The sequence below is a fragment of the Salvelinus namaycush genome, unplaced genomic scaffold, assembly GCF_016432855.1.
Source record: "Salvelinus namaycush isolate Seneca unplaced genomic scaffold, SaNama_1.0 Scaffold592, whole genome shotgun sequence".
Lineage (NCBI taxonomy): Eukaryota > Metazoa > Chordata > Actinopteri > Salmoniformes > Salmonidae > Salvelinus > Salvelinus namaycush.
The window spans coordinates 17,077-88,619 of NW_024061300.1; the positions used below are offsets into that span (position 1 = coordinate 17,077).

The 71,543-nt window shown below is 44.6% G+C and overlaps 4 protein-coding genes and 1 long non-coding RNA gene across 7 annotated transcripts in view; 3 read left to right on the forward strand and 2 right to left on the reverse strand.

The window, feature by feature from the left end:
* Positions 1–4,739: 4,739 nt before the first annotated feature.
* LOC120041950 (endophilin-A3-like) lies at positions 4,740–22,508 on the forward strand. Its single transcript, XM_038986825.1, has 8 exons — positions 4,740–4,804; positions 7,270–7,342; positions 8,137–8,280; positions 11,212–11,345; positions 11,648–11,806; positions 15,114–15,217; positions 17,176–17,297; positions 19,229–22,508. The coding sequence occupies exons 1-8, from the start codon at positions 4,790–4,792 to the stop codon at positions 19,429–19,431; spliced, it is 954 nt and encodes a 317-aa protein (XP_038842753.1). The 5' UTR covers positions 4,740–4,789; the 3' UTR covers positions 19,432–22,508.
* Positions 22,509–23,376: 868 nt separating this feature from the next.
* On the reverse strand, positions 23,377–24,630 carry LOC120041952 (gap junction delta-2 protein-like). Its single transcript, XM_038986829.1, has 4 exons — positions 24,300–24,630; positions 24,141–24,242; positions 23,686–24,014; positions 23,377–23,655 (listed from the first exon to the last, which is right to left on the reverse strand). Exons 1-4 carry the CDS (start codon positions 24,628–24,630, stop codon positions 23,377–23,379), a joined length of 1,041 nt encoding a protein of 346 aa, XP_038842757.1.
* A 9,573-nt stretch (positions 24,631–34,203) lies between these two features.
* Positions 34,204–40,155, forward strand: LOC120041949 (E3 ubiquitin-protein ligase MARCHF3-like). Its single transcript, XM_038986824.1, has 4 exons — positions 34,204–34,367; positions 34,878–35,082; positions 38,431–38,637; positions 39,997–40,155. The coding sequence occupies exons 1-4, from the start codon at positions 34,204–34,206 to the stop codon at positions 40,153–40,155; spliced, it is 735 nt and encodes a 244-aa protein (XP_038842752.1).
* Positions 40,156–41,837: 1,682 nt separating this feature from the next.
* On the reverse strand, positions 41,838–60,288 carry LOC120041951 (lamin-L(III)-like). 3 transcript variants are annotated; one of them, XM_038986826.1, is made up of 12 exons: positions 59,895–60,288; positions 54,944–55,100; positions 54,337–54,462; positions 53,695–53,865; positions 50,853–50,978; positions 48,663–48,883; positions 46,146–46,368; positions 45,230–45,337; positions 44,945–45,061; positions 44,167–44,271; positions 43,867–44,023; positions 41,838–42,884 (listed from the first exon to the last, which is right to left on the reverse strand). In XM_038986826.1, the coding sequence occupies exons 1-12, from the start codon at positions 60,257–60,259 to the stop codon at positions 42,760–42,762; spliced, it is 2,001 nt and encodes a 666-aa protein (XP_038842754.1). In that variant the 5' UTR covers positions 60,260–60,288; the 3' UTR covers positions 41,838–42,759. The 3 variants fall into 3 exon arrangements, with proteins under 3 accessions (XP_038842754.1, XP_038842755.1, XP_038842756.1); XM_038986827.1 differs by lacking the exon at positions 43,867–44,023; XM_038986828.1 differs by lacking the exons at positions 41,838–42,884; positions 43,867–44,023 and having other exon boundaries at positions 44,167–44,717.
* An 8,437-nt stretch (positions 60,289–68,725) lies between these two features.
* The window catches only part of LOC120041953, a 51,841-nt gene continuing 49,023 nt past the window's right edge, over positions 68,726–71,543 (forward strand). The window contains exons 1-2 of the long non-coding RNA XR_005475993.1: positions 68,726–68,983; positions 69,928–70,043. This is a non-coding gene — a long non-coding RNA (uncharacterized LOC120041953). The remainder of the gene's footprint in view (positions 68,984–69,927; positions 70,044–71,543) is intronic.

Genomic DNA, 71,543 nt, shown 5'->3' on the forward strand with positions numbered 1-71,543 from the left:
AGTTCTGCCATATGTCTCTGGTTAGTGTCAAATCACTGAATCAGGAGGAGCCTGTCTGTCTGTCCATCTGTCTTATCTGTTATTAGCCGGTGCTGTGGCGTTGTGCCTGTGCCTTGTAGGACACATTAGCTCCATTATATTTAGCCACCTGATGACCGTGTGGCATGCTGCTTTCTGTCCTCGCTAATTTGTGTGACATCACTTGTTGTTCGCAGTGTTAGGGTGAAACCAGTCTACTTTTAGGACAAAGAAACACCAAGTTCAAGGTTTATTTCCCTGTAGTCGTTTCAGATAATGTTAGTGCTCTGAAGTGAAATGCAAAACATGGTCTGTGAGGATGAGGATGAGGAGAGTGCACTTCTCTGGTAAAAGAGCATTACACTGCTGGTTGATGTTCACACTTTCCGCTACCGTACAGTCCTACACTGTTGCAGTTAGCTAGTGGAGGTTCTTCTCTAGCACTTGTTATAGTGAGACCTGGGTTCAAATAATATTTGAAATCATTCCAAATGCTTTAGCTGTTCTTTATTGAGCGTGCCTGGTGCGATGGAATCAATTGAAAAGTCCCAAAAGTGCAAACCTCTCCCACCAGGCTTTCACTAAAAGTATTACTATTTCAAATAGCATTTGAAACCAGGTCTGCAGTAGACTACTCCTTCCAGAAGTAGGATGTCTGAGAAGCAAGGCTACACGCCAGACAGTACCTCTTAGAAAAAAAGGTGCTATCTAGAATCTTAAAGGGTTCTTCAGCTGTCCCATAGGAGAACCCATTGAAGAACCCTTTTTGTTCCATGTAGAACCCTTTCTACAGAGGGTTCTACATGGAACCCAAAAGGGTTCTACCTAGAACAAAAACGGGTTATACCTAGAATCAAAAAGGGTTATCCTATAGGGACAGCCGAAGAACCCTTTTTGCTAAGAGTGTGACGATGTAGTCATTTCCTTCCCATTGTGTGGTAAGGAGTAAAGGCTATCACAATTTCCTCAGTCATGTAGATGTACAGAGAAAGGCATCTTGTGGCCTGTGTCGTCCAGCAGCTAGAGCCTCTGACCCCAGTACACATACTGTATGTCAGAGTCGGCATGGGTTAGAATCTTAAGACAAAATACATTCTACACTTCTAGGATACCCAGCATCACCCAACATGTTATGTGGCGTACATTGTGGCGTACATAGTATTTGTTTATATTTTACTGTGTAAGGTACAGAGCAGTGGAGGCTGCTGAGTGGAGGACTTCTCATAATAATGTCTGGGATGGAGTGGATGGAATGGTATCCAAAACGTGTGTTTGATACCATTCCATTCACTCAATTCCAACCATTATTTTGAGCCGTCCTCCCCTCAGCAACCTCCACTGGTACCGAGTGCTTTATGTGTATGGTGTTAACTTCAGTACAGAAATGTGGAGGTGGCTTAACTTACCCTGTCCCATGGCTTAACTTACCCCATACCCGGGGTCATTTTTGTGAAGTGACCAGTTGTTTTGGACAAGCTATGTTTTCAAAACTAATGTTTAAATGAATTCTGATTATATCCAGAAATACAGTATGTGTATATATCTTAGTTAGGAAGAATGCTATATTTCCCTTGACGGAGTGATGCTGAATGTAAAACATGTTTTCCTTACCCCACTCTCCCCTAAATGTGTCTTTTCCATAAAACCTCCATTACACAGTTCTTCTCCATAAAACCCATGTTACATCGAAGTTCCATTATCTGCTGTTCTAGGTGCTGTGTTCCACCTCCAGAGGTCAGGGGTCAGGTATATAGTGTCCTGGGTAGAAGTTGTCCTCAGGCTACAGTACTTACCCTCCTCATATCTATATCAGTTTCCGGTCTTCACAAAAAGGAGAGATGTAGAGAGAGTGTGGGAAGGATTTTCCAGCTCTGTTGCCTCTCAACATAAAATAATTTGGCATGGTAGTACATTCACATGCTCCAACACATATCATCTCTATTGGATAGTGGCAAACGTAGAATTATTGGTTAGTGGCAAACGTAGACGTTGTCCTTTCCTCAGCCTACTAACCCTCCCTCCCTGCATGGCTAAGTTACAATTAGACGTTAGTGTTAGGATTCACCCCTTAGTGTCTTAGCAGAACAGAGTCAGGGGGATATTTCTGCAGTGATGAATACTGGTGTGTCTTGTCCTTTAGCAGCGCCTGGGTTTTTAGCTCTTTGACCGGTCTTCAGGGAGCTCAATGTTCTGGACTTCTCTTTGACCGGTCTTCAGGGAGCTCAAAGTTCTGGATGTCTCACTGACTGGTCTTCAGGGAGCTCAATGTTCTGGACTTCTCTGTGACCGGTCTTCAGGGAGCTCACAGTTCTGGACTTCTCTCTGACCGGTCTTCAGGGAGCTCAATGTTCTGTACTTCTCTCTGACCGGTCTTCAGGGAGCTCAATGTTCTGGACTTCTCTCTGACCGGTCTTCAGGGAGCTCAATGTTCTGGACTTCTCTCTGACCGTTCTTCAGGGAGCTCAATGTTCTGGACTTCTCTTTGACCGGTCTTAAGGGAGCTCAATGTTCTGGACTTCTCTTTGACCGGTCTTCAGGGAGCTCAATGTTCTGGAATTCTCTTTGACCGGTCTTCAGGGAGCTCAATGTTCTGGACTTCTCTTTGACAGGTCTTCAGGGAGCTCAATGTTCTGGATGTCTCACTAACTGGTCTTCAGGGAGCTCACAGTTCTGGACTTCTCTTTGACCGGTCTTCAGGGAGCTCAAAGTTCTGGACTTCTCTCTGACTGGTCTTCAAGGAGCTCAAATTTCTGGATGTCTCACTGACTGGTCTTCAGGGAGCTCAAAGTTCTGGACATCTCTTTGACCGGTCTTCAGGGAGCTCAACGTTCTGGACTTCTCTTTGACCGGTCTTCAGGGAGCTCAATGTTCTGGATGTCTCTCTGACTGGTCTTCAAGGAGCTCAAATTTCTTGACTTCTCTCTGACTGGTCTTCACGGAGCTCAAAGTTCTGGACTTCTCTCTGACCTTCGTGGCTCAGCTGTTAGCCTACTTTTTAAGGAATTAGCCTACTGTACTGTACTGAATTTTAATCTTCTTATCACTGCCAAAGGAATGGCCTCTCTCTGCTTCAGAACTTAACTCCTTAGATTGACACCCAAGCTAACACATTTTGATTCCCACAACGTTATGGGGAAGTTGTTTTTCAAATAACCAAAGGAGAACCTTTAGGCAATGTTATGGGAACGTTCAGTGTTAGCTGGGACAGTCCTTTAAAACAAATGAGCCTGCCTGGTAGTGTCCCTGTCTGTTTGTGCTTTATTCCTCTCAGTGTGTTGTCATTCCCTGATTGATGACGTTTAATATGGGACCTATTTAGGCTTGATGATGATTAAGAGTCGGCTAAATCATGTACAGTAGGAGACCACGCTAAAACCAAATGGTGAAACAGTTTCCTCTGGGGTTTATAATCGGCTATCTTATCACATTATTATTGTGTTGTTTGTGCTTCCATAGCATGCATCTGCTACCAACCAACACATCTTTCTTTATAGAGTGATATATGGCACCACTTGAGCATGTTTTATGTAAATGGTTTCAGTAAAACACAGCCCATTAAGAATGACCATCTCCCGATCCAATTTGTGAGCCATCAGACAAGGTACATGTAGATCACAGGAGGTTGGTGGCACTTTAATTTGGGAGGACGGGCTCGTGGTAATGGCTGGAGCAGAATAAGTGGAATGGTATCAACTACTATGTGTTTGATGCAATTCCATTTGTTCAGTTCCAGCCATTATTATGAGCCGTCCTCCCCACAGCAGCCTCCACTGATGTAGATTCAGACTGATACACTCTGACCTGCTGCAGGGGGGAGTAAGAAAGAGAAGTTGTGATTGCCTCTGCAGATGTCATCTCTCTGAAGAGCCCACTTTATCACACTGTTGACATGAATGAGGGAGGTAATGAAGGGAAAGGAGGTCAGGAATGATACAAGGTAAAAGAGAGAAAGAGGGAGTGAAGAGGAGAGGTAGTGGATACAATGAATGAAGAGGCAGAGAGAGGGATAGATAGTGAAGAGGGCAAAGGAGAGAGAGGGAGAAAGACATAAAGAGAAGAGGAGAGGTAGAGAATACATGAAATGGAGAAAGAGCCAGAGAGAGAGAGAGATGAAACCTAATAGCCTGGTGATTATTACCTCTCTCTCTCCCAGACCTCTGAGCGTCACCAGAGTGCCACTGTGCTGTTCAATTCCATGAGGAGTTTACCAGTGTCATCATTACACACACACACACACACACACACACACACACACACACACACACACACACACACACACACACACACACACACACACACACACACACACACACACACACACACACACACACACACACACACACACACACACACACACACACACACACACACACGCACACTGCCATTACTCCCCCAGTATCCCTGATCTAATTTCTTTCTCACACACTATTCAATCTAATGAGTGTTACTGCATGATAAATGTGTCTGTCTGTGTCAGTGAGAGCACATCAACAACAAGAAAAGTGATGATACTAATACTATCTCTCTGTCTTTCCTCTCACTTCCCCTCCCTACCCCTACCTTCATCCCCTCTCTCTCCCTCCATCCTCTCCCTCTCTCTCTCTCTCCATTCCCTCTCTCTCTTTCTCCCCACCTCTCTCTCCCTCCATCCTCTCCCTCTCTCTCTCTCTCTCTCTCTTTCCCCACCGTTCTCTCTCCCTCCCCTCCATCGCTATAGCTGCTGAGTGAGAAGATAAGTGGTGCTGAAGGGACAAAGCTGGATGAAGACTTCATGGAGATGGAGAGGGTAAGGATGACCGAGATGGAGCTATTAGCAACCCAAAACATCCATGTAGTATACACAATGGCTGGCTCTGGGGTGTAGTGTCTCCTAGGTACAGATCTAGGATCAGCTTCCCCTCCACCTATCCTAAACTTAACCATTAGTAGGGAAAATGCTAAACTGAACTAAGATCAGTGTCTAAGAGAAACTTCACTCTACTCCCAATGGTTGCGTCCCAAATGGCAACCTATTCCCTATGTAGTGCACTACTGTTGACCTGAGCCCTATGGGCCTTTTTTCAAAAGTAATGCACTTTATAGGAAATAGGGTGCCATTTATGATGGAGACAATAACTACCAGACCTCAGGATGGAAGCACTACTGCTCTTTGACAGTCCACGATGGTGTTCTTCTGTGGTCTCGGGAACTCACAGGGGTGCAGGCTTTTGTTCAAGCCCAGCACTGGGCACAGACTTCAGTTCAACGTCTAGTGTTGAATTACATTTGGTTGAGTTGTCAGCTGACGTGAAATCAACGTAATTTTTTTTGTATATATACAGTTGATGTCGGAAGTTTCATTGAAACTCGTTTTTCAACCACTCCATAAATTTCTTGTTAACAAACTATAGTTTTGGCAAGTTGGTTCGGACATCTACTTTGTGCATGACCCAAGTAATTTTTCCAACAATTGTTTACAGCCAGATTATTTCACTTATAATTCACTGTATCACAATTCCAGTGGGTCAGAAGTTTACATACACTAAATTGACTGTGCCTTTAAACAGCTTGGAAAATTCCAGAAAATGATGTCATGGCTTTAGAAGCTTCTGATAGGCTAATTGACATAATTTGAGTCAATTGGAGGTGTACCTGTGGATGTATTTCAAGGCCTACCTTCAAACTCAGTGCATCTTTGCTTGACATCATAGGAAAATCTAAATAAATCAGCCAAGACCTCAGAAAAAAATGGTAGACCTCCACAAGTCTGGTTCATCCTTGGGAGCAATTTCCAAATGCCTGAAGGTACCACGTTCATCTGTACAAACAATAGCACGCAAGTATAAACACCATGGGACCAGGCAGCCGTCATACCGTTCAGGAAGGAGACGTGTTCTGTCTCCTAGAGATGAACGTACTTTGTTTGCGAAAAGTGCAAATCAATCCCAGAGCAACAGCAAAGGACCTTGTGAAGATGCTGGAGGAAACAGGTACAAAAGTATCTATATCCAGAGTAAAACGAGTCCTATATCGACATAACCGCTCAGCAAGGAAGAAGCCACTGCTCCAAAACTGCCATAAAAAAGCCAGACTACGGTTTGCAACTGCACATGAGGACATAGATCGTACTTTTTGGAGAAATGTCCTCTGGTCTGATAAAACAACAATAGAACTGTTTGGCCATAATGACCATCGTTATGTTTGGAGGAAAAAGGGGGAGGCTTGCAAGCCGAAAAACACCATCCCAACTGTGAAGCACGGTGGTGGCAGCATCATGTTGTGGGGGTGCTTTGCTGCAGGAGGGACTGGTGCACTTCACAAACTAGATTGCATCACGAGGAAGGAAAGTTATGTGGATATATTGAAGTAACATCTCAAGACATCAGTCAGGAAGTTAAAGCTTTGTCGCAAATGGATCTTCCAAATGGACAATGACCCCAACATACTTCCAAAGTTGTGGCAAAATGCCTTAAGGACAAGAAAGTCAAGGTATTGGAGTGGCCATCACAAAGCCCATGACCTCAATCCTATAGAAAATGTGTGGGCAGAACTGAAAAGGTGTGTGCGAGCAAGGAGGCCTACAAACCTGACACAGGTACTAATTGAGTGTATGTAAACTTCTGACCCACTGGGAATGTGATGAAAGAAATAAAAGCTGAAATAAATCATTCTCTCTACTATTATTCTGACATTTCACATTCTTAAAATAAAGTGGTGATCCTAACTGACATAAAACAGGGAATTTTTACTAGGATTAAATGTCAGGAATTGTGGAAAACTGAGTTTAAATGTATTTGGCTAAGGTGTATGTAAATTTCCGACTTCAACTGTATATTTACCATGTCATTGGATTTGGGATAAAAGTTGGGTGAAAAAAGGCGAAATGCCCTTACGTTGATGATTTGGGGTAAAATGACGTGGAAACAACGTTGACTCAACCAGTAATTGCCCAGTGGAAACACACCTGAATCAACCTATCATTGAGTGTTTAAGTGGTTGAGTCAGGTTCCTGCAGGGGGTGCAGGCTTTTGTTCCAGCTCAATACAAAAAAACCTGATTCAACTTCTCAACTCACCATCAAGTGTTTGAGTTGCTGGATCGGCTGTGTTGGTACTGGGCTGAAACACAGACCTACAATGGGCTGGAAGGGTCTCCAGTAGAGGTCGACCTCTAGTCTCCAGGACCAAGGTGGAAGAACAGTTGTCTTCTTGTAACCAATACGTGCTTAAATAAAGACCCTCTCTATTGAGCTAACATGATCGTCTGTTCTAGAAAATCGATGTCACCAACAAATCAGTGTTGGACCTCTTGACCAAAACAACAGAATACCTACAACCTAACCCAGGTGAGACAACACTTTACGGAATATTGACTAATGTTCAAAGTTGGTAAAGATGATATCTTTGAAGTTGGTGAAATAATGCAGAAGTTATAGAACTTTGCTATGTAGGTGAATGGTTAGGATGGATGGATGGATGGATGGATGGATGGATGGATGGATGGAAGGGGTGGATGGATGGATGGATGGACAGGGTGGATGGATGGAGGGAAGGGATGGATGGATGGAAGGGGTGGATGGATGGAAGGGGTGGATGGATGGAAGAGGTGGATGGATGGATGGGTGGATGGAAGAGGTGGATGGATGGATGGAAGGGGTGGATGGATGGAAGAGGTGGATGGATGGAAGGGGTGGATGGATGGATGGATGGATGGATGGATGGATGGATGGATGGATGGATAGAGGGAAGGGATGGATGGAAGAGGTGGATGGATGGAAGGGGTGGATGGATGGATGAATGGAAGGGGTGGATGGATGGATGAATGGAAGGGGTGGATGGATGGACTGATGGAAGGGGTGGATGGATGCATGAATGGAAGGGGTGGATGGATGCATGAATGGAAGGGGTGGATGGATGGATGGATGGAAGGGGTGGATGGATGAATGGATGAATGGAAGGGATGGATGGATGGATGGATGGATGGATGGATGGATGGATGGATGGATGGATGGATGGATGGATGGAAGGGGTGGATGGATGGATGAAAGCAAGTCAGCAGTGTGATGCAGGGTGGTATGCTGCTGGTGACAAATAAAACAAACACAAATAAAAAGTGATCACTCCATGTGTTTTGCTGTAGCTTCCAGAGCCAAGTTGGGGATGTTAAACACAGTATCGAAGATGAGAGGACAGGTGAAGACCACAGGATACCCACAGACCGAGGGCCTACTGGGGGACTGTATGATGCGCTATGGACATGATCTGGGAGACCAGTCCTCCTTCGGTATGAATCTCACACACACACACACACACACACGTTCAGCACACATACGTGCACACACACACACACACACGCTGTGCTATGTGAAGGCTGTGAGGAGCACGAGAGGAAGCCTTTGAAAAGCTTTTCATCCTAACCTGACTGTGCACACGCCCACCAACCCACCCACGCTCGCTCGCTCGCTCGCACACACACACACACACACACACACACACACACACACACACACACACACACACACACACACACACAACACACACACACACACACACACACACACACACACACACACACACACACACACACACACACACACACACCCTGTGTGCAGCCAGCTAGTATGTAGGTGTTTCTGCCTGTGAAAACCTGTGGCTTTGTTGAGCTGCTTCCCGTCTCAACTCTGACACCTGGTGGGTACAAAATGTACTTACTCTGAACATGGGTTTTCATAATATCATTAGTATAGGTCCAGTTTCCCAGACACAAATTAAGGGTAGTTCTAGACTAAAGCCCATGTTCCCATCTTAGTGAAAGGTTAAGGCCAGGACTCAATGGAAGGTGTGCTGTAGAGCAGTACACTTGACAGCAGACAATGCGCCTTTTAAAAGCAATTTGGAGATCGCATTCATAATAAATGCTGAGAATGTTGGTTCAAGCATGAATAACCTTCAACCGTGTGCTGCTCTATGAATGAATCCCAGCCTAGACTTCAACCATGTGCTGCTCTATGAATGAATCCCAGCCTAGAATTCAACCGTGTGCTGCTCTATGAATGAATCCCAGCCTAGACTTCAACCGTGTGCTGCTCTATGAATGAATCCCAGCCTAGACTTCAACCGTGTGATGCTCTATGAATGAATCCCAGCCTAGACTTCAACCGTGTGCTGCTCTATGAATGAATCCCAGCCTAGACTTCAACCGTGTGCTGCTCTATGAATGAATCCCAGCCTAGACTTCAACCGTGTTCTGCTCTATGAATGAATCCCTGCCTAGACTTCCACCGTGTCCTGCTCTATGAATGAATCCCAGCCTAGACTTCAACCGTGTGCTGCTCTATGAATGAATCCCAGCCTAGACTTCAACCGTGTCCTGCTCTATGAATGAATCCCAGCCTAGACTTCAACCGTGTGCTGCTCTATGAATGAATCCCAGCCTAGACTTCAACCGTGTGCTGCTCTATGAATGAATCCCAGCCTAGACTTCAACCGTGTGCTGCTCTATGAATGAATCCCAGCCTAGACTTCAACCGTGTGCTGCTCTATGAATGAATCCCAGCCTAGACTTCAACCGTGTCCTGCTCTATGAATGAATCCCAGCCTAGACTTCAACCGTGTGCTGCTCTATGAATGAATCCCAGCCTAGACTTCAACCGTGTGCTGCACTATGAATGAATCCCTGCCTAGACTTCAACCGTGTGATGCTCTATGAATGAATCCCAGCCTAGACTTCAACCGTGTCCTGCTCTATGAATGAATCCCAGCCTAGACTTCAACCGTGTGCTGCTCTATGAATGAATCCCAGCCTAGACTTCAACCGTGTCCTGCTCTATGAATGAATCCCAGCCTAGACTTCAACCGTGTGATGCTCTATGAATGAATCCCAGCCTAGACTTCAACCGTGTGCTGCTCTATGAATGAATCCCAGCCTAGACTTCAACCGTGTGCTGCTCTATGAATGAATCCCAGCCTAGACTTCAACCGTGTGATGCTCTATGAATGAATCCCAGCCTAGACTTCAACCGTGTCCTGCTCTATGAATGAATCCCAGCCTAGACTTCAACCGTGTCCTGCTCTATGAATGAATCCCAGCCTAGACTTCAACCGTGTGCTGCTCTATGAATGAATCCCAGCCTAGACTTCAACCGTGTGCTGCTCTATGAATGAATCCCAGCCTAGACTTCAACCGTGTGCTGCTCTATGAATGAATCCCAGCCTAGACTTCAACCGTGTGCTGCTCTATGAATGAATCCCAGCCTAGACTTCAACCGTGTGCTGCTCTATGAATGAATCCCAGCCTAGACTTCAACCATGTGCTGCTCTATGAATGAATCCCAGCCTAGACTTCAACCGTGTGCTGCTCTATGAATGAATCCCAGCCTAGACTTCAACCGTGTCCTGCTCTATGAATGAATCCCAGCCTAGACTTCAACCGTGTCCTGCTCTATGAATGAATCCCAGCCTAGACTTCAACCGTGTCCTGCTCTATGAATGAATCCCAGCCTAGACTTCAACCGTGTGCTGCTCTATGAATGAATCCCAGCCTAGACTTCAACCGTGTACTGCTCTATGAATGAATCCCAGCCTAGACTTCAACCGTGTGCTGCTCTATGAATGAATCCCAGCCTAGACTTCAACCGTGTGCTGCTCTATGAATGAATCCCAGCCTAGACTTCATCTGTGTCTTGAAAACCAGACCTTAATATTCAATATAAACTTGAAACAGGCGTTACATTATCCAGTTATCAACTATCTAGAAACCAAATCATTATTTCTCAGTGATCTCAATTTTAACTTTGCAATTCCATTGAATAATGCACACTGATATGAAATTCTATATAGAATTGCTAGCTAGTTAATTAATTGATTCTGCATCACCTTCTTGCTGTAAGTTGTTAGTGACACATGAATTCAGTGAAATTCAGTGAAATTGAATTCAGTGAAAGTGGCCCGTGCGGGAATCAAACCCTCAGCCCTGGTGTTTTGCTAGCACCTTACTGTCAAATCCACTCACCATCAGAACCACCATGTTTCTGTTTCACATGTTTCGCTCCTATCTGACAGCAGGTCGTATTATGTTAAACCGTAGAAAAAGGTTTTGCAACAGAAAATGAGTGTGTTTCTTATTGGACAAGGTCGGGTAAGTCCCTCCCAGTTTTGGCCTGTTGTCTTCTGTTTGGTACCTTGTGAATACGACCCAGGTGTTTTTTGTCTGCAGGCGGTGCGTTGGTGGACATCGGTGAGGCCATGAGGCAGATGGCCGACGTGAAAGACTCTCTGGACATCAGTGTCAAACAAAACTTTATTGACCCACTCCAGAACTTACAGGACAAAGACCTCAAGGAGATCACGGTCAGTGGTATATTACATCTCAGTTTCCATTAGCTTCCAGAACTCCATGTGTGCATCACAAATGTCACCCTGTTCCCTTTATAGTGCACTACTTTTGACCAGAGCCCATATGGGATGTGCATAAAAGTTGTATACTTGCAATTTTGTAAAGTTGTATTTTGCGATGTTTAATTTGTATTAGTTATTTTAAATGTTTCATGAAGGTTTTGAGGAGGGCCGTCATCAATTCCTCCTGGGAAGAGCCTCTGTACTGCCCCATAATGCCCCTTGTCAATCATCTCTCCTGATTGTTTTGTGTGCAGCATCACCTGAAGAAGCTGGAGGGGAGGCGGTTGGACTTTGACTATAAGAAGAAGCGTCAGGGGAAGGTGCCTGACGAGGAGATCCGTCAGGCGGTTGAGAAGTTTGAGGAGAGCAAAGAGGTGGCCGAGAGGAGCATGTTCAACTTCCTGGAGAACGATGTGAGTGAATAGTAGAGGCATACGCTACCTGTTGTAACGGTTCTCTCTCTTTCTCTCTCTCTGAAAAAGAGTGCCTGCAATAGAGGTGTCAGTTTACATTCTAGGTGCAACTGTCCAAGCGCCCTGGTTAGAGGATGGAGATGACCAGTAGGAGGCAGGGATACAACTCACACTTTATTTCCATACACACACACACACACACACACACACACACACACACACACACACACACACACACACACACACACACACACACACACACACACACACACACACACACACACACACACACACACACACACACACACACACAGCAAAGAGGAAGAGGAATAGAATAGTTGAAAGTGGTTTTGTGGTCAGTGACACACTAACACACGATTGGGAAGTCCAGGGTGGAGGCTTGTAGGAAGGGTCCAGGGTGAGTTGTGTTGAGGTGGCAGGTAGCCTAGTGGTTAGAGCGTTAGACCAGTAACCAGCAGGTAGCCTAGTGGTTAGAGCGTTAGACCAGTAACCAGCAGGTAGCCTAGTGGTTAGAGCGTTGGGCCAGTAACCAAAAGGTTGCAGGATAGAATCCCTGAGCTGACAAGGTAAAAATCTGTCGTTCTGCCCCTGAACAAGGCAGTTAACCTATTGTTCAATGGTAGGTCGTCATTGTAAATAAGAATTTGTTCTCAACTGACTTGCCTAGTTAAATAAAGGTTAAAAAAAAATATATATATATAAAAATGTAGGTGGTGCAGAGTTCTTGTCCTTGTAGGTGGTTGGCTGACCAGGTCAGCTGACTGTGTTCCCTGGCAACCTGGTCCCTAACAGGCCTAGTGGCCTCTGCTACTGGACAAAGGAGTCAGGCTGAGGTGGGGGATGGTAGCCTCTGCTGCAGCTGAAAGGGCACAGGGTTTGTCTCTATGTCCTAACCAGAGAGAGGGTTCAGTGAGGGTTTCATGATTAAAGTTATAGGGTTTTGTAAACACGTTCTCCCTCTGACTGTGACACTTGCTGGAGCTCTGAGGCCTAAACACCCTGCTAGCAGAATCAATCAAGCAGTGTGGTGCCAAGACAGCTTCTCCCTCAACGTCAGCAAGACAAAGGAGCTGGTCGTGGACTACAGGAAACAGAGAGCCGAGCACGCCCCCATTCACATCGACGGTGCTGTAGTGGAGCAGGTTGAGAGCTTCAAATTCCTCGGTGTCCTCATCACTAAGGATCTATCATGGTCCAAACACACCCCCCAGGAGGCTGAAAATATTAGACATGGGCCCTCAGATCCTCAAACGTTTTACAGCTGCACCATTGAGAGCATCTTGACTGGCTGCATCACCACTTGGTATGGCAACAGCTTGGCATCCAACCACAAGGTGCTACAGAGGATAGTGCGGACGGCCCAGTACATCACTGGGGCCGAGCTCCCTGACATCCAGGATCTCTATAGCAGGCGATGTCAGAGGAAGGCCCAAAATTTTTTCAAAGACTCCAACCACCCAAGTAATACGCTGTTCTCTCTGCTACTGCATGTCAAGTGGTACCGATGCACCAAGTCTGGAACCAACAGGACCCTGAACAGCTTCTACCCTCAAGCCATAAGACCCTTTTTGCACAATATGTTTTTTGACGCATCACGTACGCTGCTGCTACTGTTTATTATCTGTCCCTTTATTCCTAGTTATATGTACCTATCTACCTCAATTACCTATTATGCAGGGGGCACATCAACTCAGTACTGGTACCTCTTGTATATAGCCAAGTTATTACCTCGTACCCCTGCACATCAACCTAGTACTGGTACCCGTTGTAAATGGACAAGTTATTACCTCGTACCCCTGCACATCAACTCAGTACTGGTACCCCTTGTAAATGGACAAGTTATTACCTCGTACCCCTGCACATCAACTCAGTACTGGTACCCCTTGTAAATGGACAAGTTATTACCTCGTACCCCTGCACATCAACTCAGTACTGGTACCCCTTGTAAATGGACAAGTTATTACCTCGTACCCCTGCACATCAACTCAGTACTGGTACCCCTTGTAAATGGACAAGTTATTACCTCGTACCCCTGCACATCAACTCAGTACTGGTACCCCTTGTAAATAGACAAGTTATTACCTCGTACCCCTGCACATCAACTCAGTACTGGTACCCCTTGTAAATAGACAAGTTATTACCTTGTACCCCTGCACATCAACTCAGTACTGGTACCCCTTGTAAATGGACAAGTTATTACCTCGTACCCCTGCACATCAACTCAGTACTGGTACCCCTTGTAAATGGACAAGTTATTACCTTGTACCCCTGCACATCAACTCAGTACTGGTACCCCTTGTAAATGGACAAGTTATTACCTCGTACCCCTGCACATCAACTCAGTACTGGTACCCCTTGTAAATAGACAAGTTATTACCTCGTACCCCTGCACATCAACTCAGTACTGGTACCCCTTGTAAATAGACAAGTTATTACCTTGTACCCCTGCACATCAACTCAGTACTGGTACCCCTTGTAAATGGACAAGTTATTACCTCGTACCCCTGCACATCAACTCAGTACTGGTACCCCTTGTAAATGGACAAGTTATTACCTCGTACTCCTGCACATCAACTCAGTACTGGTACCCCTTGTAAATGGACAAGTTATTACCTCGTACCCCTGCACATCAACTCAGTACTGGTACCCCTTGTAAATGGACAAGTTATTACCTCGTACCCCTGCACATCAACTCAGTACTGGTACCCCTTGTAAATGGACAAGTTATTACCTCGTACCCCTGCACATCAACTCAGTACTGGTACCCCTTGTAAATGGACAAGTTATTACCTCGTACCCCTGCACATCAACTCAGTACTGGTACCCCTTGTAAATGGACAAGTTATTACCTCGTACCCCTGCACATCAACTCAGTACTGGTACCCCTTGTAAATAGACAAGTTATTACCTCGTACCCCTGCACATCAACTCAGTACTGGTACCCCTTGTAAATAGACAAGTTATTGTTACTCATTATGTATCTATTATTACTTTTATTTTTACGTGTTTTACTTTTCTATTATTTCTCTGTTTTCTTTCCCATCAGAAAGTATTTCACTGTTATTCCACACCTTTTGTTTACGAAGCATAAAAAAATACAATAGAATTTGAATCAATCAATCAGTTCTATATAACATATTGACAACAACAGTTGTCACAAAGTGCAGCACTTTACAGTACAATCGCAATGTCAATCTTACCAAGACATAGTTCACTCCATGTTCTTCATACAAGATAAAAGGTGCTTGATAAGATGGATAATGTTATTGTGTTGTGTGTTTGGTAGGTGGAGCAGGTGAGTCAGCTGTCAGCGTTGGTTGAAGCAGCGTTAGACTACCACCGTCAGTCCTTGGAGGTCCTAGAAGACCTCAACACCCAACTACAAAACAGGCAACTAACTAACTACAGCTATCACACTCCACAGTCCCTAAACAGCCTGCCTCCTTGTCTCCTTCCCTTATTCTGCACTGATGTGAAAGAGCTGGACACGTGAAAGCAACTCCCTAGTGAGCATTTTTGCTTTCACCTTTTCAGTTTTCAATTCAGTAATTCTGATTCAAGTTGAAATTCACTGCCTGAATTAAAAAATCATCCTCAGTTCACATTCTAATTGCACTAAATTGAAAACCAACCAATTGAAGGAAAACCAACCAGTTGAAGGAAACAGGACAAGGACAGGAGGAAACCACTTTAGACTTTGCAGCCAGTAATGTACACATGTTGTTGGGCCACAGTGGATAACATCATAATGCCTCTCACAGGATATCCTCAGCCAGTAATGTACACATGTTGTTGGGCCATAGTGGATAACGTCATAATGCCTCTCACAGGATATCCTCAGCCAGTAATGTACACATGTTGTTGGGCCATAGTGGATAACATCATAATGCCTCTCACAGGATATCCTCAGCCAGTAATGTACACATGTTGTTGGGCCATAGTGGATAACATCATAATGCCTCTCACAGGATATCCTCAGCCAGTAATGTACACATGTTGTTGGGCCATAGTGGATAACATCATAATGCCTCTCACAGGATATCCTCAGCCAGTAATGTACACATGTTGTTGGGCCATAGTGGATAACATCATAATGCCTCTCACAGGATATCCTCAGCCAGTAATGTACACATGTTGTTGGGCCATAGTGGATAACATCATAATGCCTCTCACAGGATATCCTCAGCCAGTAATGTACACATGTTGTTGGGCCATAGTGGATAACATCATAATGCCTCTCACAGGATATCCTCAGCCAGTAATGTACACATGTTGTTGGGCCATAGTGGATAACATCATAATGCCTCTCACAGGATATCCTCAGCCAGTAATGTACACATGTTGTTGAGCCATAGTGGATAACATCATAATGCCTCTCACAGGATATCCTCAGCCAGTAATGTACACATGTTGTTGGGCCATAGTGGATAACATCATAATGCCTCTCACAGGATATCCTCAGCCAGTAATGTACACATGTTGTTGGGCCATAGTGGATAACATCATAATGCCTCTCACAGGATATCCTCAGCCAGTAATGTACACATGTTGTTGGGCCATAGTGGATAACATCATAATGCCTCTCACAGGATATCCTCAGCCAGTAATGTACACATGTTGTTGGGCCATAGTGGATAACATCATAATGCCTCTCACAGGATATCCTCAGCCAGTAATGTACACATGTTGTTGGGCCATAGTGGATAACATCATAATGCCTCTCACAGGATATCCTCAGCCAGTAATGTACACATGTTGTTGGGCCATAGTGGATAACATCATAATGCCTCTCACAGGATATCCTCAGCCAGTAATGTACACATGTTGTTGGGCCATAGTGGATAACATCATAATGCCTCTCACAGGATATCCTCAGCCAGTAATTTACACATGTTGTTGGGCCATAGTGGATAACATCATAATGCCTCTCACAGGATATCCTCAGCCAGTAATGTACACATGTTGTTGGGCCATAGTGGATAACATCATAATGCCTCTCACAGGATATCCTCAGCCAGTAATGTACACATGTTGTTGGGCCATAGTGGATAACATCATAATGCCTCTCACAGGATATCCTCAGCCAGTAATGTACACATGTTGTTGGGCCATAGTGGATAACATCATAATGCCTCTCACAGGATATCCTCAGCCAGTAATGTACACATGTTGTTGGGCCATAGTGGATAACATCATAATGCCTCTCACAGGATATCCTCAGCCAGTAATGTACACATGTTGTTGGGCCATAGTGGATAACATCATAATGCCTCTCACAGGATATCCTCAGCCAGTAATTTACACATGTTGTTGAGCCATAGTGGATAACATCATAATGCCTCTCACAGGATATCCTCAGCCAGCAGTCGACCGAAGAGAGAATTTAAACCAAAGTCCATCATGAGCAGCATTGAGACCATAGACAACACTCAACACAATGGATCATATAGCTCCTCACTCAAGTCCTCAGGTACTGTACTGTGTTCGTGTGTGTGTGTGTGTGTGTGTGTGTGTGTGTGTGTGTGTGTGTGTGTGTGTGTGTGTGTGTGTGTGTGTGTGTGTGTGTGTGTGTGTGTGTGTGTGTGTGTGTGTGTGTGTGTGTGTGTCAATTCTGCTCATATTTGTTTTGATCAGCCCTATGAGTTTGTCCATGTTATCCTTTCACCCATTGTTATTTTTCCCAAGTCATAAGTCATGTTATATGTTTCTGTGGTTCTTTGCAGACATCCAGATCAATCACACAGTAAATGGAAATGAGAAAAGTAGGTATACTTGGACTGATCACATCAAACAGGTGTCGCACCCATACATAGTCTTAAGAATGACTTATTCTGACTCTCTAGAGATAATCTGAGACAAATCAAAACTCTTGTGAAGTCATGATCATTTTTAGCCAAATAATAACTTGCTAGTTCTCTGGCTCCATCAATGTGACTTTGAAAAAGCTGTTTTCTGCCCTCTTGTGGTTAGAGGGTGTAACAACCTCCATGAAAATTGCTCTGGGTTAAACCATTAGTGGGAAAAATGCAAAACTGACCCAGGATCAGCGTTTAAGGTCAACTTCACCCTACACCGCTAAGAGCAGTTACAAATAGCACACTGAAAAGATCACATCTGTAACAGGTTTACAAGATGAAAATAAAAGCTGTTATCCCTCAGATTAAAGTTTGTCAGTCAGTTTATTTTTGTGATTTCCAATTGGTAGTTAGAGTCTTGTCCCATCGCTGCAACTCCTGTACGGACTCGGGAGAGGCGAAGGTTGAGAGCCGTGTGTCCTCCGAAACACGACCCAACCAAGCCTCAATGCTTCTTGACACACTGCTCGCTTAACCCGGAAGCCAGCCGCACCAATGTGTTGGAGGAAACACTGTACAGCTGGCGACCAAAGTCAGCGTGCATGCACCCGGCCCGCCACAAGGAGTCACTAGAGTGCGATGGGACAATGACATCCCGTCTGGCCAAACCCTCCCCTAACCCGGACGACGCTGGGCCAATTGTGCGCCGCCTCATGGGTCTCCCAGTCGCAGCCGGCTGCAACACAGTCTGGGATCAAACACGGGTCTGTAGTGACGCCTCTAGCACTGTGATGCAGTGCGCCACTCAGGAGGCGTCAGTCAATTTATTATTCATTCATCAGATATTGGTTGCTGTTTCAACCATGGTAGGTGTCATCATGTCATGAGTACGGTAGGGTCGCAAAATTCACATACATTTCAAAAACAAAAAAATTGTGTTGGAAGATTCCTGGAATCAGGATTAAAAAGCAGTACATCCGGGGGTCCTCCTTTGAGGATTTCTGGAAAACCTGGGAATTTTAGGAAAGTTACAGGCATTGTGTTTGTTGGTGCTTGTCTCATCTTCCATCTCCATGTTTCTCCATCCATCTCTCACCCAGCTGATCCCTTCACCACCGTTCCTCTGTCCTGGCCAGAGAGTCCCACTTTCAACGGCCACCGTGAGTAACACACACACACACACACACACACACACACACACACACACACACACACACACACACACACACACACACACACACACACACACACACACACACACACACACACACACACACACACACCCCCTCATACCTTGGTCCAACAACAACCCAGTCTTCTATAAGTGTCCTCTACTCCTCCATTCTGTCACTATCACACCACTGTCTGTTTGTCTTAATGTGTTGGGTTTGTTTTGCTGCACCAACCCACATCAGATCCTTATCAGAGGAAGAGACACTCCTGGGAACAGAAGACGATACATGCTGGTGTTTGACAGTTCTCTATTATTCTCCCTCTCCTCCTACCCCCATCCCCCTCTCCTTCCCTCTCCCCCCTCACCTCTTCTCCTCCCTCCCTCACCCCTTCTCCTCCCTCTCCCCCCACCCCTTCTTCTCCCTCCCTCCAGAATCGGAGGTGCTGGACCAGCCGTGTGCCAGGTCCCTGTATGACTTTGAGCCAGAGAACGATGGCGAGCTGGGCTTTAAGGAGGGTGACATCATCATCCTCACCAACCAGATAGATGACAACTGGTATGAAGGCATGATAAACGGAGACTCTGGCTTCTTCCCAATCAACTATGTGGAGGTTATCGTACCCCTGCCCCAGTGAGACAGGAATGGACAGGACACCACCCAATCAGGGACCAAACTCCCGAGCCCAACCTCCTCACAGCCTCCCCTAGTTCCTACATCCTACGCACCTGTGGACATCTGAGAGGACTTTGTTATTTTGATCTGAGAGCTATTTCCATATAGATTGCACCGGTCGAATCCGCTCAGATCTCCACAGGTGCGTAGGGTGCAGGGTCTTGGGGTCGATTTGGGATTATACACAGTGTCCATTTCATCAGACTTCAAACCCCACCCTCAAGCCTCCAGTCATCAACCCCCAGCCTCCAGTCCCTACCCTTACACCCTCAGCCTTAGAAACACAGTACTCAATCCCAAATCGACCCTATACCCTAGACACTTTTGTAGATCTGAAAAGATTGGACAGGTATAAGGAAGGAAGTGGACATTCTAAGCAGTCTATCAGAAGGCAGAGTGAAGTAAATCTGATCTTGTTAATACCAATCCTTTAAGATCAATAGGAGTGTGTAGGGGTTAGAGGGGATATGGGTTTATTTGGGATTTCAGCACAACAACTCCTAGCACAAACCTACGTCTAATTTATTGTCAAAACGACATGTAATCCCTAGTCCCAGACTACAACCCTCCAATACCACAGCCCCTAACCCAAACCACAAACTCCATGAAATCGCCAGATGAAATTGATCACAACACACTTCATCAACATCCTCCTCAGATGACGACGCCTTGCTTTTAAATAAGTCTACTACTTTTCTCTTTGTCTTTTACAATATTTATTTTCTACATTGTTCTTTTCATGGTTTGTGAAATGTGAAAATCAGGGTTCCTCCCCCAAACAGTGTTCCATTTGGAGCAGCTACAGGTGACGCCATCAGACAAGACGACTAAAATAATCACCTGAAAATCGCTGTGTAACAGAAACCACTTATGGTTTGAAATATTTTCTGGTTGTAAACTGAAGAAAAGTCATTCCAGGTTATCAAAGATGATGCTTTTCTCATGATCTGCCACCATGAGAAAACAAAATGGAGTCTCCTGGAGAAATCCACATTGCTACTGTGCATCTCCGTTTGGTTCGGGGTTTCCTGTGTAACTCTTCTTCAAGTGGTGATGTTGAGTTAGGAGTGGTCTTTTTGTTCCTTTTCTCTGCTGTTATCTGTAGGGCCAGGAGTTATGCCTGACCATGTTACCTGACCAAGACGAACTCTAGTCCCTAGTTCTAGGTTATTATAGGCTTTAACATGTGTCCAGAGTTGTTCCTGTTGTCTGTCTCTCTGTACCTCCGTCTGCCTGCCTGCCTGTCTGCCTGTTGTGCTCTTAAGTGTTATCCCAAACACATATTTTTAAACTGTAAGGAACTGATTTTATAACTCTGAATGTCCCTCTCTCTCTCTGTGTTTACATGGTCTGGTCTTACTGTGACGTAAAGACTCCTCTAAGGACTGTACCACTGTTCTGTGTCAGACGGGGGTGAATGCCTTGACCCACGTGGACCTTTTAAGTGCTTTTTAAAATGTCGTCTGTATTGCACTGAAGCTTTAGACCCGAACGCGCAGCTCCGGACATGCACATACTGTATGTTTTCTAGTTTCTCCTCAAGCACTGCACTTTCTATGTCCTTCACCATGAGAGGAAATATCTATATCACATCAGTACCGTCTGTTAAGTTATCGCCATGGTGAATATATAGATTGATATGGACCACGATATGTACTGTATGTGATGAAACAGTTTGTCTGCCATGTAACGTCAGACCACCATTGTAGATTGAATGAAGTCTCAAAATGATACACATTAAAGGCATACTCTGTCACTTTTCTTTCCCCTGTGGTAGGACCACAAAGTACTTACACACTCGAAACCAAACACACAAACAAAACTAACATTGTTTGATTCACATCAATCAGGCTCTTCTTTGTCTTTGTACTTTGCACTTGCAAAGACTCTCAAGCCTCCAAAACAAACACGTGTTATCTAAGGCCTCACAGGTGACCAGAAATAGAAGCAATGAAGTGTGCCTTTAATGAGATATGCCTGTCTAGTATCATGTCTGAAGTCTGATAACCCTGGGCTTATTTAGGAAGTACAGCACTGCTCTGACCTGACCTTCTAATTGACACGTCTCTTTAGCCTGATAGTTGGTTTTTAACTGCCAATAGCCTCTCTCTCTCTCTGCTGAGAATGGAATTTATCAGAGACCTATAATAAGTATTATGTACTGTGTATATATAGCTCTGGATTTTATATGTTCACCATTCAACAGAATGGATAACTCCAGAATGATTGAACAACAATGACATAGCTGAATCATCATCATGTATGGTCATTTGTTTTCCTTTTTAATTTAGAAAAACAGTATTTAAAAAGCCACTGTAGTGTGTGGACATTCCCTTTACCCAAAAGTCTGGTTTGGGTATTTCTACCAAAATACACTTCAACATTCTTAAGCATCTTCTTCCTCTAAGTATAACCATGTTCTGGACCAACTACACTAACTAAACAACAGGGGAAGTATAGGACCATGTCCAAAGGTGTCTAAAGGTAATACACACTGTTTTCATAATGCTAGTGAATATGGAAAACCCCTGTTTGCATGATTTAAAAAGGAAGACTGCAGCCATGGATTTGATTGTGAGAGAGAAAAGAGATTTTGTAGGAGGCAGCATAAGAGATGGAAAAAGCTTCAATGTGGAAGAAGATTGTTCTGAAGCCCAACCCTTCTGTTCTGTAATAGCCTGCTGCTTTCTGAAGGTGTCTGTCTGATGGTTGACAGTGTGTGTGTCCGTCCCATTTGGGACAAACCACTGTGAGATGACTGAGATGACACTTCCCCAACACTACAGCTGGACGATATGTCCATGTCCACTGTTAACGCTCTCTTTGCTCTACTTAACCAGCTCTGGAACCACTCTGTTCAGTGTCACTTCACCCCAAACTTAGTCAATGGAAACTGGCTGTACATACTTCATGACCTCCGTTTTGTATTTTATTTCTTTTCTGTAACATAATCTATATAAAATGTGTTTTATTGATGTTGTAAATGAATATATTAATACGTACTGTATATTGCGTAAATAAATGAAAAGCAAATACTGAGCCATCTTTGATGTTGTTTTAAAATTGTTTAAAAACTTTGAACACTTTTGCCTTTTTAGTATTTATTTGTTCCTACCATACACAGCACAGTTCCAGTATGTATGTGTCTCTACACACTCACCTTGGCAGGTTGGGCTCAGTTCCATTCTAATGACCAACCCAGTGAATGAAAACTTTTTTTTAATCCTCATAAGTATTGAAAGTGATGGACAATGAATTCCTTTCCTGAATAGACTTGAGTGGAAATGGAATTGACTTCAGCCCTTCCATAGCTTTCAATTAAAATATACAAATTATATAAATAGCCCTCATAAATGAGGGCTCAGAGCCCTGCTACAAAGTAACATTTTCCACGTATAGAACAATTGACACCCATAGAACTGACCTTGGTAAGGTACAACATTGGTGGAAAATGTACATTTTCATCCTTTTAGTGGATTTCAGGTTTTAAGACCAAGTATATCATGTCTATAGATCAGTGATTCCCAAATGGCAGGTGAGGGCTGAAATCCTTTGGGTTGTGGCTGGAACTACTTGTTCTGTTCTAGCTTTAGTCAAAAAGTTTGAGTCAGTCAAAATGTTTCAATATTCCTAAAGGTTTTTGTGCGTCATAAATGCTTGAGAACCACAGTTGTAAACAGCACAGTGCTGAGGGAAGCTTGGTCAAATGTTCACTCATATCCACACCTCAGACACTCAGGTACTCTGGTGTATTTTCTCTATTTTCTTGGGAAACAACATTACCAGTGATGAGTACCACAGTACATCTGTATGGACTTGCAAATACAGCGTACTGTAACATAAGTCATTTCCTGGTAGTTGTCATGGAATAATGCCAAAGCACTATACAGCGTTTCAATTCTTTCATTCATATCCAGACCTCTGTACTGCGCAGCTTGGACTTCCAGCCCTCCCCTTGGCTCTTCATAAGATGTGTCTCTCCTCTCTGGAGCTCCTGGTTGTTGGGAAGCTGCAGCCCTGTCTCTATACCAGCATCAGGCTCCTTATTAAATGGGGAACAGTTCCCAGCACAGGTCCAGTCAGGCCGGTGGTCGACTACCAGATCCAAGGTCGGTAGCAACGTCGTACTGGTGACATCCCTAAGGCCGAGAGACGACATCAGTGAGGGGCTGTCGGGAGAGAAAGTCTCAAAGGTTTCCTGCCTCCCTTTCTCTACCCCATAATTCCCCCATGATCCTCCCTCCCTGAGCCTCACTGAGTGTCTGATCTTCTTCCATCCTAGATGATTAAGCTCCAGAAGGTTGAGGAGGATGCAGAAGAGCCCCACGCAGAACATGAAGAGGAGGAAGATGGTTTTCTCTGTGGGCCGTGACACGTAGCAGTCCACGGGCTGCGTACAGGGTGGGGCCTTGCACAAAAAGTGGACGGGCACTCGGAAGCCGAAGAGAAACCACTGGGCCATGACAAAGCCCACCTCCAGCAGCGCCCGGAAACACACATGGAACACGTAGTACTTGGAGAGGACGCCTCCGGTTCCTCCTCCACCTCCAGGACCCCCCGGTGCATCGTAGTGGCTATTCCTGTAGACGCGAGCCCTGGCCTGGGTTAGAGACGTGGCGGTGGTGGCTGTGGTGGCTGTAGTGGTGGCAGCTCCCTTTAGGAGGCTCTGACTCTGGGCAGCGATTCCCTCCAAGACATTGGCCAAGCTGTGACCTAAGTGCCGGTGCGAACGGATGGAGCAGCTATCCGAGTCGCAGCTCCGGTTCAATGCCTCTCGACCTCCATCCTTCCCCCCGTCTCGAGGCATGTCCCTTGGGTTAACCCCCTGGCCCTGCCCGCTGTGTCCCTGCGGCAGCTTGGACAGATTATGCCACGTATATATGATAAAACAGAGAGACGGAGTCGAGACGCTGATGATGTGGAAGACCCAGAAGCGCGGCTGTGAGATGGGCGCGAAGGCATCATAGCAGACTGTGGTGCAGCCCGGCTGCAGGGTGTTGCACACAAACATCTCCTGCTCGTCGGCGTACACGTCCTCAGTCGCCACGGCAATGATGAGGAGGCGAAAGATCACCATGACGGTGAGCCAGAGGCGTCCAATCATGGTGGAGTGCTGGTGGACGGCGTCCAGGAGACGTTTGAGGAGTGTCCACTCCGTCATAATGGCGGCCGATGGCTGTCTTCCTCTCAGAAAGACAAGAGGATTCTAATACAGTGGAACACAGTGGTCTAGGAGCACAGTGGTCTAGGAACACAGCAGTCTATGAACACAGCGGTCTAGGAACACAGCAGTCTATCAACACAGCGGTCTAGGAACACAGCGGTCTAGGAGCACAGCGGTTTAGGAACACAGCGTTCTAGGAACACAGTGGTCTAGGAACACAGCGGTCTAGGAACACAACGGTCTAGGAACACAGCGGTCTAAGAACACAGCGGTCTAGGAGCACAGCGGTCTAGGAACACAGCGGTCTAGGAACACAGCGGTCTATGAACACAGCGGTCTAGGAACACAGCAGTCTATCAACACAGCGGTCTAGGAACACAGCGGTCTAGGAACACAGCGGTCTAAGAACACAGCGGTCTAGGAACACAGCAGTCTATCAACACAGCGGTCTAGGAACACAGCGGTCTAGGAACACAGCGGTCTAGGAACACAGCGGTCTAGGAACACAGCAGTCTATCAACACAGCGGTCTAGGAGCACAGCGGTCTAGGAACACAGCGGTCTCATCCACACCTCCATGCTCTTCCTTGGTTTTAGATCAGATATAGCACTGGATCCACTCTTCTTCTGGATGCACTGACATACAGCACTCTGACCGCTGGCGTCCTGCTGCCTCGGGGAAGAAGGACGAGCTGCCTGGTGTAGCCTACAGCGGCATTTAAAGCGCTTTGCGCACTGGAGAAGTGTTATGTAAATCCAATCAATTATAGTGTAGGCAGATCCAGTTCTCCTCTCCGCCAGTCCTGGATGTACTGGAAACAGGTGCTGTAGATCCACTGTAGCCCTGGATAGCTTGCCTGGAACACACAGTGGTCAAAGAAGGGCAACACCTCCCTTCATCCACCCTCCTTTGTTGTAGATGTAATAAATCCCTGATTGGTTCTGAAATACACCGCTCTGACTTGCAGCTCCAACACTCCCCGGGGTCCACTCCAACCCTGGCTCTCTTAGGAGGAAATACATGAGGACTGTCACTCTGAGCTGGGGCTAATGGTGCAGCTTCAGTATTGGACCCACTCTAGTCTTGGACCCATTCTAACCTTGATTGTACCAGCATACAGACTTTATCCCCCTGCCCTAAAATATCCAGCAATACACTGATCTCCTCCAGCACTAGCTGCCCTGCTGTAGAGCCCTCCACTCACACCAGCCGTCCTGTAGTACCAGACTCTTAGGATATCCACTGCTTGTAGATGCAGTGGAGTCCTGGCTGCTCTGTAAATAGACAGGCAGTTCCTCTCCTTTCTCCTGTCTCTGAACCAGAGAAGTGGAGTCCTGGCTGCTCTGTAAATAGACAGGCAGTCCCTCTCCTTTCTCCTGTCTCTGAACCAGAGAAGTGCAGTCATCTCGGCAAGTCAGCCATCCCATCCCGGCACTTCTTCAAAGATAAGGAAGGATTCTAAACACATACATACACACATTCACAAATGAATGGACACACACACAAAAACAGTCTCACACACACATTCATAGACGGACACAAAGACACACATGCATTTGCACACACATACACACACAATCACACGCACACACACTCTAGCCAGCTGGACAAACGGCCACTTGACACCACTCCCATGGTATGCCCTCTCCCTCTCTCTCTTGTCTTCAGGGTTCCGTTTTAAACCCCCTTCTAACAGACTCTCCCTACTTTAGAGAGCTGACTGATAATGCTGGCTGATGTACATTCTTTATAGATTACTCTGTGGCCTGAAGACATGGCAATGAGAAATGAGCTTGTCCATGAATGAACATCAATTTATAAATGTTACCCTGATACAGAATCCAAACAGAGGTATTTTTCGTTATCAAAGATTGAAAAGTTTAAAAGCATTTTTACACTTTTGACATGAAGAAGGTGCTAACTCGATTTCTTGGAACCTTGAGTACTGTTGGTTTATTTAGTTGAATAAGCAAATTGTTTATTATATTTGTGTATTCATGTTTGTGATATCACTTTTATTTAAATAGATTATGAATGACTATAAAATGTTTTTCTGTCTCTATGCAAATGTAACTATTTTTAACCCTTAGCTTACAAGATGGAAGCTTGTACAAAAACCACACTTTCAATGGGAAATTAATGTTGCTTTAGGATTGCAAAATTCTGATAACTTCCCACAAATTCACTGGAGTATTTCCCCTTATTCTCGTCCTTATTCTCGTCCTTATTCTCGTCCTTATTCTCGTCCTTATTCTCGTCCTTATTCTCCTCCTTATTCTCCTCCTTATTCTCGTCCTTATTCTCATCCTTATTCTCGTCCTTATTCCAAGAGTCTTCCAACCAGAATTTCTAGAAAACGTAGGAATTTTGGAAAGGTGACTGGAATTGTGCAACCTTAGCTCGTTTACATTCTACCAAAATAGAAAGATTTGTGGTAAAACAACGGACAATAAAGTGAATGAAGTTTTATCTTCTGTCTTGTTGTTGTGACTGCTCCTCTCTGATCACTAGCCAATCCTGTTATCAGTGCTTTAAAAAAGACCCTTGAAACGTCTGCCACCATCAAATGACAGAGACCCCACAGATAAAACAGTCCCTGAACCGTTGGCTTACTTCAAACAGCCCTGTCTAGCCATGTCTGACTGGGTCTGTCTGTCTGGGTCTCAGCTCTCTCTATCTGTCTGTTGGTCTGTCTGTTGGTCTGTCTGTTGGTCTGTCCTGTGTCCTGTCTGTTGGTCTGTCTGTTGGTCTGTCCTGTCTGTTGGTCTGTCCTGTCTGTTGGTCTGTCTGTCTGTCGGTCGGTCGGTCTGTCTGTCTGTCTGTCTGTCTGTCTGTCTGTCTGTCTGTCTGTCTGTCTGTCTGTCTGTCTGTCTGTCTGTCTGTCTGTCTGTCGGTCGGTCGGTCGGTCGGTCGGTCGGTCGGTCGGTCGGTCGGTCGGTCGGTCGGTCGGTCGGTCGGTCGGTCGGTCGGTCGGTCGGTCGGTCGGTCGGTTCGGTCGGTTCGGTCGGTCGGTCGGTCGGTCGGTCGGTCGGTCGGTCGGTCGGTCGGTCGGGCGGTCGGTCGGTCGGTCGGTCGGTCGGTCGGTCGGTCGGTCGGTCGGTCGGTCGGTCGGTCGGTCGGTCGGTCGGTCGGTCGGTCGGTCGGTCGGTCGGTCGGGCGGTCGGTCGGTCGGTCGGTCGGTCGGTCGGTCGGTCGGTCGGTCGGTCGGTCGGTCGGTCGGTCGGTCGGTCGGTCGGTCGGTCGGTCGGTCGGTCGGTCGGTCGGTCGGTCGGTCGGGTCGGTCGGTCGGTCGGTCGGTCGGTCGGTCGGTCGGTCGGTCGGTCGGTCGGTCGGTCGGTCGGTCGGTCGGTCGGTCTGTCGGTCTGTCTGTCTGTCTGTCTGTCTGTCTGTCTGTCTGTCTGTCTGTCTGTCTGTCTGTCTGTCTGTCTGTCTGTCTGTCTGTCTGTCTGTCTGTCTGTCTGTCTGTCTGTCTGTCTGTCTGTCTGTCTGTCTGTCTGTCTGTCTGTCTGTCTGTCTGTCTGTCTGTCTGTCTGTCTGTCTGTCTGTCTGTCTGTCTGTCTGTTTGTTTAGCCATGTCTGACTGGGTCTGTCTGTCTGGGTCTCAGCTCTCTCTGTCTGTTAGTCTGTCTGTTAGTCTGTCTGTTAGTCTGTCTATAAGTCTGTCTGTCTGTCTGTCTGTCTGTCTGTCTGTCTGTCTGTCTGTCTGTCTGTCTGTCTGTCTGTCTGTCTGTCTGTCTGTCTGTCTGTCTGTCTGTCTGTCTAGCCATGTCTGACTGGGTCTGTCTGTCTGGGTCTCAGCTCTGTCTGTCTGTCTGTCTGTCTGTCTGTCTGTCTGTCTGTCTGTCTGTCTGTCTGTCTGTCTGTCTGTCTGTCTGTCTGTCTGTCTGTCTGTCTGTCTGTCTGTCTGTCTGTCTAGTCATGTATGACTGGGTCTGTCTGTCTGGGTCTCAGCTCTCTCTTTCTGTCTGTCTGTCTGCCTGTCTGGGTCTCAGCTCTGTCTGTCTGGGCCTCAGTTCTGTCTGTCTGTCTGTCTGTCTGTCTGTCTGTCTGTCTGTCTGTCTGTCTGTCTGTCTGTCTGTCTGTCTGTTTGTCTGTCTGTCTGTCTGTCTGTCTGTCTGTCTGTCTGTCTGTCTGTCTGTCTGTCTGTCTGTCTGCACTCTGTCACACAATGTTAGTCTAACAGAACAAAAAATTACCTGAATAGAGTGGGTCGCACACAATCAACAGAACACACTCCTGCTTGTGCGCAAAATGACAAATATAAAAAAAAACATTTAAAAAACAACATTTAAACATTTTAATTTCTAATATGTCAATGTCTCTAAAGTTTGGTACTGCTTATTCGCACTTCACGAGAGGAGGGATCCATTCGATTTAACCCTCTGTGTGTACTCTGTGGTGTGACTGTGGAGTGGCCCCTCAAGTTGTCCCCTAGGGGGATTACAGGGGCCCCGTCTCTAGAGAAAGGAAGTGAACTCAGGGGCCAGGCAGGGAGAGAGAGAGAGAGAGAGATAGAGAGACAGACAGACAGAGGTAGTCGGAGAGAGAGAAGGCAAGAAGGGCCTTCAATGACATCAAAATGAACATAAAATTCGACATACCAATTAGGATCTGGCTAACAATTCTAGAATCAGATATAAAACCCATTGCCCTTTATGGTTGTGAGGTCTGGGGTCCGATCACCAACCAAGAATTCACAAAATGGGACAAACACCAAATTGCAAAATTATCCTCAGTGTACAACGTAAAACACCAAATAATGCATGCAGAGCAGAATTAGGCTGATACCCGCTAATTATCAAAATCCAGAAAAGAGCCGTTAAATTCTACAAACACCTAAAAGGAAGCGATTCCCAAACGTTCCATAACAAAGATATCACCTACAGAGAGATGAACCTGGAGAAGAGTCCCCTAAGCAAGCTGGTCCTGGGTTCTGGTCACAAACACACCCCACAGAGCCCCAGCTCAGCAACACAATTAGACCCAACCAAATCATGAGAAATAAACAGATAATTACTTGACACATTGGAAAGAATTAACAAAAAAAACAGCGAACTAGAATGCTATTTGGCCCTAAACAGAGAGTACACAGTGGCAGAATACCTGACCACTGTGACTGACCCAAACTTAAGGAAAGCTTTGACTATGTACAGACTCAGTGAGCATAGCCTTGCTATTGAGAAAGGCCGCCGTAGGCAGACCTGATTCTCAAGAAGACATGCTATGTGCACACTGCCCACAAAATGAGGTGGAAACTGAGTTGCACTTCCTAACCTCCTGCCAAATGTATGACCATATTAGAGAGACATATTTCCCTCAGATTACACAGATCCACAAAGAATTTGAAAACAAACCCAATTTTGATAAACTCACATATTACTGGGTGAAATACCACAGTGTGCCATCATTGCAGCAAGATGTGTGACCTGTTGCCACAAGAAAAGGTCAACCAGTGAAGAAAAACCACCATTGTAAATACAACCCATATTTATGTTTATTTATTTTATCTTTTGTACTTTAACTATTTGCACATAACATGACATTTGAAATGTCTTTATTCTTTTGTAACGTCTATGAGTGTAATGTTTACTGTCCATTTGTATTGTTTATTTCACTTTTGTTTATTATCCATTTCACTTGCTTTGACAATGTAAACATATGTTAACCATGCCAATAAAGCCCTTAAATTGAAATTGAATTGAAAGAGAGAGTGGCGACGAGACACAACACCATCTCACCCTAAACCCCTGCCCCCAACCTCACCCTAGCCCCGTCTCGACAGACCCCCCTTATAAAAATAGGAAGTATTTTTTCCAGGCGGTGTGACGTTGGGAATCATTTGTGTTTGGTGTTTCTATTCTGGGAGGTAATCTGTTGCGTCTGGGGTTCTGTGTGCTACTGCTGCAGTGTCAGAGGAATTATCCACCCTCTCCGGTTGTTCATGACAGAATGCCCAAGGATGTCCGGAACTCTCTATACCCTCTGGGCTTTGTCAAGAGGCAGCCAGTGAATGAATGGCAGATAGGATTAGAAGGAGAGGGGGGGGGGGGGGGGGGGGGGGGGGGGGGGAGAGAGAGGAGGAGAGCATGTGAGACAGAGACAGAGAGAGAGAAAGAGAAACTCACAGAGACCAGCTTTGCCAGTCCAAGAGTAAGTCTCTCTCCACTCCAACAAGTCCTCTTCAGAGTGCTCCAGCAATACTTTCATCTGAGCTTAGTGTGAACGTATAATGAGAATAGAAGCCATATAGATATGAATGGAAAGGCCTCTTTTACTGGCCTTGCCTGCTCGCTACTAATCTCTAATCTTGCAGACAGTGGAAGGCGCTTTCTCACGTTCTCTCAGTTTATAGGCTCCAAAATCTTCCTCCCTGACAATTCAAAATATTGCAACAGCTTCTCTCCCCCTATTGTGAATGATTTCAAAATGTTCTTGACACAATTGTTTAGACACCAACTTTCCCATAACATGTACAATAACAGGTTAAATCAACACTGGCTTTTTTAAAACTCTGAATCACTGCTTGCACAAAACCTGAGGGAAAAACAACCCTGACTATTTATCTATTTATCAAGTCAAACTCAGTTTGGTGATAGAGGCAGAAAGTGATGTCACAAGGCAGGATCAAAGAACCAGCTATCTTCCCTAAATATTCAACAACAAAAAAACTCCATATAATCCCAGTTCACAGAAAAAGACTGACTAGAAACTATAATGGTATGATTTACTGGATATATCTCCCCCCAAAATTAATTTGCTTCCTTCCTAATAAAATAGAAAATCCCCAAGTACATATCAATGTTTATCGAAGTCAGCTGGCTTACTTATAGGATCCTGCTTTGTGATGCACCCCTCTGATGTCATTCTGTTGCCTACTTAAGTACTTCTTCCATCCTGCCCTCGTTGGCTCATTGAGTCGGCTCTCAGACACAGACAACTGGAGAGTCTGAGCTGTGGGCTCTGTGGGAGACGTATTAAACACTTTACAGTCTGCTGCCTCCATTGACAGTCATGACAGAGTGTCAGACCTATTGAATTCTATAGTCAAGGCTTAGTTTATCTGCTATGAGGAATGTGGTAAAAAGATCTCCGTCCCACTTCGAATTTCCTCTGGCCGAATAGATGGTCACAGCAAGTGTGCTCTCTAAAGTGCAGAAACATAAACACTCACACTCACACTCACACACACACACGCACACGCACACGCACACGCACACGCACGCACGCACGCACGCACGCACGCACGCACGCACGCACGCACGCACGCACGCACACACACACACACACACACACACACACACACACACACACACACACCACTGAAGTATAACAAAACTACTGCATCATTATACAGTGCACTGTCTCTGTCAACGTAGAATACAAAAATTAAGTATAACAAAACTCCTCTTCCCTCATCCAAAGAATTCACGTGTACTTCCCTGTCAAATGAATAATATCAACCAAAATAAAAGAGTACACCAAAACCCTTGCCTCAGCCACCACCTTCGCTCCTCCATGGAAGGTTTATTCTAGCAGCATTACCATATGGACCGAGACGCGGGCTAAATGAGTGAAAGGGCCTTGGTTGAGGCTGTCTGTAACAGGATTATGGGGATATTATGGTGAGTAGGAGTGGCTCCCGGTGTAACTGGCTGTGATGTGAATAGGATTTCTGTGTCTCTGGTCTGATCAGGGCCGAGGCTGGGGGAGGGCTACTCTCCTCTCCCCTCCTCTACTCCAGATAATCCTTTACTGTTCTCTTCTCACCCCCCTGGCCGACCGGTCGACCTTCAGGATACTTCATCTGCAGCCACACACACACACGCTGCAACTGCTGCGACTGAGTTTCTCACTCTCTCTGTCTCACACACACAGAAACTCACACAGAAAGGGATATAGAGAAGAGAGAGAGAGAGAGAGAGAGAGAGAGAGAGAGAGAGAGAGAGAGAGAGAGAGAGAGAGAGAGAGAGAGAGAGAGAGAGAGAGAGAGCAAGCAGCCCTCGAGAATAGGACTTCACACTTTTTATTGAGGCCTGGTGACATGAAGAACTCTACTGGGATGGTAAGATCACTTGTTTGCCTCTCTGTCTGTCTCTCTGTCTCTGTCTCTGTCTCTGTCTCTGTCTCTCTCTCTCTCTCTCTCTCTCTCTCTCTCTCTCTCTCTCTCTCTCTCTCTCTCTCTCTCTCTCTCTCTCTAAATATGTCATTAGCAGTGTGTTTACATTCAAATTAATTAGTTGTTTCCTTCCATGTCCCACATCAAGATTTGAACCCACTTTATTTAACCTCTTGACCTGGGAAAATATTATTTATTATGAAGTTCAACACGTGCTCTTCATGACAGAATGTTACAATGAGGTGAAATGAATAGATTGACAGAATGACATGACCCTAAAGGCAGTCTACTCATAGAATGATGACCCATGTGTGTTTGGTATGATCTTGGCTGTGCCTACAGTAGCAGCTTAGGTATTGGTGTATTGGCGCTAGTGTTTTGGTGATTCGGTGAAATTGTTTGTGGTACTGAACATGTGGGCTATACTGTCTCTGCAAGAAGGCTTTGGTAGTGAAGGAAGTACACAACTTTAAAAATAAATAAAACATGAATTGAAATGAGCAGATATTTAGTCAATTCCATTGAACATTTGTTATGTTTTGTATTAATCATTGCATTATTAGGCTTTAAAGCTAGAATCTGCAGTTAATACAATAACAAAGCAGAAACCCCGCCTTTGTTTTGGTAAAAAACTGAGGGATAGGGCTGGAGAAATTTAACCACTCTCAAATTCAAAGACAGAGCTATGGATGCAAAGACTGACAATCTATGGTATTAAAATGATAGTTTTAACCATGTTTTAACGCTATACAGTGTGTGTTTACATTTACGTTGTTGACAAATATTGGAGTAAAACAAGCTTATATTTTGGGTTCTGATGGGTTACAACAGTTGAACTAAGCTCATGAAGCATTTATAAGTGTTATTAATTTATAAGTCCAAAAATTGATGTAGCAACTAAAGATTCTAGCTTCAATAGGTATTACAGTCTGATTGGTGTCAACATGTTTCCCTACCATCAAGCAGTACGTGCAGTTCAGATATAATAACAAATTCATCTTTATATTTGACATGGTAGTAACTAGATTCCATTAACAGTGTCTCTTATACAGAAGGACTTATAATCAAATAAGGGACCTAGAAAGGATGTGTTATTTCAGTTGTGATTCATCTCTCTTCTCACAGCCGCTGTAGCGTGCAGAGCTCCCTCAGTCTGGCCAGAGACTGGGATTGACCATACACTCTACTGAACATAGACCTTCCATAATAGTCTTATGTAGAGGTCATTGGTAGTGGCTATGTCAAAGCTACTTACTGTATATGGAAGCGTATTCCTGCCATAATTCAAACTGGGAGTTGATTTTGCCATAATCAGCCTCACAGTCAAACAGTTGGATCGTCAAACTCCTGGATTTAGCTACATGGCTTCATTGTTTTGAACTGATTCTCCTGCCAACAAATACCATTGCAGAACCCCACACCAGTCTGATTGAATGGCCCCCTCTGTAGCAGCCATGACCCCAGAGCAGCTCCTGGGCCCGCAGGTATGCAGTCCTGTAGGGGAAATGAAGCTCTTGCCTGAGGAGGAACGAGGGGAGGAGTCTGACCCCTGTCCCCAGGAAGTGATGGACTGCTATGGCCACTCCCCCTCAATGACTCACTGCCCCAGCACCGACAGGTGGGTTAGGAAACGAACAGACACACACCACACACACACACACACACACACACACACACACACACACACACACACACACACACACACACACACACACACACACACACACACACACACACACACACACACACACACACACACACACACACACACACACACACACAGAAACACCCACAAAGGGAGGCAAGGGAGAGAGAGTGAAACACAGTGAGGAAGAAAGAGGATAAGAACACATGGTACAGAAGGAGGGGGATTAGAGAAGTTGTATGTGATGTTATTCATAGAAGAATCCTTTAATAAGGGGATTTAAATGATGTACAATAACATCCATTGACTCTCTCTTACGTGCTCCTTGTCTGGGTCCCAAATGTCTCCTTATTCACTATATAGTGCACTACTTTAGACCAGAGCCCTGTGGTGTCGTATAAAGGGAATAGTGTGCCATTAGGGACTCATCCCTGGACTCTCCGTTTTGCCATGTGTTGACTTTGTCTCTCTGTTGTCCTGCAGTCTTAGCAGTGAGGAGCCATTCTGTCGTATCTGCCACGAGGGAGGGGGTGTCGGGGAGCTGCTCTCCCCCTGTGAGTGTGCAGGGACGCTGGCCATGGTCCACCGGGGCTGCCTGGAACACTGGCTCACTGCCTCCAACAGCAGCCGCTGTGAACTCTGCCACCACCAGTACTCCCTGGAGAGACTGCCCAAGCCGCTCACTGAGGTAGGGGAGAAAGAGTAGGGTGAAGTTACCCCTAGACGCTGATCTTGGGTCAGTTGAGCATTTCCCCCCACTATTGATTAAGGTTAGGAATAAGGGAGGGGAAGCTGATCATAGATCTGTACTTCATGGAAGTTTTATTGTGGCGTTAGGTGAGACGGAGACATATGCACTCACATGCATGAAGGCATAGACACATGCAAGCAAACACACACGCTCAAGCACACATACACTAACAAACACACACTCATAAGAAAACACACACATGTGCACTTCCGGGAAAAAGGGTGCACACACCAGAGGAGGCTGGTTGGGGGGAGCTATAGTAGGACGGGCTCATTGTAATTAATGGTTGGACTGCAATTAATCGAACGGAGTCAAACGTGGTACAAAATAGATGTCATAAAAAAACACCATAAAACTACAGTACAATAGTCATCACATACAGTGCATTTGGAAAGTATTCAGACCACCCTTATTCTAAAATTGATTGAATTATATTTTTTCCTTTTTAATCTACATACAATACCCCATAATGACAAAGCGAAAAAAGTTTTGGGGGAATTTTTTTGCAATTGTATATGTTTTTTAAAATACCTTATTTACATAAGTATTCAGACCCTTTGCTATGAGACTCGAAATCAAGCTCAGGTGCATCCTGTTTCCATTGATCATCCTTGAGATGTTTCTACAACTTGATTGGAGTCCACCTGTGGTAAATTAAATTGATTGGACATGATTTGGAAAGGCACACACCTGTCTATAAAAGGTCTCACAGTTGACAGTGCATGTCAGAGCAAAAACCAAGCCATGAGGTCGAAGGAATTGTCCGTAGAGCTCCAAGACAGGATTGTGTTGAGACACAGATCTGGGGAAGGGTACCAAAACATTTCTGTAGCATTGAAGGTCCCCAAGAACACAGTGACGTCCATCATTCTTAAATAGAAGAAGTTTGGAACCACCAAGACTCTTCTTAGAGCTGGCCGCCCGGCCAAACTGAGCAATCGGGAAGAAGGGCATTGGTCAGGGAGGTGACCAAAAACCCGATTGTCACTCTGACAAAGCTCCTCTGTGGAGATGGTAGAACCTTCCAGAACGACAACCATCTCTGCAGCACTCCACCAATCAGGCCTTTATGGTAGAGTGGCCAGACGGAAGCCACTCCTCAGTAAAAGGCACATGACAGCTCGCTTGGAGTTTGCCAAAAGGCACCTAAAGGACTCAGAACATGAGAAACAAGATTCTCTGGTCTGATGAACCAAGACACAACTCTTTGGCCTGAATGTCAAGTGTCACGTCTGGAGGAAACCTGGCACCATCCCTACAGTGAAGCATGGTGGTTGCAGCATCATGCTGTGGGGATATTTTTCAGAGGCAGGGACTGGGAGAATTATCAGGATCGAGGGAAAGCTGAACGGAGCAAAGTACAGAAAGAACCTTGAGGAAAACTTGTTCCAGAGCGCTCAGGACCTCAGACATGGGCAACGGTTCACCTTCCAATAGGACCGCGACCCAAAGCACACAGTCAAGACAAAGCAGGAGTAGCTTCGGGACAAGTCTCTGAATGTCCTTGAGTGGTCCAGCCAGAGCCCGGACTTGAACCCGATCAAACATCTCTGCAGAGACTTGAAAATAGCTGTGCAGCGATGCTGCCAAAGGTGCTTCAACAAAGTACTGAGTAAAGGGTCTGAATATTCATGTAAATGTGATATTTTCAGTTTTTTTATTTTATTAACTTTGCTAAAAATTCAATTCTTCTTCTTCTTCTTTGTTATTCTTCTTTGTTATTATGGGGTATAGTGTGAAGATTGATGGGGGGGTTTAATACATTTTAGAATAAGACTGTGAAGTAACAAAATGTGGAAAAAGTACTTTCCGTATGCACTGGACATCAACTATATTATGCAGTCTCAATTTATCAGGGTTGAGGTCACTTTCAATTCACTTCCTGAATTGACTCAATTGAAATGGAATTTACCCCAACCCGCATGTCACTTAATTTCAAACCCATTAAGGAATATACAAACTGCTGTCTCAAAGATGGAGTCTTCATAGAAGAGAAGAAAACAAACATTATTCAGGTTGCAGATAGATATATAATGTGTAGAACTGCAACGATTCCCTATTCTACAGTCCACATAACCCTATCTATTCTATTCAATACATTTCTATCTGGCCATTGTGTAACAATTCACCCTCCTGAACAGAGACCCTAGCTGGATTCACATTGGAGTGTCTGATGTCACTGACTGCTTTTACCAGTAAAGCCACTTAGCCTGAGAAACAGATTAGAAGGTGTTTCCTGTCACTAGCTGTAGCTGCTCCATAGAGTTTGATAGATGGTTCACTTGGCCCAAACACTGTTTCAGCATGGGCACAGCGATATCAAGGGCTTTCATCATTGTGAAGTAGTCAACTGGGTGGGACTTGCAATGGCTTAAGGAAGGATCCCAGAATTTCATCCAGGTCAGCAGAAGGGTTCAGCCAATGAAATATATTCCTGAGAAAACATTCCATAATGGCAGGTGGCAGTGAATAACCAACCTTGGCTTCAGCCTATACTTCCAGATTATACACACTCCAGCACAATAAGTGGTGCTATGCACCTTTTCAGTTTATTTACAAACTGCCAATTCACTCTCAGAAGTAGAAAAAGAGGAGATTGTCTACTTTAAATGGAGACAGCATTGCCCACAATGGCACTGCCCATGCTGAAACAGAAGCAGCCATTGCAAAGATATGAGCTTTGTAATGCATCTCTATGAGATTCCTCAGGACAGGATAGGACATTACGTCGTCTTGTATTAATGGTCTCCTCCCAGCCTATCGCATGTGTGTTGGCCACTGGCACCGGGTAATCTGTTAAGAACCATGTGTTGTATGGAGGGAGCTAATGTACGAGGGACACACACACACACACACACACACACACACACACACACACACACACACACACACACACACACACACACACACACACACACACACACACACACACACACACAGAGTAGGAGAGAAAACAACAGCTGATCTGACAGATGAATGGAGATATGGCCTGGAGATATGGCCTCAAATTCTAAAGTGAAATGTGATTTTCGATACTCATCCAAAAGCCCAAAACCAACACCATCTACTGTAGATACTGTACTTGTACATAACAGTGATTTATATTGTTCTGTTGTCTGGTCTGCCCACTCTAACTTTATGTTCCCTGGCCTCCTCTCAGTGTCAGTGAATGGCACATATGAAATCATGCAATGCTTAATGTCATTTTGAATTGAACTGATATTACTGTCATTCTATCCATTCTAATTACAGTACATCCCCTCTCTCCCTCCCTCCCTTCCTCAGTGGCTGGGCTCACCAGCCATGCAGCACCAGAGACGGACGCTCTGCGGTGACGTCATCTGCTTCCTGTTCATCACGCCGCTGGCTAGCCTATCAGGATGGCTGTGTGTGCAGGGTGCCATGGACCTGTATTTCAGTAACAGTATGGAGGCTGTTGGACTCATGGTGCTCACCCTGGCTCTCTTCACCATCTACTGCTTCTGGACTGTGGTGAGTTGTTGGGGCTGTTGTGGGTTGGGTTACATTGGGATTGTGTATAGCAGTGGAGGCTGGTGGGAGGAGCTATAGGAGGACAGGCTGGAATGGAATAAATGGAACGGTATCAAACACACAGAAACCATGTTTGACTCCGTTCCATTTTTTCCGTTCCAGCCATTACAATGAGCCCGTCCTCCTATAGCTCCTCCCACCAGACTCCACTGGTATATAGTGTAATGGTAAATAGTAAATGGTAAATAGTAATGGTAAATAATGGTAAAAAGTAAATAGAATTACTAATAATACTATAATTATTAAAGGGTTAATGCAAGATTGTTTCTATTTCCCCAGTCAGCTGAACTCATGGACACATGTTTAAGTCTCTGTGGCCAGTATAAAGAAAGCTAGAGGTAGTTTCACCAATGCTAACTAGCGTTAGCGCAATGACAAAGTCTATGGGATCAGCTAGCTGATTGTGCTGACGCTAGCTGATCCCATAGACTTCCATTCATTACAATCTGTCAGAGATGAAAGTGTAAACCAAAGCCAGCTGTTATTGGGCAGTTTCCCATTTAAAACATTTTTCAAGGTTCCTGTATGTGTAAGTGGACGTTCCCTCTCTCAAGTGAGCATCTTTGTGCATGCTTACCTATGTACGCTCACGTGGAAAGCATGCTCAGGCGAGAGCGGGAACGCCCACTTACACAGACAGGAAGCAATGATTAACTGACTTTTTGAGATATCTTCATTATCCACCATCTTTGCTGTCTGTTTTCTTCAGTTTGGTGCCTAATCAACATGGCCCTGGTTGGGGAAGTAAACAAACACAGCTTGCATAAGTGAAGTCACCTGTGTTTAAATTAAAGGGGAAGTTAAGTATTTTACAACTTAATGTTAGCTGGTTCCTCACTCTGAAGGTAGTCTATGCACCAGGAGAGATTGTAATCCATGGTTCTGTTTTTTTAGAACAGCCACTACAAACTTCCCTGACTTAAAGAGAAATGTCCCAGTTTTCCCTTGTCATACTCATCATCTCCAGCACCACCGCAACATCAACATGTGTGAAAATGGTGCGTTTCTATGTTTTGTAGTAAAAAATATAGAGGAAGATAAACGTTTCCAATGACTTCTGTGTGCATCATGTGATTTTAACCAATTATGAGTAGGCATTGCCTACTAATTGCCTACCAATTGGTTGTCATTGGAAACACTTATCTTCGTCTATCTTTATTAATACAAAACATAGAAATGCTCCGTTTTCACATATGTTGATGTTGGGGTGGTGCTGGAGTGAACATGAAGTTGAATATTTAAAAAATGTCCCTTTAAGCCACTGTCTGGTAAAAATCAACTGCTCTCTTCCACCACCAGGTTTCGCTGCGCTATCACATCCACCTGTTCAGGACGTGGAAACAGACAGACCAGAGAGTTAGGCTACAGATCCCCCGACCAGCACGAACCATGCACACACACCACACACTGAACCTCAGCTTCCTTAGCAAGGACACCAGAAAGGAGACGGTGGTGTAGATGGAGTGGAACTGGGTGCAGTGTCCACGATACTTTGGCAAGAAGACTGTGATGTAGCCAGAATGGGCCTGGGTCTAGTGTCACATTTAACAGGTCCCCAGTGTCCGGTCTGGAGCGTGAAGTCACAAGCTCTGCTGGTTGGCTACTGCATAGCAACCTAGTGGTGCCAAAAGCCCTGGTCTACCCTAAAAAGCCTATGTCAACCATCGCCAGAACGGCCAAACATTTATATTTCTACGCCCGTTTTGGACTCCAAATTGTGTTTATTATGATCAAGTTCAATCCCGACGGTGAATAATTTAAAAGTTCGCTACAAAGCGAGAAATTGTATTAAATAGTGATCCATTCTGACTGCTACATTTGACGTCACACAGGATCAGGTGCTGACACAGACCAATCAGGGACCATAAAACTACGAGCAGGCTCTCTCAGGCAGGATGAAAACAACTACATCGACTATGATCCTTTGCTTGTTACTGCCACCTTCACCATGATCCTTAGTGATTCTTTGGCGACATTCAGCAATGTTGGTGCACTTCAAATTCAAATAATTCCATGCGCCATCGGGAGCCTTCATAGGAATACGTGGATGACGTCAGCGCTATCACCATCTACTGGTTTTAACGTCTATGGTTTCCTGGGCAAGGATACTTTGGTGTAGCTGGAGTGGGACTGGTCCCAGTATCCACTGTACGCTCAGCAAGGAGACAATGACATGAGCAAGGAGACTGTGGTGTAGCTGGATTGAAACCAGGCCAGATCTCTCTAAGGATACAGTGGTGTTGCTGTAATGGGACTGGGCCCAGTCCTCATGCTGCTTCAACAAGGATACAAGATTAATTTCTATTAGAATCAGGCCCCGTCTCTACACTTTTTTAACAAAGACTTGGATCAAGGAGACAGCGATGAAAATGTTCTACCAAGGAACCTTCAGAGGACCAAACCTTTCTCTCCGAAGAAGACTTTTTATATATTTATAGACACCAGCCTTTGAGACTTACTCAGTTGAACGTAACTATTTTTCTAAAGACTGTTTTGTAAAAGAGTGATGAGATTAATGACAATGAAATTGATGTCCCACTTCCAATTTATGTTTGGCCCGGAGTTTTTCCCCAACCCTGTTCCCAGACTATGAAGAAAAAAAAACTTTGGGACTCTTGTTTAGAATGACTAGTTGTCGTTCACTAAACACGCTTTGTTACACCTGCAAACATCTTTAAAGGACATTTCACTCAAATAAAAGCTTGTTAGATATTTGTAGCTATATTCCTCTGATGAACACTGTCTAATTTCCTGGTTTCCTGCTTCTAAACAACCAATGTTGCGGGGCGTGGCTTCGTTTTTACATTAGATTACTTTGAGGTTTGAAAACATCTGACAAACTTTGATTTGAAAGTGTAATGTCCCTTTAAGTGACATTTGAAAACACTTTCCTGAGGACCACAAAGTCAGAAATGTTGCTTTGACGATCTGTGGTGTTTATACAAATCTTTAGTACCACTTCATACTAAGTTTGTCACTACAAACACTGTGGCTAATTACTGTTGTAATATCACTACTAGAGTAACTTCAGTATTACTACATAGGTATAAGAGACCATTTTATGTAAAGGGTTATCCATTGTTTTTCCAGGCACAGGCTATACCAAACCACACCAACAATAAACCAAACACTTACATTAGTTAAGGAAAAATCTTTATTGAAATCATAAGTATTTTGGTGCATAAGGACAAGCCAACACTGAGTTTCTTCACAAGTCAATCGGACGTTTAGAGGATGTTAAAGTTAGTCGTTTTTCTAAAGAGAAACAATATTGCAAAGCCACCAAAGTACCTGTCAAACACGGGAAAACCATCCTGTCCACATACTTCAGAATGAACATGAGAAACTTCCACATTGTATTATGGATATATTCAGTGTATAACTCCTCTATCTCAATGGCAAAAAGTGCTGCAGGTTAAAGGGTAAAAATACCAGAAAACATTCATCTTACAGCTAGTTATAGCACTAACATACTGTAATACCATACACGAGTTTAACAATCTCTGTCATTTTCCCAACCAGGATTTTAAACATAGTCAGGACACAAGGCATATTCATACTGTGTGACAAATGAAACATATTTTCTTAAAAACTTTGACAATTGAATGATGTCGCATTTAAAGACTGTAAGGGGCATATGAATGTCACTCACAGCAAGCGGGAGGAGAGACGTGTTACGAACGCCAGAATAGCAGGACAAATGCCATGTCGCTGCTTAAAGAATACAAGCCTGGTCCCAGATCTGCCTGTGCTGTTTAGACAAATGACCATAGGAGTTGACTAGACAGCACAAACAGATCTGCAATTTTAAAGGGCTACCCATTATTTTTACAGGTACAGGCAACTACACAACCAGCCAAACTCTTGCATTAGTTTAGGAAAAATATGCATTGAAATCCCACACATTTGTGTAGCAGTGCTCCCAAATCACCATCAAGCTCCCACAGGGCACATAAATAATACCATTGGTGACACGGCCAGTGTCAAATGACACCCACTTCCCTGTGCAGTGCCCACGCTATGGTTCATGGCAAAGTAACGCACTATGTAGGGAATAGGATGTCATTGTAGCCTTTCCAGTGGTATTCCCGGGAATTCCCGGGTCGGATGCAGCATTCTCAGGTCAGAATTGTGAAAGGAGGGTGGAGTTACATAACGGAGCAACTCTCGTTTGTTCCCCCCGGCGCCTGGAAAACATAGAACACAGCCTCACAATGTCAGTGAAGAAATACAAACGCTCAGCCTCCTGACACATGCCTCGTGCACACACTCAAACATACAAGTAGTACAGCAATGATCACTCACACCCCTCACACAAACAATTAGACTCATAATGTTGGCCAGCACACAGCAAGCACGGTTCATGCAGGGGTGAGGAACACACAGCAAGCTATGTCATCACAAGGGAGGAACAGCAGCCATTTGCAATGAGGTGTTGCAGGCCACTTCATTTTGGATGCACCCTAGGCTGTACTTAAGCCCACAGGCTCTGTTCAAAAGTAGTGCTTTAAGAACCATTTTGATATTAAAAGAACATTTTGAAATGATTAAGGATTATGTATTAGAAATGTGTATGGTGCCAGTCAGCAATTGGAATAGGCTGATAGACGCCAAGCAGAGAGCTTTCAACCATGTCATTTTGTTTGGCATCTGATCATTTCATGATCATTTGAGTGCCATTTTTTAATATCATTTTGCCATCATCATCATCATCAGCAGCTTTGTTCAAAATACCTGGAATACAAGGAATGTCTTCATTACCCAATCCTGCAACTGTGTGAAACAGCCAGACCTTGTGTGTTGTACATTTGTGAAGATCATTGCAATCAGGAACTCACACGTATTGATTGGATTTCTGGATAAATGGGAAATGAGTTGGAACCTCCAGTACCTGCATTTGTGTCTAAAAGAAATGGCTATTTAGAATGTTAGACCCCACAAAAGCCATAACAAGTGCCCTATATAGGGAATAGAATGCCATATGGGACTTACTATGGCACCCTACAGGTTAGGTTATGGAGCGTTAACAAGAGCTGTAGTAGGGATTAGACAAACAGGGGCTTCGACCCAAATGGCACCCTCTTCTTTATAGTGCACTATATAGGGAATAGGGGGCGATTTGGGACACATCCAGGGAGTCAGCCACGCTGTAGGCAGTCACCTCCTCACCTCCATCGGTCTGTGTGTCATGAGACAGGCTGTTCACAACACCAGACAGCACTTCCTTTTCCTTCTCTTGGGCTTTTCCATCAAGGGGAATGGAGATCAAAAACACAGTACTGATCAGTTTCCCCTGGGTACAGGCCTGGGTACAGCATTCACCTGTCTGCGGAGGAGCAGCGTGTGTGTCTGTATGTTTAGAGGTTTTCTGAGGCATGTGTCTATGTATGCATGTATGTATGTATGTATGTATGTATGTGTGGACAGATCAGTGTGGATTTACACATCTCCTGGTGTGTGTGTGTTTACCTGTCTCCTGAGGTAGTGAACATCACTCCCTTCCAATAACTCTTCATCAACCTCCACATCGGAGTCTTCCTCTCCTCTCTCCTGCACACGCAGCTCTGCGGTCTCCTAGTGATGATGACAGCCAATCAACATCAAACATCCGCTCACAGCTGAGTCGATTGGAGTAGAGTGAGGTTTCCCCCTAGACACTGATTTTGAGTCAGTTTTACATTTCCCCCACTAACGGTTAAGATTTGAACTGGCGGAGGGGAACCTGATCCTACATCTAAACCTAGAGAAAACTTCACACTGCTGCAAATTCCTTACATTAATGGTTGCATTCCAGTTCATCTTATTTGCAGGGTGCTTAAATCATAATTTGTGTGGTTCGTGAGACACAAAACACTTCCCCAGGTCTTGTGAGATATCAAGTGTCTCAGAGTAGGAGTGCTGATCTAGGAGCAGGTCCCCCTCTGTCCATGTCATCTTATTCATTGTGATGTAAAAGGCTGAGAGGTTTGATACATATGCCCCTAGATCCATCTACGCAGCACAGCTGCAATGAAGACAACCTGAAATGCAACAGACATCTCTGTGAGCTTAGGAGCTTAAAGATCTTTGCAAGATGGCTATTAGAGAAGTGCACAAGGATAGCAATCAAATTAACTATAATCACCCGTGTACAAGGATATGAATGAAATTAACTTGATTTCCCCTGGTGCATAAACATATAGAAATGTATTAAGTAGATTGGGCCAGTAGACTGGATCGTGGTGGCCAGTAAGTATGGGTCGGTCACCTCTTCATCTGGGTTCAGTAGGGTGACAATCACATTGTTTACCGGACCCCAGTTCCTCTGGTTCTTCATGACCAGGTCACCTGGAGAGGCCTCTCCGCCTGCCTCCGAACCCCAGATCTGACACACACAATCACAGTCCCACACGGTCAGCTGGCAACAATGCATCTTTTAAATGTTATTTCAGTTTTACTAATCATTTTTGGAGATGAGGACCATTGTATATGGAGGCCTGGTTAGTTTCCCCCAATACATACATGTGTGTATTAGGTGCATGCATGTACTCACAGTGAGGGTGTTGCCCCCAGCCAGTATGTAGGAAGGGGGGATCTGGAAGAACAGTTCAGGAGAGTCCAGGTGACTCCTCCTCACCACCCAGCCCCCTAGTGGCTGCTCCTGGAACAGCAGAAAAAACAGCCAGGTCGTATTCATTAGGCATGTCCAATAAGGACTGCTTGTTCTGTTGCAAAATGTTTACAACGGTGAGCCCTAATGAATACGACCCAGATGAAATTCAGATTGGGGACAGCGGCATGTTGAGCTGGGCATACTGGAGCAAAATGTTTTGCAATGGAAAACAATGGTCTCTTTTCTAAAAATTGGACAAGTTCAAGTAGCACCTCCGGTTTAAAAACGCTTCGCCCTACTGAACACAACCCAGATCTTTCACACAGTTTCAGAGACTGGAATCGTTGTCAGGATACATTTGCATTGCAATGACACAAAACACTGGACTTAAAGAGACTGTCTCAATGACACCCTATCCCTCATCTAGTACTCTACTGGTTAACCAGTGGCCTGGGTGACTTTAGACTCAAAGTAGTGCACTAAGTAGAGACGTGGAGCTTCAGATTCACTCAACATTGTCTGATTGGTCGAAGCGAGGCGGTAGGTACTTCAAGATTAATAAGGATTCAATGGTCAAACTGCCTTGTCCTTTTGTGATATTACAACAAAGAAATTACAAACACTTATTTCCATCTCTGACATCAACGCACGCACCATAGAATAACACAATATGTACTGCATTTCATAACCATGCTGCACGACGCTCCTCAGCTCAGCAACAACAATAACAATGCTGGTGGGGCGGCCAGTGGCACCGTTTCCCCCTACTGCGGATTCCATCTTTAATTGGTCAGAGCGGGTGTTAAGTTCACAGACACTCCTTCTAAATGGTCAGAGCAAGGCAGTAGGTAGGTACCTTCTCAGAGTTGTTCTTCAGCGTGACGTAGTTCCCCTTCAGGTCTATCTCCGACACCATCATGTGACTGTGGGCCTTGGCGTGCTGCGAGACCTTGTAGGCTGGCGACGACCCCGTGCCACCTTCATTCTTGCGTTTCTTCCCACGGACAACTCGGCGAGTGCCGTGTCCATGCGTGCGTGCCACGGCCCCATGCTGGGAGGGGCTCGGGGAGAGGTGGAGTCTGGAAACACAGAACAACGTCAGGAAGATGTTTGGGAAACCCTGGTTTCTATGTTTTATCTACTGTGCTCCATCTTTGCTGCCATCTAGTGACTTGTTTTATGTATGACTCCCTTGTTCTCACTAAATGTACCCTCTCCTATTCAAGACCACGACTACTTTGTCTTTTCTAATACTTCTAACCTTAATATGCATTTTTGATAATATATCTACATCACAATTTTGAATGTATATTTCCTACTGCCGTGTGGCTCAGATGGTAGAGCATGGCACATGCAACACCAGGGTTGTGGGTTCGATTCCCACAGAGGACCATTACGAACAAATATGAAAATGTAAGCACTCACTACTAAGTCACTCTGGATAAGAGCTCTGCTAAATAACTAAAATGGAAATGACGTTCACTATGTTGTGTCCACCAATGACTTCTGTAACCCCTTCCTCTTCAAATCAGGGTTAAGTAGAAGATGGTTTGTTCAAAAGAAGGCTGGTTATCATTGTAACTCCCTGATGAAGGCCAGTTTAAATATAGGCTTTTTAACTAATTATATGAAGAGTGTCTTGGTCCTCTTAGTTTTTTATGTTTGGTGAAAGGACCTTGTAACCGTGTGTGTGTGTGTGTGTGTGTGTGTGTGTGTGTGTGTGTGTGTGTGTGTGTGTGTGTGTGTGTGTGTGTGTGTGTGTGTGTGTGTGTGTGCCAGACCCGGGTTCAAATTAAGGTTGACCCCAAAGATTTGAATACTTCAGAATGGATTTGCTTTACTCAGATTTGATTTACTAGAATTCACCCTTTCAAAACGTATTTGAACCAGATCTGAGGTGTACGTACATTTGTATGCGTGTGAAGGCACGCACCTGCATGCAAATTGTACCCTCACTAATGTCTCCATTTCCCCTCACCTGCTCTAACCCCCTCACCTCCAGTCTCTCTCTACGCCCCCCTCACCTCCTCTCCCTCCAGTCTCTCTCTACGCCCCCCGCACCTCCAATCTCTCTCTACGCCCCCTCACCTCCTCTCCCTAGTCTCTACGCCCCCCTCACCTCCTCTCCCTCCAGTCGCTCTCTACGCCCCCCTCACCTCCTCTCCCTCCAGTCTCTCTCTAACCCCCTCACCTCCAGTCTCTCTCTACGCCCCCCTCACCTCCAGTCTCTCTCTACGCCCCCCTCACCTCCAGTCTCTCTCTACGCCCCCCTCACCTCCAATCTCTCTCTACGCCCCCTCACCTCCTCTCCCTAGTCTCTAAGCCCCCCTCACCTCCTCTCCCTCCAGTCTCTCTCTACGCCCCCCTCACCTCCAGTCTCTCTCTACGCCCCCTCACCTCCTCTCCCTAGTCTCTACGGCCCCCTCACCTCCAATCTCTCTCTACGCCCCCCTCACCTCCAATCTCTCTCTACGCCCCCCTCACCTCCAATCTCTCTCTACGCCCCCTCACCTCCAATCTCTCTCTACGCCCCCTCACCTCCAATCTCTCTCTACGCCCCCTCACCCCCAATCTCTCTCTACGCCCCCTCACCTCCAATCTCTCTCTACGCCCCCTCACCTCCAATCTCTCTCTACGCCCCCTCACCTCCAGTCTCTCTCTACGCCCCCCTCACCTCCAGTCTCTCTCTACGCCCCCTCACCTCCTCTCCCTAGTCTCTACGGCCCCCTCACCTCCTCTCCCTCCAGTCTCTCTCTACGGCCCCCTCACCTCCTCTCCCTCCAGTCTCTCTCTACGCCCCCCTCACCTCCTCTCCCTCCAGTCTCTCTCTACGCCCCCCTCACCTCCTCTCCCTCCAGTCTCTCTCTACGCCCCCCTCACCTCCTCTCCCTCCAGTCTCTCTCTACGCCCCCCTCACCTCCAGTCTCTCTCTACGCCCCCTCACCTCCTCTCCCTAGTCTCTACGGCCCCCTCACCTCCTCTCCCTCCAGTCTCTCTACGGCCCCCTCACCTCCTCTCCCTCCAGTCTCTCTCTACACCCCCCTCACCTCCTCTCCCTCCAGTCTCTCTCTACGCCCCCCTCACCACCAATCTCTCTCTACGCCCCCTCACCTCCTCTCCCTAGTCTCTACGCCCCCCTCATTTCCTCTCCCTCCAGTCTCTCTCTACCCCCCTCACCTCCTCTCCCTCCAGTCTCTCTCTACGCCCCCCTCACCTCCAGTCTCTCTCTACGCCCCCCTCATTTCCTCTCCCTCCAGTCTCTCTCTACGCCCCCCTCACCTCCTCTCCCTAGTCTCTACGCCCCCCTCACCTCCTCTCCCTCCAGTCTCTCTACGCCCCCCTCACCTCCAGTCTCTCTCTATTTCCTCCTCACCTCTGCTCCTCTCCCTCCAGCATCTTGCGGTAGGCGTTGATCTCCATGTCCAGGGCCAGCTTGACATCCAGCAGCTGCTCATAGTCCTCCAGCTGGCTCTGCATCTGGGCCCGCATGGCCGACATCTCCTCGTCCTTGTGGCTCAGTCGCTGCTGCCACACCTCGCGCTCCCGGTCCAGGGTCCGCTCCAGCTCCCGCACACGTCCCTCTAAGGCCCCGTTCTGAGGGGAGATAGAGGGGGAGGGGAGGAGACAGAGAGAAAAGATTCAGAGAGAAATAGGGGTTGTGAGAAAGTCATCCACACACAACTTTCAGACTCCCTGACACCAGTCAACATACAGTCGTGGCCAAAAGTTTAAAGAACGACATCATTATTTATTTACACAAAGTTTGCTGCTTCAGTGTCTTTAGATATTTTTGTCAGATGTTACTATGGAATACTGAAATATAATTACAAGCATTTCATAAGTGTCAAAGGCTTTTATTGACAATTACATGAAGTTGATGCAAAGAGTCAATATTTGCAGTGTTGACCCTTCTTTTTCAAGACCTCTGCAATCCACCCTGGCATGCTGTCAATTAACTTCTGGGCCACATCCTGACTGATGGTAGCCCATTCTTGCATAATCAATGCTTGGAGTTGGTCAGAATTTGTGGGGTTTTGTTTGTCCACCTGCCTCTTGAGGATTGACCACAAGTTCTCAATGGGATTAATGTCTGGGGAGTTTCCTGGCCATGGACCCAACATATCAATGTTTTGTTCCCCGAGCCAATTAGTTATCACTTTTGCCTTATGGCAAGGTGCTCCATCATGCTGGAAAAGGCATTGTTCGTCACCAAACTGTTCCTGGATGGTTGGGAGAAGTTGCTCTCGGAGGATGTGTTGGTACCATTCTTTATTCATGACTGTGTTCTTAGGCAAAATTGTGAGTGAGCCCACTCCCTTGGCTGAGAAGCAACCCCACACATGAATGGTCTCAGGATGCTTTACTGTTGGCATGACACAGGACTGATGGTAGCGCTCAACTGGTCTTCTCCGGACAAGCTTTTTTCCGGATGCCCCAAACAATCGGAAAGGGGATTCATCAGAGAAAATAACATTACCCCAGTCCTCAGCAGGCAAATCCCTGTACCTTTTGCAGAATATCAGTCTGTCCCTGATGTTTTTCCTGGAGAGAAGTGGCTTCTATGCTGCCCTTCTTGACACCAGGCCATCCTCCAAAAGTCTTCGCCTCACTGTGCGTGCAGATGCACTCACACCTGCCTGCTGCCATTCCTGAGCAAGCTCTGTACTGGTGGTGCCCCGATCCCGCAGCTGAATCAACTTTAGGAGACAGTCCTGGTGCTTGCTGGACTTTCTTAGGTGCCCTGAAGCCTTCTTCACAACAATTGAACCGCTCTCCTTGAAGTTCTTGATGATCTGATAAATGGTCAATTTAGGTGCAATCTTACTGGCAGCAATATCCTTGCCTGTGAAGCCCTTTTTGTGCAAAGCAATGATGACGACACGTGTTTCCTTGCAGGTAACCATGATTGACAGAGGAAGAATAATGATTCCAAGCACCACCCTCCTTTTGAAGCTTCCAGTCTGTTATTCAAAGTCAATCAGCATGACAGAGTGATCTCCAGCCTTGTCCTCATCAACACTCACACCTGTGTTAACGAGAGAATCACTGACATGATGTCAGCTGGTCCTTTTGTGGCAGGGCTGAAATGGAGTGGAAATGTTTTTTGGGGAATTCAGTTCATTTGCATGGCAAAGAGGGACTTTGCAATTAATTGCAATTCATCTGATCACTCTTCATAACATTCTGGAGTATATGCAAATTGCCATCATACAAACTGAGTTAGCAGACTTTGTGAAAATTTATATTTGTGTCATTCTCAAAACTTTTGGCCACGACTCTACATAGTGATCTCCAACATCAAAAGCCTTATTATATCTCTAGTCTGTTGTTTTTCAGTCTGAAACCAGTCAAATGTTCTTGTACTATAGTAAAGCCCTAGCAGCAGCTTGGTAGGTACCGGTTTCTGGAATGTCACTCACACACCTCCGGGGTGAAGTGTTCCCTAGCTACAGATCTAGGATCAGCTTCACTTCCCCAATCCTAAGCATAACCATTAGTGGGGGAAATGCAAAACTGATCAGCATCTATGGGCAACCTTACCCTACACACATACAGCAAGTACCTGTTTTTGGAAGTGATTGAGTTGTGAGGAGAGGGTCTCGATGCGGAGCTTGGTGCCAGACAGCTCCTCTCTGGTGGACGAGGCAAAGTCACTACTCTTCAGCGCCGTCTGATGGGCATTCTCCAGCTGTCAACACCCACGTTACATACACACCAAATGAAAAGCAATGTGTTAATGTCATAAGTTTTGACATGAGACTGAGCTACATTATATGTTTACCATAAGCCACAAATTTGAAGAAAAAAAAAGAGAAAAAAAATAACATTCGGATTTACAGCAATGTTTCTAAATAACTTCATATGAGTAGAGGTACCTAACATACCAGAGTCAACTGCATACATGTTGAATACTTGAGGTGAACTTGATTTGACCAGTACATGTGGTGGACTGGGTTTGCACTTTGGGACAAGTCTGTTGGTTCCATTTTACAGAGCAAGCCAGATAAGGTGTACCTCAAGTGTTTGCTATTGGCTACAATATGACGACACTTCTACCTAACACAGGCTGGACCGGTGAGAATACCTTTATCAGCTGGACAAAGCTCTCCCTAATCTGCACTGTCATCTTCCTCACTCCTCTTTTCTCTTCCGTCATCATGCACTCCTGCTCTAACAGTGTGCACGACACACACCGCGACTCCCTGACACACAGCTCTCGCTGAGAAACACACATTCAGATATACACCAGCAACACACACAGTGCCAGTCAAAAGTTTGGACACCTACTCATTCAAGGGTTTTTCTTTATTTTTACTATTTTCTACATTGTAGAATAATAGTGAAGACATCAAAACAATGAAATAACACATGGAATCATGTTGTAACCAAAGAAAAGTGTTAAATCAAAATATATTTTATATTTGAGATTCTTCAAAGTAGCCACCCTTTGGCTTGATGACAGCTTTGCACACTCTTGGCATTCTCTCAACCAGCTTTAAAAAAAAATGTAACTAGGCAAGTCAGTTGAGAACTAATTCGTATTTACAATGACGGCCTACTTGTAAAGCCCCCCCAGCCAAACCCTCCCCTAACCCAGACGACGCTGGGCCAATTGTGCGCCGCCCTATGGGTCTCCCGATCATGGCTGGTTGTGATACAGCCCGGGATCGAACCCAGGTCTGTAGTGCTTCTTCTAGCACAACAACGTAGTGCCTTAGACTGCTGCGCCACTCCGGACCAGCTTCATGAGGTAGTCACCAGGAATGTATTTCAATTAACAGGTGTGCCTTGTTAAAAGTTAAATAGTAGAATTTATTTCCTTCTTAATGCGTTTGAGCCAATCAGTTGTGTTGTGACAAGGTTGGGGTGGTATACAGAATTTCACACTATTTGGTAAGACCATATTATGGCAAGAACAGCTCAAATAAGCAAAGAAAAATGACAGTCCATCATTACTTTAAGACATGAATGTCAATCAATGAGGAAATTGTAAAGAACTTTGAAAGTTTCTTCAAGTGCAGTCACAAGAACCATCAAGCGCTTTGATGAAACAGGCTCTCATGAGGACCGCCACAGGAAAGGAAGACCCAGAGTTACCTCTGCTGCAGAGGATAAGTTCCTTAGAGTTAACTGCATCTTAGATTGCAGCCCAAATAAATGCTTCACAGAGTTCAAGTAACAGACACATCTCAACATCAACTGTTCAGAGGAGACTGCGTGAATCAGGCCTTCATGGTGAATTGCTGAAAAGAAACCACTACTAAAGGACACCAATAAGAAGAAGGGACTTGCTTGGCCAAGAAACACAAGCAATGGACATTAGACCGGTGGAATGTGTCTTTTGGTCTGAGGAGTCCAAATATGAGATTTTGGGTTCCAACCGCCGCAGAGTAGGTGAGGGGATGATTTCCACATGTGTGGTTCCCACCGTGAAGCATGGATGAGGTGGTGTGATGGTGCTTTTCTGGTGACACTGCGATTTATTTAGAATTCAAGGCCCACTTAACCAGCATGGCTACCACAGCATTCTGCAGCGATACGCTATCCCATCTGGTTTGCGCTTAGTGGGACTATCATTTGTTTTTCAACAGGACAATGACCCAACACACCTCCAGGCTGTGTAAGAGCTATTTGACCAAGAAGGAGAGTGATGGAGTGTGCATCAGATGACCTGGCCTCTACAATTCCCCGACCTCAACCAAATTGAGATGTTTGGGATGAGTTGGACCGCAGAGTGAAGGAAAAGTAGCCATCAAGTGCTCAGCATGTGGGAACTCCTTCAAGACTGTGCGAAAAGTATTCTAGGTGAAGCTGGTTGAGAGAATTCCAAGAGTTTGCAAAGCTGTCATCAAGCCAAAGGGTGGCTACTTTGAAGAATATCAAATATATTTTGATTTGTTTAACACTTTTCTGGTTACTACATGATTCCATATGTGTTCTTTCATAGTTTTGATGTGTTCACTATTATCCTACAATGTAGAAAATAGTACAAATAAAGAAAAAACCTTGAATGAGTAGGGTTGTCCAAACTTTTGACTGGTATTGTACATACACACAAACCTCAACATAATCTAAAATATACTGTGTCTGTAAAATGTACATAGGTTCAGAACTGTGTTAAACATCACAGCATAGTTGAAAAATATATGGCATATAGAAATCAAAACTGAATGGTCTTCAGAGATAGATGGGATGGGTTGAGGATTGCTGGGTGGGACTAAAACGATCTGCCCTTGAGCAAAGCACTTAACCCAAAAACAATAAGCTGGAAGTAGAAGCCTAACTGTTGTTGTCCATTAGTTTACTCCAATTAGGGGAGGTAGGGCTGGGGATATATGATCTATTTTAAAAAGAGACAGGGAGGCGGAGAGGGAGAGAGAGTGAAAGAAAGAGAGTGTGAGTACCTTGGCATTGAAATTCTTCTCCAGATCCTCTTTATACTGCTGGATTTGTCCATCGTGCTCCTGCCGTAGCTGCTGCATGGCCTCGGCCAACTTACTCTCAAATTCTTTCTGTCTCCCAGAATCCACCTCCACCAGGCGACTCTCGTGTCTGCTCCGGATCTCCCTGACCTCCTACACACATGCGTGCGCGCACACACACACACCGACATGAACAGACACACACGCCTACCGCAGGAAGACGACATGGGTCACATTCCATTCTAACCCCTAGTCCTCTCCCAGACCCTATCCCCCCCCCCCACCACCACCCCTTCTACTCAACATGGAGGAAACGACATGGGCCACATTCCATTTCAATCCCCAGCTCTTAACCATTTCTTCTCACCCTCCTACCCCTAGCCACTTCATTAACCCCTTCCCTCCTGCAGGCTGTGGATACCCCACACCTCCTAGAAAGACAGGCAGAGACAACATTGAGTTTGATATCTTACTATTATTAGTATTTGCCAATAGTTACCCACTTCAACAACCAATCAATCTGACTTCTGTGGTAATAGTAGGCCACATGTGATGTCTTTCTTATGCAGCAGTTACTGCAGTGTGTGTGTTTGTCAAGTGTGTGTGTGTGTGTGTGTGTGTTACCTGTTCGCCAATGTGTCTCTGGAACTCCAGCTGTTCCCGTAGCGTCTGCACCTGGTTCTCCAGGTCCACCCTCCTCAACATCTCAGAGTTCAGCTGGGTCTTGGTCTCCGCCAGCGCACACTCCAACTGAGACAAGGAGTCAGAGATCACCTTTTGCATTCAAGGACTTAACATTTAGCCAAAACGAAGCAACCCCCCTCGTAAATTACCTAGCCACATCTCATAACAGCCCATAAGCGTCTTCTCAGTAGATGCTCGCAAGCTAATGTTAGCCAACCTACACTAGTACCAGCTTAAACCTATGGCTAGCCAAACTAGTTAGCTTTAGACTATTTAAAAATAAATCATAACAGGAGAATCAAAAGGTTGAATCAGCGCATCTCTAGGCAGAATATACTTTGTTTTGTCTGATGCGGTTTAATGCCTTTTGCGTTGTCACCCACTCCTTCTCAGAGCTGCGTTCACACCGACACAGAACCTGATGCATAACACTGTCAAAATGCTGCAAAAACATCTGTATGTGGTGTTGGTTTAATTGTATTTAACTTTAAACAAAACATTAAATTAACCTCACTAGAAGGCCTATAGATGGCAGTCTAGTCCTTACATTGGCCACCTGGGCCTGTAGGTCAGTGACGTCATCCGCCTGTCTTCTGTTATCTGCCAGTTGATTGGCCAGCTCTGCATCTTTAGAGTTGAGGACCGCCTCCAAGTTCCTCCACTGACCCATGGCCATGTTACACTCTGCTTCCTTCTTCTGGTTCCTGGTAGGATGAAAAAGAGAGGACAGGTGGTTACTATGGTTCCAGGAAGGAGGAGAGATGAGAGAAGACAGGTGGTTACTATGGTTCCTGGAAGGAGGAGAGATGAGAGAAGACAGGTGGTTACTATGGTTCCTGGAAGGAGGAGAGATGAGAGAAGAGAGGTGGTTACTATGGTTCCTGGAAGGAGGAGAGATGAGAGAAGAGAGGTGGTTACTATGGTTCCTGGAAGGAGGAGAGATGAGAGAAGAGAGGTGGTTACTATGGTTCCTGGAAGGAGGAGAGATGAGAGAAGACAGGTGGTTACCATGGTTCCAGGAAGGAGGCAAAAGTGATAGAAAGAAGTGAGAGGTCAGGGAGGTTAGTATGATTCCTGGAAGGAGTGAAGAGAGATGACAAGAGACGAGAAGATATGGCGTCCAATGTTCCTGGTGGGAGGAAAAAGAGATCACATTTAAATTTGAGTAATTTAGCAGACGCTCTTATCCAGAGTGACTTACAGGAGCATTTTGGGTTAAGCGCTTTGCTCAAGGGCAGATGGCCAAAAAGTTCATTTAGTCAGCTCGGGATTTGAACTAGCAACCTTTCATGACTACAAAATTCAGGAGGTTAGCCAACTTTGGTGTCACAGGGACTACCTGTTAGTGGGACTAGGTCCCCATCTAGTGGCCTTCATGTGTATTGCACCTAGAGTATGTGACGTTGCATTGTTGTCTATCCCTCCTAGCGTTCTGTTTTGAACATGACTGAAGTTAAAGCGCAACTGAATGCAAGAACCAACTTCTCTGGTTGAAATGTGGCATTACTCAAACATGTATTCCAGTGTCAAAATTGACAAAAAAGTGTAAGTATGATAATTTTGGCCATAAAGTCAGTATTATTCCAAAACAAAGTAGTGTGATATTTGTCTAACGAGTTCGTCACGACTTATTTGGGGTTGGGTTTTGATTTCGATCATGCCCACTATAAAGGGATTGTAGCGCCTACGGCGAATTGTCATGCACCGAGAAACAGCTGTGCAGATTGCGCTCTATCTAATCATACCGAAGAACACATACAGTTAGACAGACCTGCCCACAGACCTGCACCTCGGACTTGTTTACATAAGACAACACATTAACAAATGGTGGAGTTGGTTTTGCATGGCCCCAGGGGCCGATGCCCCGGGTGGGTAGAGATTTCACATTAAGGACCAATGGAATGGTCTAAAATGAGCAAACTCTGCCTACCCGGGGGCACCGGGCCATGCAAAATCAACTTGACCATTATTATGTTGAAAGAAAACTTGGCCCAGAAGCCCTTTATGAAGTGGCCACTTGCTGTGGTGTTTGATAGGGATCACTCTAGTCTGCCTAGTGGTTGACTTGGACTGAAATAGGTGCCGGTAGCCTACTCCTTTTGGGTGCCGGTACTGTTTATATTTAGGTGCAGGAACTCCATAATGCTTTTGAGCTAATATTCTATTTGAGGTGCAGGAACTCAAGCAGTTGACCTCTTGCACAAGTCAAGCACAGTCTGAGAATTGACTGGAGGTGATGCGTGCACTTGTATCCCAACTGCCACTTGTCAATATTCCAAAATCCTGAACCCATTAGTGAGCATCTTGTATCCTGCCATGACTTGCTTTGTTATTTATTTTGCCTTTATTTAACTAGGCAAGTCAGTTAAGAACAAATTCTTATTTTCAATGACGGCCTGGGAACAGTGGGTTAACTGCCTTGTTCAGGGGCAGAACGACAGATTTTGTACCTTGTCAGCTCGGGGATTTGAACTTGCAACCTTTCGGTTAACTAGTCCAATGCTCTAACCACTAGGCTACCTGCCGCTTTACATGATTCACTATGAAACAGTGCCAGAAAGACGCATACCAATAGAGAGAAAGTTGAAACAAACAGAACGGCACCGAAGCACATACCCGCCAGTGATTTGATAGGCTGATTCATCTAACGTGGCTTTCCTGCTCAATGTGCCTGAAAGCTAGCTTCATTGACAAACACAGATGGAACTTAGCCTGCTAGCTAGCTTCATTGACAAACACAGATGGAACTTAGCCTGCTAGCTAGCTTCATTGACAAACACAGATGGAACTTAGCCTGCTAGTGATTTTGGGCTCTGATAAACAGCGTATAGCTTATGCTGTATTTACAATCGTTTGCCAGCTTGCTGATTAAGGTTGGAACGAATCAGTCCTGTGCAGCTGTTGTTTATTCATGTTCTGTATGATGTCATGTTTCATGTGAACCCCAGGAAGAGTAGCTGCTGCTTTTGCAACAGTTAAACGGGGATCCAAATAAAATACCAAATAAATAGCTCCGTGTGCGCAGCAGCAGACTGGATATTCATCTGCATTGCACTGCTAACTTGAGAAATACTGCACCAAACACCTAGCTAGGATGTAAAATTGCACAACAAAAATGTCCTCGGCAAAAAGGTCAAAATTAATTACAGATTTCTTGATTAATCTTAGATCAATTGTGACTATTTTGGGGAGGTGGTAGGCTAGTGGCTCTGTTGTTGCTACGGTGTCTCAAAAGCGACAAAATGAAAAAGAGAGAAATTATTTCAGAGAGAAAAACAGCTCCCTTGGACCTTTTTTTAAAGAAAAAATAGATTTCAGTCTTGCGGGTGTGTTATCGTACACGGTGTGTTATCGTACACGGTGTGTTATCGTACACGGTGTGTTATCGTACACCCACATCGAACCACACCCCCAAGACTGAAATCAAATTTTTCTTTAAAAAAAGGTCCAAGGGTGCCATTTTTACCTCAATATCAAATCATTTCTGGGTAACAATTAAGTACCTTACTGATTTCAAATAAAATGTTCACAGTAAAAAAAATATGTATATCTAAAATAGCTTCTTAGCAAAGAGTAATTTCTCAAGCAAGAATTTTGCTAGGACTGTCAGAATGGTCTGAATGGGGAGGGGAAAACTGACAACTGTCTGTTATTGGCAGAGAGGCTTGGAACGCTTTCTGATTGGTCTATTAACTAATTCACAGCATGGTGATGTAATCACGGAAGGCCAAAACCCTCATCCCACCAAAACAGGCTGAAATTTCAGGTGGTCTTTCAAACTGCTTTTACACTAAAAGTGCATTATCATTTTCACAAATTCACAGTATTAGTCCAACCTCAGTGTGAAAATGTATATAAAACTCAGGAAAATCACATTTGACTGCACGGAGCCTTTAAATGAGCAACAGAAAAACAAGGGGAATCACTGAGTTCAGTCGTCCTTTAAATCTTAGCTCCGAATCTTTGCCATTATTACAACACAAACACCTGGTGGGAGGAAAAGAGACGACAGAAGTCTGATGGTTACTATGGTTCCTGTTAGGATAGAATAGAGATGACAGAAGTCTGATGGTTACTATGGTTCCTGTTAGGATAGAATAGAGATGACAGAAGACTGATGGTTACTATGGTTCCTGTTATGATAGAATAGAGATGACAGAAGACTGATGGTTACTATGGTTCCTGTTAGGATAGAATAGAGATGACAGAAGTCTGATGGTTACTATGGTTCCTGTTATGATAGAATATAGATGACAGAAGTCTGGTGGTTACTATGGTTCCTGTTATGATAGAATAGAGATGACAGAAGTCTGATGGTTACTATGGTTCCTGTTATGATAGAATAGAGATGACAGAAGTCTGATGGTTACTATGGTTCCTGTTATGATAGAATAGAAATGACAGAAGTCTGATGGTTACTATGGTTCCTGTTATGATAGAATAGAGATGACAGAAGTCTGATGGTTACTATGGTTCCTGTTATGATAGAATAGAGATGACAGAAGTCTGATGGTTACTATGGTTCCTGTTATGATAGAATAGAGATGACAGAAGTCTGGTGGTTACTATGGTTCCTGTTAGGATAGAATAGAGATGACAGAAGTCTGATGGTTACTATGGTTCCTGTTATGATAGAATAGAGATGACAGAAGTCTGGTGGTTACTATGGTTCCTGTTATGATAGAATAGAGATGACAGAAGTCTGATGGTTACTATGGTTCCTGTTAGGATAAAATAGAGATGACAGAAGTCAAGTGCTTATATGCTTCACTTCCCAAAGGGAGGGATATTAGAGATAGTTGTTTATTCTGGGTATAATTCAATTGTTACTTTTATTGTGGATGTTAATACACGGCATATGGTTCTATTGATATTAGGCTACTATTATGATATTGTGGTTATTAAAACAAGAGATAGCAGAAGGATAATAATAACAGGAGGATATTCACATGCTTCTTATTAGGAAAGAAAGATGACAAACCAAATCTCTCTGAGGTCTCTTCCTCAAAAGGTAATCATGGATATGCCTTACTATCTGCAGATCATATTGTGCAAAGACAAACATTATATTATCATAAATGGGGAACCCTACTCTCCAAGGGTGTCTAAGGGGAGTGGGGATATGCAAAAAACACTAACAATTCACACGTGTATAATACACAGTTATACATGGGTGAAATAGAACAAATATAAGCACCGACCTAATTATTATTATTTAAATGGGGAATTTGCGATTGTTTAATTAATGATAAAGGCTACACATTGATTTTTGAAGAATTTAACTTAGAAATGCATCATTAGCTTAATTCAACTTTCGTATGCAAATATAAACTTTTTACTGCAACAATTTAGGCCTAATTGCAAACTAACACTTTATGCTATTTTTATTTTTTTAAACTATGGATCTCAACACTCAATGACAACAGCGCGAATGTACAGGACAAACATAGATACATAGATACATAGATTGGATTGTAGGTTATTATATCTAACGTTACCTGGCTTGTAGTTTGCTATGCTCTTCAGAAAGATGACCCATCTCTATCTGCAGCCGGGCCCTATCGTTAGCCAGCACGTCCAAGCTCTTCCTCGCGTCGGCCAACTCGGTCTCGTACAGCCGCCGAACGTTGGCCGTCTCCCGGGTCGTGGACTCCTCTTTCTCCTCCAGGAGAAGCAGCATTGAGGACTTGTCATTCTCCAGCTGGCGGACCCGCTCTATGTAGGCGGCCAGGCGGTCGTTCAGGTGGCTAAGCTCCTCTTTCTCCTGGCTTCGGGAGAGCCGGGTTGGGCTGGTGCTGGACGGGCCGGCGCCGCTTCGTCGGGAGGAGCGAGTTGAGCGACTGGTTGAGGTAACTGAAGCCATGGCGCGTTCTCATGTGACTGCATGCGCTGGGTTTGGGCTGAGTTTGCACCAATAATTTATGTATACACTAGATGACTTTTAGGGGGCGCTGTGTTGAAGCCACCGTGCCTCCATCTTGACACTCCCTCAACGTTGTAAAACATTTAGGAAGCTATAGAGATGCATGTATTAATGTCTACATTCGTTTTGCCACATTCATTATATTACATACACCTTAATGCATACTTTTACATTCATATTATGAGAGCTAAACATACAAATAAAACATTACAAAAAATTAAAACAAGTATACTTTTTAGAGATAGCTAATATTACTGTCCCCAACATTACAAAATAAGTACTTCAATACATGTAATTTTGTCCTTGAAACAATTAATTGAAATACTGTAGAATTCCATTCATTCCTGTGGAGGACTGCTCCTACTGGGGTGTGCTCTCAATGGCCAATAGATAGAATTGCATTCCAGGATTTATATACATTATTGGTTTGCACTGAGTTCTTCTTCTTCTCTGGTATAATGGTGGTCCGCAAACAAACGTTTGAGGTGAATGCTGACACCTACTGTGCTGGAGGTGGTGGCGCAGAGGAATGGAGAATAAATGAATAATCAGTGTATGTTCTAAATAAATGGAGGGCATCCGTAGAAGATCGTGGAATAAGCAGGTACGTGTAAAGCCTATCAATGACAAAAGAAACGTGCATTACACTTATTAGAGATTTCACATGACATTCCTACACAATTAAATGTTGTAAGAGTGTGGCGGTGCATTACTAGAAAAAAATATTGTAGACATCTGATTGTGAATTTTAAGGTCATTGGTCCATTTTAATTAATTGTTTGCTCTGATTAGTTGCAGGAGTGGCTCTGGAAAATGCGCCCATTCAGTTCGATTAAATGTTTGCTACGTTCTGTAACGGCTTGTACTGAACGTTCTTGAACAGACTTTGATGTATGTTTGCTCCATTTGGTGGGTGTGGCTTGATGCAGCGAGTGATGTATTTAAAGGGCAGCGGTGCATTTTGAACCCCCAACCCAACCCCTTCTAGTTGTGAAACTGGTCATTCAAACAGCACCATTTCCGTTTAATTGAACGTTTCAGTATGTTTTTTCGTACTGGACGCAGCCCTGACCTACTGTAGCAGCAAACCTACTTTCATTGAGGGGATTCGACTAATCTGGCCGGGCGCCCGGGTTGGCGTGTTGTGCATCGAGTTAAAGTTGATTGCATTAGTTTTGGAACCGAGCTGCCTCCTGTGCATGAGCCAGGCGCCCCGTTCAAATCCCACGGTGAAGTTGTCTAAAAAAAGTGACATAATTATGAGTAGGATTCTGTGTTTTCACATGCAAAAGTGATTCGTTTTGATAAAAATGCTTACGTGCCTTCCCAATGAAAACTAGTTTGAAAATGCAAACGTATATTTTATGGAAAGAATATGTTGTATTTTTCTGGAAGATGCACCATGCTGCTTTCATGTTGACAACATGGCCGATCGGCGCAGATTATTGTTCCATTTGAGAAGGGCGCTTTGTTCATAGATTTTGGGCGGAGTAACCCTCTCGCTTTGCCTCTTTCTCTCTGTTGTAACATATGCAAAAATATGAATAGAACATTGTAACAACCACAGGTTTTATGATAGGGCATGATCAATGGAGACCACACCTGGATGCTGGTAATGGAATCACACAACACAGGATTATCACAAAATATATATTTTATTACAAAGATGTTTAAAATAGTACACAAGCTGTAGGGGCTGGCGGGCTTAGAATGGGAGTTTCAGTGTTTTCAATACAAAAGGCTGATATAATCATTTCAGTGTAACACGCAATATTCAATTCTTCAGTAATGTAGCTCAGGCACAGCAAATGTCAAGATATCAAGTTCAGCAGAGCAAACTTCACACAACACGTCTTGTAAGGTAGGGGCCTATTTCCAAAAGGGTCTCAATGTTGTAAACACTGAAAGTGCTTCATGCAATAAATAATCAAGCACTTGTACAATATAAATACATGAAATATGTCCCATCTGATTACTGTCATTTGTCACTGGTTAGATAAGAATGCTGGACAAGCTGCCTCTGTGTCCCAAACTCTCCTGACTCCTGGCTCTCATGCGTCCCTCCAGTTCTCAAACTCACTTGACTCAACATGCTGGCTCTCAGGGTCCCTCCAAATGCAAGAAGATGGGGGGGCTCTTTGCGGAGCACGGTTACCCTGAGAAGAACTGAGAAGTTCAGATGTAAATTGGGGAACATGCTAAGAACCTACAAACAGGCCAAAGAACGGGCCAAGGGAGAACCACTTGGCTGTGTTTTGAGGTTAATGTCTCTCTGGTGCATAGGGTTATGATTAACACAATATGATCTTCAGTATTTCTTATTCCTCTCAGGTAATGAATGACATACCGTTTATAAATCATTTACTATTTATTCTAACATAAGTTGAAACAAAAAAACATATTTTGGTGTTCACACGCGTATTTGTTTGATTTACAAAGTCTGCACAGGACCAAGAAAAAAATCTAAACTGAAATTGAGACAGTTGGTTCTATTCTTATGCATTTCACTGTTCTTGTGCATGTGACAATAACACTTGAACTCAGAGGAGAAGGTGGTTCGAGGCCTCAATGCTGGAGGCAGTGGCTGCCATGCAGCACATTCTTCAGCAGATGCTTATAAGTCAGGAAGAAAGGGTTACACTGTTGAAAAGGAAAACAAATGATGCTTGACATTCCTTCTTGTCTGTCTTCACTGTCCCAGGGGTTTTCCCATTATGTCTATTTGGAGTGTTTATCTCCTTTATGGTGCAACCATTGAACACCTCTAACAGCAGACATGCAGGTGGTAAACTTGTTTCTAAAATGCTGCTTTCACTTTGTGCAAAGTATAACCCTTTAACCAGCCTGAGTGTGGTGTTTCTTTGTCAACGATAGGCAGTCTGGATATGGAATCTTTATCCGATTTGAATCGGGCACAGGATGACAGGAGGTAGTTTGTTGGACCGAGGTTCCCAGACGGATTTGGGCATGAAACGATGCCTGTCAGACAGATCAGTTTCGTCATCTTCAAAAAATGCAGCCAGTTTCAATTGTCTGTGGTTGGAACTTATCTCTGTGCGTAGTTGTGTCTTGCAGCCCCATGTAATGCCCAGCGTTGGAATAAATGACAAACCTCGTCGTGGTAAAGTAATCTGAGCCAATGTCGGGTGGAAGTGACTGGATAGGGCCCCTTGGCACCCAGATTGATGCGCTGGGGAACACTCGAGCCGCCGTGTTGAACAGAAGGCGAACACTCTTGTTGTGGGACTGAGTCGTGCCCTTGTCCTTGTTGTTAAGACCAAAGGACAGGACCACCTTCCTCACCTAGGGAAAACATCCTTCCTTGTGGTCCCTCCCAACTTCCTGCCAGTAGGAAAGGAAGTCACTGGAAGCCCCCAAATGCACCACCCGTCTGATGTCGTCCACCTGGATGCCCATGCCGAATGCCACTGTGGTCACCACACACCTGATGTGGCCATTGCCTGAAGGGAAGTCTGACAGAATGTGCTCCTAGGTCTCTGGGTCTGTCTGGCTGTGAAACATCTACACCATTCTGGTGTCTATGCACTGAGTTTCTCCAGGCATGCAATAATTTCACAATCATGGGTTGGAAAAAAGCACTGTATAAGCTATAACTAATAAAGGAGGAAGTAGCCACAATCACAGACTAGGAAGAACAGTCATCATCTCAACGGATTTTAAGGTACTCCTCTCGAAAGGATGTGAGCCCCTGTTAAACAGACAGACCAGTGGAAGAGGATTTAGGAATTTCCGATGAAATTTGGCAGAGTATGCTTCAGAGATACATTCTTCATCTATATGTCTGAGACATGCTATAATACAATTGAAAATAGTCCTTCGGCTGCATTGGTCAAAGGCAAAATGATCCAAGTTGAGACCAGAAATAGATCCCACTTGTGACCTATGTATTAAAGAAGGCTCCTGCTACCGTATTTCACATGCTTTGGACATACACGAAATGTATTGATTTCTGTAAGTCCATTTCTGAGATGTTTTCGAAGGTACTGGAGAGGCCTATAGAAACTTCTGCCTTTGTTGCAGTGGAGACTCCTCAGAAGAGGAAGGAGAGGACCATCCTCCACAGTGAATTTCATAAAAATACATTAAAAAAGTTATTATTTTTAGAATAGACTATACTAAATATTTATTCACGTCACCAAATAATTCATTAAAACACACTGTTTTGCAATGAAGGTCTACAGAATCCTCAGCAGCACTCTGTAGGGTAGCACCATGGTATAGCCAGCAGACCGCTAGCTTCTGTCCTCCTCTGGGTACATTGACTTCAATACAAAAGCTAGTAGGTTCATGGTTCTCACCCCGTTCCATAGACTTACACAGTAGTTATGACAACTTCCCGGAGGAGGTCCTCCAACCTGTCAGAGCTCTTGCAGAATAAACTGACATGTTGTCCACCCAATCAAAGGATCAGAGAATTAATCTAGTACTGAAAGCATAAGCTACAGCTAGCGATCACTGCAGTGCATAAAATGTGTTGAGTAGTTGACTCAAAGAGAGAGAAAGACTATATTTGAACAGTTTTGAAAAAATGTCTTTCTTCCAAAATTAAGGAGAAGCAAGAGAGAGAGAGAGAGAGTATATTTTTTTCACTGTCACTTACTTAGCTAGCTAGTTTAGCCTACTCAAACACCCGGCTCAAACAGAGAGGGAGGCTATGTTAGCTAGTTGGCTATGGCTATCCAACACTGGAACTCTTCCAAGTCAACGAAAGCTTTTGGTTTTATTACTGCCAGCGGGGTGTAACGGATAAACTGCTTGCTGCTGACTGTACACTGTACTGCATGGGGTGTAACAGCTAAACTGTACACTGTACTGCACCGGGGAGTAACGGCTAAACTGTACACTGTACTGCATGGGGTGTAACGGCTAAACTGTACACTGTACTGCACCGGGGTGTAACGGCTAAACTGTACACTGTACTGCACCGGGGTGTAACGGCTAAACTGTACACTGTACTGCACCGGGGAGTAATGGCTGAACTGTACACTGTACTGCACCGGGGTGTAACGGCTAAACTGTACACTGTACTGCATGGGGTGTAACGGCTAAACTGTACACTGTACTGCACCGGGGTGTAACGGCTAAACTGTACACTGTACTGCATGGGGTTTAACGGCTAAACTGTACACTGTACTGCACCGGGGTGTAACGGCTAAACTGTACACTGTACTGCACCGGGGTGTAACGGCTAAACTGTACACTGTACTGCACCGGGGAGTAACGGCTAAACTGCTTGCTGCTGACTGTATACTGTACTGCATGATTGTAGCGGAGCGGGCTATGTTGACTATGACATGGCATGGATGTAGGGTGTGTGTAGCGGTTAGCGGGAGTTTTTTTTGCCTGGTCACAGACAGCTGATGTAAAGTCCACAAGGGAAGGGAAAAAGTGAGAGGAGAGCACGTAGATAGATGCGAGAAGGAATTATATATATGGAATTATATATATACAATGAGCTGTTTGTATGTGGCTGCTATGAAAGTGAACTGTGTTTGCGTGTAATCAAGGCTGTATTCATTGCACCAATTATTTTGAAAAACGATTCTTCAATGGAAGCAAACGGGACGAAACCGGATCTCGTTTGCAACTGTTAGACAAATGCTTACACCCTAGATCAGCTAGATGCAGGCAAGAGTGTGAAAGTCAGTATTGAATGTGTCGCTGTCTGTCACCTAGATTACTCAAAATAATATCGACCTGTAAACTTTGATTCAGGCTAGGTTGTAGCAACCTCATGATGGGTATAGGGAAAATAAGAGGATCATGTAGTAGCCTAAACCTATCGATGTTACATTGAACTGGGTGAATGGAATATGACTGACAGTCATCCAATATGCTGTAATAGAAATAAGGCCATGTTTATAAAAAAATGTATAATCTCCCTCATCTTTAACTGCACCAATGGGCCACTGCTTTGTTGTATTATTGGGAGTGGCACCACAGGATGCCCCTCTGGACAGGTATATTTATTTTATTTGACCTTTATTTAACCTGGCAAGTCAGTTAAGAACAAATTCTTATTTTCAATGACGACCTAGGAACAGTGTGTTTAACTGCCTTGTTCAGAAGCAGAACGACAGATTTTTATCTTGTCAGCTCGGGGATTTGATCTTGCAACCTTCCGGTTACTAGTCCAACGCTCTAACCACTGTCAGCCATTGGATAAAGGAAGTCATGGTCATCTCAAGCTAGAGAAAATGCACTATTCCTTAAAATGATCTGCAATTCAATTGTATGATATCTGGCAACTTTTCCTATCTTTTGTAGAAAACATGGACCTAGCTAATTTCACAACTGCATAAACTAACCCAAATAAGAATTTATATCACTTTTTTTACTTTTATAGTATCTTTGTTTTTCATTATTTGATTATATCACTTCAATTCTGTCATGCCTGTTTAATAAAAGTCTGGTATTCGGGTGGTGCTCTGTAGGAGCATGAGGGTTGGGGTGAGTTTGATGTGGTAACTTTGTGGCGCAGCTAATCATATACCAAGCACAACATAACGATTCTAAACAATATTAGTTGATCGTTCTAATAATGGACGAGATCGGTAAAATGTGTTTGATCATTACATACTGTGTGCCCACTGTGTGTCTGGCCTCGAGCTCCAAACACTGCTGGACATCTTACACCACGGTACTCAATAAACAATTCAATAGTACCTATGCATTCATTATCATTTCTATGAGATTGTGACAGGATGAGAACAGTCACAGTCCCACTTGACAATAATTTGACAGCTGGAAAATTCTGGGTCATTTGGTTAATCAAACAGCAGAGGGAGACAAATCTCCAGAAAATACCCCTGCAGCAATCGAGTGTAAAGGAAAAAGTGTGTTTCAGATTGTCCCCACCGGCTGAGATCTTAGTAGAATGACTCGCACAAAAACTAGAAAAGCATACCACAAAAACTGTGACAAGCCCAATACAGTATAGGAACAGATGGTTTGTAATGTCCTAGTTCAGTCAAAAGCCCCCGATTCTGTCTCAGCCTTTATTCCTGACCCCTCAATTACTGGCAAGCTGACTACCTCCTGACTATGATGCCTAGGGTCAATACTAAAGGGGCACCTGTACTGTACTGTACTGTACCCAGGCATTCAATTGGGTTGCGCAGGGGGTGGAATCATCCATTCATCCATCCACCTACCAATCCATTTGATCCATCCGTCTGTCCATCTGTCCATCCACCTACCTATCCATTGATCCATTTGTCCGTCCGTCGGTCCATCCATCCATCCCCCTATATATCCTAGCTGTTAGTTTACAGGTAAGCACGCCAGAGTTACAAAGACAATAGGATCATTGGTTGAAAGTCAAGTGAGTTTGTAATATCCCAGTTCATCCATGTCAAAGCCCTCTCTCTCATCTCTCCCTCCCCCTCTCACTGCCCTCTCTCTCTCGTCTCTCACTACCCTCACTCGTCTCACTCTCTCATCTCTCCCTCCACCTCTCACTGCCCTATCCCCCCCTGTATCTCCCCTATGCTTTGCCAACATCTATTCCTCACCTCATAATGAAGGAGAACCCCCCCCCCGGCATGTTGTAATAGGCACTTTGATCTGCCACTCCAAAGGGCATGTTGAGTGATAGCTGTAATACACCACTTCTCTACAGTGCCTGTATTAGGGCCAGGCGAGTGAGCAGCGGTGACAACAACAGCATAATATGAGTCCAAAATGTCACCCTATTCCCTACTACTTTTAGCCCAGACTCATAGGGCTCTGGTCAGAAGTGGTGTTCTATATAGGAGATAGGGTGTCATTTTAGACGTAGACAAAACTGTGCTGGAGTTTGCCTATCTGGGTTGATTAAAGGCCCAAAATCACAGTGTGACAGTGGCGCACAAGTTTATTAGGGAGGTCTTGAAACGTCATATCAGTTTCAGAATGAAAATGTGGCTGGGGGTATGCAAACAAAATGACATATGGAACTGGTTACAGAACATACTGTTAGAAACTGGTGTAGTGATAATATTGCCATGATCTTCATTCTTTACTGTTTGCACCTTGTAATACATGAGATGATGATGACTGCATGATGAATGTTTATGATGATGATGGTGAAAATCATGAGTATGATGATCATGATGATTATTAGGATAATGATCTGAATGATGATGATGGTGAGGAGGATGATTGTTGTTATTATAGTTTTATTAATGTGACGAAGATGAATATTATGATCATCATGATGATGTTAACGATGTTGAAATCTACTTAATAAACGTGAAGCTCGAACACATTTGGCATAATCACGTTCCCCTATTCTCCTGTAGCCGATTCTCAAATCCATATTGGCGAAGGGACGGGCGGCAATCAGCTGCGCAGCGTTCTAACTTTGTCCCTTCATTATTTGAGCTCCATATCGCTACTGCACAGTCGCGCTACGTTTAGAGCGAGAGAAAGAGGGAGAGAATTCAGACTTTTATTGTGACTCCGTAGTAGGCCACAGCACAACAGAATATTTAGTTGTTGTGTGCGAATTAGTTGTTTATCGATTTGATACATAATATTTGACTGCGAGTTTTGGTTGCAGTTCTGAAATCGGGGAGTGTCGTGGCGGGTGGAAATCAGGTTTGAGGAATCAGTGGGATGTGTTGATCTGTTCATGAGCGCAGCGCATTCTTCCGAAAGAAGGTAACATTATATATTTGTGCCATCGTACTGTCATTCTGTCCAAATGTCTGTGAAATATTTGGTGTCTGTGAATGGTCTCTATCGCGCCACAGAATCAGTTTTACCAAGTGCAAGTTGATTATTTCAGCCTAAATATTGTTGTTGTTCTGGCATTTTATGTTTACAGAACAACATTTACATTTAGAAATGCGCCGCGTCATCTTTTTTTACACGGTAGACATTCTCTGTCGCTGTTGTCAATATCGTTATTATTTTAAATACGTTTTATAGACACGTGAACTGCCTACTCTACTGCCTTAGACATCGCTGAACTGTACCATTAGAGCTACCCTTACCCTGCGGGAGCATCCTTCACTGTCTAGAATGAACTTTCGAGAAAGCGGGAGCCTATCTGACAAGTAGAATGAATTTGCTAGAAATCAATAATTGGCCAATGCTATTTCCAGCGGAGGGAAGTGCTTCTCCATCCATGTAGCTGTTGTGCTGTTACATGTGTCAGTTATCCATCAGCTTTTCAGTACATCGTTATAATCACATTCATGCAATATTGAACCCTGGTACCCAAAGAAACTACCTACCTAGTGTCATTCATAGTAGTTTACAGACGCACATATGCCAATATCTCTATTTTTTATAGGCTATACATTCAATCTCAATCGGATTCCTTCTATTTAGGCTAATTTATACAATCTAACTTTATCATCGGTGACAGCTGATAGCCTATTCCTGTATTTTCACACACGTTTTTGCAACATCACTGTATTGTGTAGGTATTAGACTGGCCATAATAATATTTTGATTTGATGGGAAGAGCGGTGCACCTTCTGTGTTTTTGCCTTCCTCTCCCCCGTCTTGACACTGTTTTTGCAACATCACTGTATTGTGTAGGTATTAGACTGGCCATAATAATCTGATTCCTAATAAACATGTCCTCCCTATCCCAGGCTGCACCTCACCAACCCATAACAGCACGTTTAACCGCGGAGCTAAGATGAAACCACTCCTGTTCCGGCTCTGGGAGACTGGGCTAGCTCTCTCTCTGCTCTACTCCACTGCACAGGTACTGTACCATTCACATGGTGGCATTTAAATATACGTTTCATTCAATTTGATATGGCACCTGTTTCTGAAATGGTGGGTAGGGATGATGAGGCCACCCACTGTGGAGTCGTAAACTTAATGTAAAGTGTGATCAAACCTTCACTTATGTGATATTTTATGTGAAGGTTGCTTGTTCAACCCTGAAGAAGGCCCCGGGTTCCAGAACGTTGGTTCTGTTATAAATGATTGGGAGTGATGAAGGGTGCATCTCAGTTGTATTCCCCTTCATTCTGATGTCTGATGTCTGATGTCCTCACCTCCTTCTCAAAGCATGTTGGAGGAGAAGGTGTGAGGGGAGGAACCTCCGCACTGGGCACAGATGTCAGTTCAACGTCTACTTTTGATTTACATTTGGTTGAGTTGTCAACTAACGTGAATTCAATGTGAAAATTTACTGTCAGTGTATTTAGGTTAAAAGTTGGGTGAAAAAATGATGAAATTCCCTACATTCATGACTTTTTACAAATCCAATCAGGTTGATTCAACGTCATCACATTGCAATTTTGGGTTGAAATGATGTAGAAACAACGTTGATTCAACCAGTTTTTGCCCAGTGGGTCAGATCTTCTCCTCCACTGCGTTTTGAAAAGGAGACAAGGATGTGAGAAATCAAGCAAAGACAAGATTCACCCGTAGAGTGTCTCACTTTCTTTGTTTTTTATAATTGATGGTCAGTATATAGTCTGCACCTTGTCAACTATGTGGGGGTGTGCCTCTCTTCCAAATGACACTCCGTTCCCTATGTAGTTTACACTACTAAGTAGTGCACGGTATAGTTTACACTACTAAGTAGTGCACTATATAGGGAAAACGGTACCGTTTGGGACACACACATGGTCACATCTCGAAGCTCTTGTTCCTGGGTATTCCAGCCTATACAGGTGTGTGGCTATTATTGTAGATGTGTGTAGTACATAGCTATGGGACAGTTGGAGGATGTTCGTCTGCCTGGCTTTGTGTCTATTTGGAGCCAGCTGAATTGAATGTCACCTCTCTTTACGAGGATCAACGCTCTAAAGCCCTAAGGTTGATATATATAGTGATTATAGTAGTGGGTTGTAGTGGTGTCTAATACACACACACACACACACACACACACACACACACACACACACACACACACACACACACACACACACACACACACACACACACACACACACACACACACACACACACACACACACACACACACACACAACAGGCTGCTGAGGGCCAGGTGATAACAGAGATCTGTTGGGCTCTGCCACTGAGTGGTGAGGCCTTTTTTAGGATAAGGGATGCATCCCAAATGGGACTCTGGTCAAAAGTAGTGCACTTGATAAAATAGGGTCCCATTTGGCACACACCAAGGCTTGCTAGTTAACATGTAGTAAGCTAGTGTGTGAATACAGATGGAGCACACTGAAACCTGAATCTGCCAGTTGACTGTGATGTTGGACACGCTGCTTTAGGACAC

Bases quoted from the DNA above. Each gene is read 5' to 3' on its own strand.
- LOC120041949 (XM_038986824.1), top strand. From the start codon at position 34,204: ATGACCCCAGAGCAGCTCCTGGGCCCGCAGGTATGCAGTCCTGTAGGG. The intron at 34,368-34,877 runs GTGGGTTAGGAA...GTTGTCCTGCAG, and splicing joins CACTGCCCCAGCACCGACAG to TCTTAGCAGTGAGGAGCCAT. The intron at 35,083-38,430 runs GTAGGGGAGAAA...TCCCTTCCTCAG, and splicing joins TGCCCAAGCCGCTCACTGAG to TGGCTGGGCTCACCAGCCAT.
- LOC120041950 (XM_038986825.1), top strand. The intron at 7,343-8,136 runs GTGAGACAACAC...GTTTTGCTGTAG, and splicing joins ATACCTACAACCTAACCCAG to CTTCCAGAGCCAAGTTGGGG. The intron at 8,281-11,211 runs GTATGAATCTCA...TTTTGTCTGCAG, and splicing joins GGGAGACCAGTCCTCCTTCG to GCGGTGCGTTGGTGGACATC.
- LOC120041952 (XM_038986829.1), bottom strand. From the start codon at position 24,630: ATGACGGAGTGGACACTCCTCAAACGTCTCCTGGACGCCGTCCACCAG. The intron at 24,015-24,140 runs GTCAGAGCCTCC...GGGGTCCTGGAG, and splicing joins GGAGGGAATCGCTGCCCAGA to GTGGAGGAGGAACCGGAGGC. The intron at 23,656-23,685 runs GTAGAGAAAGGG...GAAACCTTTGAG, and splicing joins GATCATGGGGGAATTATGGG to ACTTTCTCTCCCGACAGCCC.
- LOC120041951 (XM_038986826.1), bottom strand. From the start codon at position 60,259: ATGGCTTCAGTTACCTCAACCAGTCGCTCAACTCGCTCCTCCCGACGA. The intron at 54,463-54,943 runs GTAAGGACTAGA...TCCTTGTCTCAG, and splicing joins TACAGGCCCAGGTGGCCAAT to TTGGAGTGTGCGCTGGCGGA. The intron at 45,062-45,229 runs GTGAGTACATGC...TGTGTGTGTCAG, and splicing joins CTGGGGGCAACACCCTCACT to ATCTGGGGTTCGGAGGCAGG.